We start from the raw sequence: 72,089 nt of genomic DNA on the forward strand, positions 1-72,089 counted from the left end.
TGCCACTTTATGGTTAATGAAGGTATTGTCTTGGGGCATAAAGTTTCTGAAAGAGGTATTGAAGTTGATAAAGCCAAGGTTGATGCTATTGAAAAGATGCCATGTCCCAAGGACATCAAAGGTATAAGAAGTTTCCTTGGTCACGCCGGATTTTACAGGAGGTTCATTGAGGACTTCTCAAAAATTTCTCGGCCTCTCACTAATTTATTGCAAAAAGATATACCATTTGTCTTTGATGATGATTGTGTAGAAGCATTTGAAATACTTAAGAAAGCATTAGTCACTGCACCTATTGTTCAGCCACCTGATTGAAATTTACCCTTTGAAATTATGTGTGATGCTAGTGATTATGCTGTAGGTGTTGTTCTAGGGCAAAGAGTTGACAAGAAATTAAATGTTATTCATTATGCTAGTAAGACTCTAGACAATGCTCAAAGAAATTATGCTACTACTGAAAAAGAGCTTTTAGCAGTTGTATTTGCTTGTGATAAGTTCAGATCTTATATTGTTGATTCTAAAGTAACTATTCAAACAGATCATGCTACTATTAAATATCTTATGGAAAAGAAAGATGCTAAACCTAGACTTATTAGATGGGTTCTCTTACTACAAGAATTTGATTTGCATATTGTTGATAGAAAGGGAGCTGAGAACCCTGTTGTAGACAACCTGTCTAGGTTAGAAAATATTCTTGATGACCCACTACCTATTAATGATAACTTTCCTGATGAATAATTAAATGTTATAAGTACTTCTCGTAGTACTCCATGGTATGCTGATTATGCTAATTATATTGTTGCTAAGTTTATACCACCTAGCTTCACATACCAACAAAAGAAAAAGTTTTTCAATGATTTAAGACATTACTTTTGGGATGACCCACATCTTTATAAAGAAGGAGTAGATGGTGTTATTAGACGTTGTGTTCCTGAGCATGAACAGGAACAGATCCTACGCAAGTGTCATTCCGAATCTTATGGAGGACACCACGCTGGAGATAGAACTGCACATAAGGTATTGCAATCTGGTTTTTATTGGCCTACTCTCTTCAAGGATGCCCGTAAGTTTGTCTTGTCTTGTGATGAATGTCAAAGAATTGGTAATATTAGTAGACGTCAAGAAATGCCTATGAATTATTCACTTGTTGATTATATGGACCCTTTTCCTGCCTCTAATGGATACACACATATCCTAGTTGTTGTTGATTATGTTACTAAGTGGGTAGAAGCTATTCCAACTAGTAGTGCTGATCATAACACTTCTATTAAAATGCTTAAAGAAGTTATTTTCCCAAGGTTTGGAGTCCCTAGATATTTAATGACTGATGGTGGTTCACACTTTATTCATGGTGCTTTCTGTAAAATGCTTGCTAAATATGATGTTAATCATAGAATTGCATCTCCTTATCACCCACAGTCTAGTGGTCAAGTAGAGTTGAGCAATAGAGAGCTCAAATTAATTTTGCAAAAGACTGTTAATAGGTCTAGAAAGAATTGGTCCAAGAAACTTGATGATGCATTATGGGCTTATAGAACTGCATACAAAAATCCTATGGGTATGTCTCCGTATAAAATGGTCTATGGAAAAGCATGTCACTTACCTCTCGAACTAGAACATATGGCATATTGGGCTATTAAAGAGCTCAACTATGATTTTAAACTTGCCTGTGAAAAGAGGTTATTTGATATTAGCTCACTTGATGAATGGAGAACCCAAGCTTATGAAAATGCCAAGTTGTTTAAAGAAAAAGTTAAAAGATGGCATGACAAAAGGATACAAAAGCGTGAGTTTAATGTAGGTGATTATGTATTGCTATACAACTCTCGTTTGAGATTTTTTGCATGAAAACTTCTCTCTAAATGAGAAGGCCCCTATGTTATCGAGGAGGTCTATCGTTCCAGTGCCATAAAAATCAACAACTTCGAAGGCACAAATCCAAAGGTGGTAAACGGTCAAAGAATCAAACATTATATCACAGGTAATCCCATAAATGTTGAAACCAATATTATTGAAACCGTAACCCCTGAGGAATACATAAGGGACACTTTTCGCAGCGTTTCAGACCCCGAAAAGGAATAGGTATGTGGTACGGTAAGTAAACCGACTCCAAAACAATTTTTAAGGCAATATTTCTCCGTTTTGGAATATTTAGAAAAATAGAAAAATAAGTAGCAGTCCGGGAAGGACACGAGGGCCCCACGAGGGTGGTAGGCGCGCCCTACCCCCTGGGCGCGCCCCCTACCTCGTGAGCACCCCGTGTGCCTTCCGGACTCCGTTTTCTTGCATGTTACGTATTTTGGTTAGTAAAAATTCATTATATATTCTCCCGAAGGTTTTGACTTCCGTATCATGCAAAAACCTCCTGTCTTTGTTTTGAGCTGTCCCGTTGCAGATTAAATCAACATGTCTTCCCAGGATTCGGAAGGAGAAAGCTACGTGGATGATTACTTAGCAAATCCAAAGGTCTATGGAGATGTGGAACATAATGGATGGACCACGGAGGAAGAAGAGGACTATGAACCCAAGGAGAAGGAGGAGACGAGCTCAGATGAAGATGAAGCACCATTACCTCAACCTGGGGACATGCACGTGGAGTTCAAAAAGTCAAGTCTCCCTGATAGGGTAAAGAAACCCAAGTTCGAGTTTATCCCTTTTCGTCTCTTGCAGGAAAATAAGCAGGACCTATGCAAAAAGATATTAACCCTGGAGTGGGAGATTGATGATCTGAGGGATCAAAATGCCGTCCTCAAGCGCAAATTAAGGGAGAAGTCCGCATCATCAACAACACCTCCACCTTCTTCACCAACCAAGGAGATATAATCACATGGGTATGGGCACTCCCCTTGGCAATTGCCAAGCTTGGGGGAGGTGCCCCGGTATCGTATCACAATCACAACTCTTATCTTTGCCGTTTTTCTTAGTTCGATCCTATTAGTAGTATCTTGATCTAGTAGAATAAAGTTTATGGCATGATCTAGTTGTGAGTTTTGCTTTATGATCTCTCTATGTAATCGAGTCCGTGAGTTATATATATAATAAAGATTAGTGTTGAGTCAAGGGCTTAATTATTTTGCCATGATCTTGGGTGAATAAAAGAAAAGAGAAAAGAACAAAAAGAAACAAAAATTTCATATTGATCTTGTTGAGAGTAATGACTTCACATAGAAAGAGTATGGTGATTAAAAGTTGTTGGGAGTTGGCAGACATAGCTTTGGTCATTGTTGCAATTAATAGGAAGTAATAAGGAAAGAGAGGTTTTCACATATAGATATATTATCATTGACATCTTTTATGATCGGGAGCACTCATTAAAATATGACATGCTAAAGAGTTGTTGTTGGACAAGGAAGACAACGTAATGAGTTATGTATTTCTTATATCTGAGATAAAGTATGTTGTCATGGATCCTCTAACTTGTTGAGCTTGCCTTTCCCCCTCATGCTAGCCAAATTCTCAGCACCAAGTAGAAATACTACTTGTGCTTCCAAATATCCTTAAACCAGTTTTTCCATGAGAGTCCACCATATCTACCTATGGATTGAGTAAGATCCTTCAAGTAAGTTGTCATCGGTGCAAAGCAATAAAAATTGCTCTAAATATGTATGATTTATTGGTGAGGGAGAAATAAGCTTTACACGATCTTGTGATGTGGAAGTAATAAAAGCGACGGACTATATAATGAAGGTTCATATCATAAGGGGCAATATAAAGTGACGTTCTTTCGCATTGAGATTTTATATATCCAACCATAAAAGCGGATGGCAACCTTTGCTTTCCTCTGCGAAGGGCCAATCCTTTATTATTATCTTCTACCTTATGCAAGAGTCATGGTGATCTTCACCTTTTCTTTTTCATTTTATCCTTTGGCAAGCTCAGCATGTTGGAAAGAATATGATATATATATATATATATATATATATATATATATATATATATAATTGGATGTAGGGGAGCATGAACCATTATTGTTGACATTACCCTTGAGGTCCAAGGTTGTGGGGCAAAACTATAAGCCCCTATCTTTCTCTGTGTCCGATTAAAACTCCGTAACCACAAGTATCTTGTGAGTGTTAGCAATTATGGAGGACTAAATGATAGTTGAGTATGTGTACTTGCTTTTTAGCTCTGACATAGACTCTTTCTGATGTTATGATAAATTGCAATTGCTTCAATGACTGAGATTATAGTTTGTCGGAGCCCAATAAGGTTTATGATTTATACTTTTGCATTGTGAATAGATCATCACTTGAACATAAGTAATCATATAACAAAATCTATATATGTTGCTGTTATCAGAATAATCATGGTGCCTTCATGTCCGTATTTTATTTTTATCGACGCCTCTACCTCTAAACATGAGGACATATTTATTGTTATTGGCTTTTCGCTTGAGGACAAGCGAGGTCTAAGCATGAGGGAGTTGATACGTCCATTTTGCATCATGCTTTTATATCGATATTTATCGCATTATGGACTATTATTTCACTTTATGTCACAATACTTATGGCTATTCTCTCTTATTTTACAAGGTTTACATAAGGAGGGAGAATGCCGACAGCTGGAATTCTGGTCTGGAAAAGGAGCAAATATTGGAGACCTATTCTGCGCAACTCCAAAAGTCCTGAAACTCCACGGAACGTCTTAAAAGAAATAAAGAAAAATCCATGCCAAAGATGAAGGCCAGGGGGCCCACACCCTGCTCACGAGGGTGGGGGGCGCCCCCCCCCCCCCCAGGGCGTGCCCCCTACCTCGTGGGCCCCCTGGTGGCTCTCCAACGCCCATCTTCTCCTATATGAGGTATTTTGATGAGAAAAAAAGAAGAAGGAACTTTTTGGGACGAGACTCCACAGCCACGAGGCGGAACCTTGGAGGATGCAATCTAGAGCTCCGGCAGAGCTGTTCTGCCGGGGAAACTTCCCTCCGGGAGGGGGAAATCATCACCATCGTCATCACCAACGCTCCTCTCATCGGGGGAGGGCAATCTCTGTCGGATTTCGGGTTCCAGCAGACCCTTGAGGTTCGAACACTAGGGTGCGCGTGGAGATCTCTCCCCTACCGATCTACGTCCGATCCTCTCGTGCGAACTAAGATGAAAATGATGAACAACACAAGAGACATGAGGTTTATACTGGTTCAGGACACCGTTGTGGTGTAATACCCTACTCCAGTGTGTGGTGTGGTGGATTGCCTCTGGGCTGATGATGGACAGTACAAGGGAAGAACAGCCTCGCGAGAGGTGTTCTTGAGCTGATGCAGTGTGTTCTACTTAGTATCTACTGGGTTTCTCTCTCTCTCTCTCTCTCTGCTAGGGTTCTACCAGATCTCTCGATGTCCCCTCCCTCTGTGGTGGCTAGCTCTATTTATAGAGGCCCTGGGCCTCTTCCCAAATAATGAGCGGGAAGGGCGCCAACACTTGGCCATTTTGAAGGGGAACATATAGTACAAGTTATCCTGACCAAAGGTGGTCTTCGGCTGCCAAAAGCACTTGTGATGATGCCGTCTTGGGCTCCACGGTGACCTCCATCCTGCCGCTCTGCTGGTCTTGGTCTTGTTGCACCGGAATGGCAACCTTTGCCTGATGCCTTGGCCTGTGCTTGCCCCCTTTATACCAAAGGGGAAACAAGGACACTGCGCAGGCCGACGCCCGCCTGGTCTCGATCGTCGTGGCTTGCGTCACGGGTTCCTCGCGAGGTACCCCTGCCTTGATCTCTCCGCCTCCTCGCGAGCCTGCCTGATGAGGCTGCCTCTGAGGAAGCTTCCTGTCGTCCGCCCCGCGAGGCTTGGCCCCTCGCGAGGGTCTTGAGCTTGCGTTGATGAAGATAGGCCGCGTTGGGCCCCCACTTGAGCCACGCCGCAGGCCGCAGGCAGGCAAGTCTGGGGACCCCCATTCCCAGAACACCGACAGTAGCCCCCGGGCCCAAGGCGCGCCCGGGCTTGGCCCGGCGGGGAAGCGAAGGGGTAAGCGCGAAGCGGCGCGGGCCCCAACAGCCTGCGGCCTTGGGTGCCGCGTGGCGGTTGACTAGACGTGGGCGTATGCACTTCCCACGACGCCTCGGCGACCGCACGACTTGACAAGTCCCTGCATGCAGAGAAACCGGTCATGATTACCTGCGATGGTGGTGCTCGGCGGTTGGCCTCCTCCGGCTATAAGTACGGGGCTGGGCGAGCCCCTTCAGTCCATCCCTTCTTGCTGCTCCTTTTCTTCTTCTTGGCTAATCACCGTCCCCATGGCCCCAAAGAGATTCTTGGCTGCGGTGAAAGGAAAGGCCCCCCGGGCAGGGCCTGACCCTCCCCCGACCAAGCGCGGCCGAGGCCGCCCTTGTAAGTACACCACGGTCCCCGTGGTAGCCTCCCACGGTCATGGAGGCGGTTCCCTACGTGCTGGTGAGCACCCGGTTGCCGACGGGGGCCACGCCGTGGGTGTGCGCCCCCCTAGACCACACTTCCGCTCTGCGGAGGTGCTTGCGGAGTTCGTCGTGTGGTCGGCGGACCCATCCAGCACCCGGCTCCAGCTCCCACATTTCTTTGTAGATGAACTGCCGGCCAGCGCTCGGTGCGGCTTCTGGCTCCAGGCAGACGGCTGCTGCAGCAGGGCCTCCTGGGCTTCGCTGGAGGTCTCCGTCTCTGGGAACGGGGCCCTGACGCATGGCTGGCAAACGTTTGCCTGTGCGCGCGGCCTGGGCCGATGGTGTACCCTATACTTCAAGTTCGATGGCGACGCTACCCTCTACGTGAGGGTGTTTGGGGAAGATGGTCGCCGTGCCGGGTGCTGCCCTAAAGACGACGACCGCGGCCGCCTGCCCAGCCCCGGCACCGACCAGGATGAAGATGGCGACTGGCGTACAGGCGGCGGTGCTCGGGGTTCGCCAAGTTTCGGTGACTCTCCCTCAGGCAGCAGCTCCTCCAGCGGTGGCCGCGACCAGCCCCCGCGTCATCGCGCCCGCCTGGGCGAAGGCAGCTGGTCCACCCGCCGCCGCGCCCTGGTGAAGCGTGAGGAGGCGTCCGCCTGACCCCCAAGAGCAGCTCGAGCTTTTGCTGTAGGTTGGTGTTGGACAGGTCGTGTCCATTTTGTTTCCTTCCTTTCCTGCGTAAGAAGAAGGTAGTACAGGGCCCCGTGAGGCGTGTTAGAACTGTTGTTGTCAAGTGTCGCATTGCTTTTGCCATCTCTGTGCTATGTTTCCGTGCTGCGTGTCCATGCGCAGGAGTCAGTTGAGCTTTGTGGAGCTTGACGCGGCACTCGCCTCCGGAGGCTGAGGCCTCGCTGTGCGCTTCATGCCATGCAAGGATTAGGTAGAGGGGTAACCTTTGGTCCCGGCGGCGGGGGCGATCAGCCTAGGTCATGCGTTTGTGTCGCGATGCCTGTGAGGCATGGACTGGGAGGGGTGCTCCCGCAGAGGACTCGGACAGGAAAGCTCCAGATGATCGGGGCGGAAGACGCTCGCGAGGGCGCCCGTGAACATCCCTCGCGAGACTTGTGCGAGAGAAAACGAGGCGAGCGAGCGAGAAAGACAAAGAGTCACAAGCCAGGAACGCCAACAACTCCAATAAGACTTCAAACGGGAATAAACATGCCAATTGCAGAAAGAAAATGAAAAAGTCGCGTCCGGCACCTATTCAAGTCTTCAACGTCTTCTCACCAGCGCGGAGCTAAGTGCTGCCACTAGGCGTGGGCGGGAGCCCCCGAGGCCTAAGGGCGGCACTCCGGAGACTCCGGGGCGTGTACAGCCCCACTCATTATTACGTGAGAGTGTCACGGGCGGCGAGCTTCACAGGCATTGTCCTTCTTCACAGGCACCGAGCCTTTTCCAAAACGCAGCTTCACAGGCATTCGCCTTCTTCACAGGCACCGGGCCTTTTCCAAAACGCAGCTTCACAGGCATTCGCCTTCTTCACAGGCACCGGGCCTTTTCCAAAACGCAGCTTCACAGGCATTCGCCTTCTTCACAGGCACCGGGCCTTTTCCAAAATGCAGCTTCACAGGCATTCGCCTTCTTCACAGGCACCGGGCCTTTTCTTGGCGCTAGGCCTCGCTCAGGGGTAGAACCTCCGGAGATGTTGAATGTTCCATGCGTTCTGGATGGGTACTCCCTCCGGAGTCTCCAAGCGCGCGGAGCCAGGCCTGGAAACATGAACAACCTTGAACGGGCCCTCCCACATGGGAGAGAGCTTGTGCAGCCCCTCCCTGGAGAGAACCCGTCTGAGCACGAGATCCCCTACCTCAAGGGTCCTGGGGCGGATGTTGCGGCAGTGGTGTCATCATAGCGCCTGTTGGTACCTTGCCGCTCGCAGTGCGGCTTCCCGACGACGTTCCTCCCCCAGCACGAGATCCGTCCCCCGCATGGCGTCCTGCTGAGCCTCGTCGAATGCCAGGACCCGCGCGGAGCGACACCTGACCTCGTGAGGGAGAACAGCCTCTGCTCCATAGACGAGGAAGAACGGGGTCTCGCCAGTCGGCTTGGTCGCTGTCGTGCGGATTGACCACAGCACGGACTGGAGCTCGTCGTACCAGCCCCTGCCACAGGCTTCCAGCTTCTTCTTGAAGGTCCTGGCTTTGAGGCCCCTCAGGACCTCCGCGTTGGCCCGCTCGGCCTGGCCGTTGCTCCGGGGTGTGCTACCGAAGCGTAGCATATCTGCGTTCCAAGGTTAGCACAGTACGTTTTGAAGAGATTACTGGTGAATTGCGAACCGTTGTCGGTGATGATGCGGTTGGGCACCCCAAATCGGCTCACGAGGCCCTTGATGAATTTGACCGCTGAGCCTGCCGGGATTGTGCGGACGGCTTCCACCTCAGCCCACTTGGTGAATTTGTCCACGGCGACGTAGAGGTAGCGATAGCCCCCTGGCGCCCGAGGAAACGGGCCCAGAATGTCGAGCCCCCAAACTGCGAACGGCCATGAGAGGGGTATAGTCTGTAGACCCCCCCGCAGGCTGATGGATCTGCTTAGCGTGAAACTGGCAGGCCTCGCAAGCCTTCACAAGCTCAACGGCGTCGTTGAGTGCTGTGGGCCAATAGAATCCACTACGGAACGCCTTGCCAACGAGGGTCCATGACGACGAGTGGTGCCCACAGTCTCCGCCGTGTATGTCCGCTAGTAGCTCCTTCCCTTGCTCTTGGGAGATGCAACGTAAGGACACGTCATTCGGTCGCTTCCTATAGAGCTCTCCATCCCTGATGCAATAAGTCGTGGCCTGCCGCGCCACACGCTCCGCCTCCTCCTCATTCTTCGGCAGAGTCCCTTGCGTCAGGTAGTTCTTGAGCTCTGGGATCCAACACCCTTCCTGAGGCTCTAACGCCACGAGCAGGTGTGCCCCCGAGGCTGGGTCGTAGACCGGGGCCCCTGAGGCAGGCGGCTGAGGGAGCTCCTCCCTTGGTTCTGCCATGCCCGACAGCGACGGCACCGCCAGGGTTTGAAGAGCCGCTCCTCAAAGACGCCAGGCTCCTGAGGCAGCCGCCTAGATGCCCTCTTGGCAATGTCATCAGCCTCCTGATTGGTGCCGCAAGGCACATGCTACAACTCCAGTCCCCAGAACTGTTTCTCCATCTTGCGGACCTCAGCAAGGTAGGCCTCCATGTGCTCGTCCTTTGGCTCATATATCTTGTTAGAGAAGTTGACGAGGAGCTGCGAATCGCCCTTGATGATGAGATGCTTCACCCCTAAGGTAGTTGCAGCCTTCAAGCCTGCTATTAGGCCTTCGTACTCCGCTATGTTGTTGGAGACCTTTTCTCCGTGCTGGAAGCAAAGTTGCACGACGTAGTAGAGTTTGTCCTGGGTAGGGGATACGAGCACTGCACCAGCTCCCGCACCATGTCGGGAGAACGCCCCATCAAAGTACATGACCCAGCCATCTGGTGCTTCACTTCCCGGGGAAAGTGATCGGTCTTCGCATGCCTCGAGACCCGGCGCTTCTGCCCATTCTACCATGAAATCCGCTAGCACGGCTCCCTTGATGACTCTGGTCATACTAAATTCTAGCTGAAATGCCTGTAGCTCGATGTTCCATTCAGCAACCCTTCCAGCTGAGTTGGGGCTCCTGAGTACCCTCTCCAAGGGGTATGCCGAGACGACCTTGATGGGGTGGCCTTGGAAGTAGTGCTGCAGCTTGCGTGAGGCCATCAATAGCGCGAGGAGGAGCTTTTGAGGCATGGGGTACCGCGCCCTCGCGTCCCGTAGCACTGTGCTGACGAAATACACGGGGTGCTCGACGAGGTTGAGGGTGCTGGCACTGCTTGTGTCCTCTAGAGGTCGAGGCGCCTCTTAGGACGACGGAGCTCCCAGTGCTTGGTAGCCTGAAGGGGCCTCTCCTGCTCCGGGTGCGTTCTCCTACCGCGGTTGTTCCTTTCCGGCTGCGGTTGAGGCCTTCGCGAGGCCCTCCTAGCTCTGCTTTGCTTCAGTTCGGACGGTTGATGCGGCCTTGGCACAGCGCTCCTCCCTGATCGCTACCAGGGCTGCGCTAGCGGAGTAGGGGGTGGCCGCAAGGTAGAGCACTAGGGGCTCCCGAGGACGCGGAGCTACCATCACTGGTGGACTGGTAAGGTACCTCTTGAGGTCTTGGAATGCCTTGTCGGCCTCTTCAGTCCATTCGAAGGGGCCCTTTTTCTTCATCAGCTTGAAGAAGGGCAGCGGTCGTTCCCCCAACATGGAGATGAAACGCCCCAGCGCAGTTACATGCCCAGTGAGCTTCTGCATTTCTCTGAGGGTCCTTGGCGGGCTCATGTCTTCGACTGCCTTGACCTTCTCCGGGTTGGCCTCGATGCGCCTATGGGATACGAGGAAACCCAGGAGCTTGCCTGAGGGGACTCCAAACACGCACTTCTCCGGGTTGAGCCATAGGTCCACTTTGTTGAGGCTCGCGAAGGTTTCTTCTAGGTCCTGTATCACGGTCCTTGCCTCACGAGACTTCACCACAATGTCATCGACGTAAGCTTCTACGTTCCTCCCAAGCTGCCGGCCTAAGGCGATGTGCATCAGCCGCTGAAAGGTCGCGCCTGTGTTGTGTAACCCAAACGGCATGCACGTATAGCAGTACACTCCACACGGGGTCAGGAAGGCCGTCTTGTCCATGTCTTCTACCGCCATCTTGATCTGGTGATAGCCCAAGAAGGCATCTAGGAAGCACAATAGGTCACACTCTGCGGTGGAGTCGACTATCTAGTCAATGCGGGGGAGCGGAAATGGATCCTGCGTGCAGGCCTTGTTGAGGTTGGTGAAGTCGACGCACATGCGCTCCTTTCCTCCCTTTTTCGGCACAACGACTGGATTAGCCAGCCAATCAGGGTAGCAGACCTCGCAGATAACTCCTGCCGCCTCTAGCTTCCGGGTCTCTTGAACGATGAAAGATTGTTTCTTAGTAGACTGCCGCCTTGCCTTCTGCTTCACGGGGCGCACATTGGGGAACATGTTGAGGTGATGCTCAATCACTTCCCTTGGGACCCCTGCTAACTGATCAGGTTCCCATGCAAACACCTTCTTGTTCACACGCAGGAAACCGATCAGGGCTTTCTCTTGCTCGGGCTCGAAGTTGGCCCCTATGGTGAAGGTGGCGCTAGCGGACTCGTCCTCGTCGACTGGTACCTGCTTGGTTTCTGCTTTGTCTTGGGTGAACAGCTGCTTCTTTTTAGCCGGCGCAGCCCCCTTGGGCTCAAGGGCGTCGGTGCCAGTTGTCTGCGCCACCGCGGCCGCCCTGAAAACAAGCTGGAGCACCTGCAGCGCATCCCTTGTGTCTCCTGACACGGTGAGGACGCCGCTGCTCCCAGGCATCTTCATGAGGTTGTATGCCGGGTGAGTTGCTGCCATGAACCGAGCCAGGGCCGGATAGCCGAGGATGGCATTGTAGGGGAGGCCGATGGGGGCGATGTCGAAGTCGATCAGCTCCGTGCGGAAGTTGTCGCAGGTGCCGAAGGTCACTGGGAGGCAGATCTGCCCCAAGGAGGCGGTGGAACCAGCTCCGACGCCCGAGAAAGGCCTGCTGGGTCGGAGCCGCTCCAGCGGCACGTGGAGGAGGCTGAAGGCCTCCACCGAGAGCACATTGAGGCCGGCACCACCATCGATGAGGGTCCTGGTGACGGCCACTTGGCAGATGGTGGGGGTGCACAGCATCGAGAGCACGCCCGAACCAATGGGGTTGACGGGGTGGTCCTCCGAGTCGAAGGTTAGATCGGCCTCAGGTGTCACCCGGCCCAGGGGGCTTCTCGGCGTTGGGAGGCGGTGCTGATCCGGCGGGTGAACGCTGATGTGATGGCTCGAGGGTGGTGCCTGGGAGCCACCCAGGAGAGCTGTGACAACGGGTGGCGTTGGTGCGGCGAAACGGGCGACGAAGAGGTCGCACAGCTCCTCCCAGGAGGTGACAGAGGCCTTCGGCAGGTGGAGGAGCCACGCGCGTGGGATGCCAGTGAGGGCCATGGGTAGCCAGTTGGCCATCACCCGGTCGTTGCCCCCGGCTCTGAGGACGGCCTCCTCGTACGCCAGGAGGAAAGCCATCGGGTCCGTTGCGCCGTCGTAGAGCGGCGGCGTCTCGGGCCTGAACTTGCGCGGCCACTGCACCTGTCGTAAGGCAGGGGCCAAGGCCCGGAGCCCCCTGGCCCTGGTGTTGACATTTGTTGCTGGAGCGGGCGGCGCGTTGTCCGCCATGAGGGCGGGATGCGATGTTGGGGGAGAGCGGGTCGTCAGGAGGGAGGACTCCGGCGCACCCCTGCCTGGCGCGCCAAATGTCGGATTTTGGGTTCCGGCGGACCCTTGAGGTACGAACACTGGGGTGCACGCGGAGATCTCTCCCCTACCGATCTACGTCCGATCCTCTCGTGCGAACTAAGATGAAAATGATGAACAATACAAGAGACACGAGGTTTATACTGGTTCGGGCCAGCGTTGTGGTGTAATACCCTACTCCAGTGTGTGGTGTGGTGGATTGCCTCTAGGGCTGATGATGCACAGTACAAGGGAAGAATAGCCTCGCGAGAGGTGTTCTTGAGCTGCTGCGGTGTGTTCTACTTAGTCTCTACTGGGTTTCTCTCTCTCTGCTAGAGTTCTACCAGATCTCTCGATGTCCCCTCCCTCTATGGTGGCTAGCTCTATTTATAGAGTCCCTAGGCCTCTTCCCAAATAATGAGCGGGAAGGGCGCCAACACTTGGCCATTTTGAAGGGGAACATATAGTACAAGTTATCCTAACCAAAGGTGGTCTTCGACTGCCAAAAGCACTTGCGATGACGCCGTCTTGGGCTCCACGGTGACCTCCGTCCTGCCGCTCTGCTTGTCTTAGTCTTGTTGCACCGGAATGGCAACCTTTGCCCGATGCCTTGGCATGTGCATGCCCCCTTCGCACCAAAAGGGGAAACAATGACACTACGCTGTCCGGCGCCCGCCTGGCGCCCGCCTGGTCTCGATCGTCGTGGCCTGCGTCATGGGTTCCTCGCGAGGTACCCCTGCCTTGATCTCTCCGCCTCCTCGCAAGCCTGACTGATGAGGCTGCCTCTGAGGAAGCTTCCTGTCGTCCGCCCCGCGAGGCTTGGCCCCTCGCGAGGGTCTTGAGCTTGCGTTGATGAAGATGGGCCGCGCTGGGCCCCCACTTGAGCCACGCCGTAGGCCGCAGGCAGGCAAGTCTGGGGACCCCCGTTCCCAGAACGCCGACAATCTCCATCAACATCTTCACCAGCACCATCTCATCTCCAAACCGTAGTTCATCTCTTGTATCCAATTCTTGTCTCATAGTCCGGGATTGGTGCTAGTAGGTTGCTAGTAGTGTTGATTACTCCTTGTAGTTGATGCTAGTTGGTTTATTTGGTGGAAGATCATATGTTCAGATCCTATATGCATATTATTACCCCTCTGATTATGAACATGAATATGCTTTGTGAGTAATTACATTCGTTCCTGAGGACAAGGGAGAAGTCTTGCTATGAGTAGTCATGTGAATTTGGTATTTGTTTGATATTTTGATAAGATGTATGTTGTCTATGTTGGGGAACGTAGTATAAATTCAAAATTTTCCTACGAATCACCAAGATCTATCTATGGAGAAACCAGCAACGAGGGGAAGGAGAGTGCATCTACATACCCTTGTAGATCGCTAAGTGGAAGCGTTCAAGTGAACGAGGTTGATGGAGTCGTACTCGTCGTGATCCAAATCACCGATGATCCTAGTGCCGAACGGACGGCACCTCCGTGTTCAACACACGTACAGCACGGTGACGTCTCCCATGCCTTGATCCAGCAAGGAGAGAGGGAGAGGTTGAGGAAGACTCCATCCAGCAGCAGCACAACGGCGTGGTGGTGATGGAGGAGCGTGGCAATCTTGCAGAGCTTCGCCAAGCACCGCGAGATGTGAGGAGAAATAGAGGGAGGGCTGCACCAACGAGAGAGATCAAATCGCGTGTATTGGGCAGCCCCTAGGCCTCATATATATAGGGGAAGGGGAGGAGGGTGCGCCCCCTCTAGGGTTCCCACCCCTAGAGGGGCAGCAGCCCTAGATGGGTCTTGGGGTGGCGGCCAAGAGGGGAAGAGGGGGGGCGCCCCCTAGGGTGGGCCTTAGGGCCCATCTAAGCCTAGGGTTTCCCCTTCTCCTCCTTTGCTGCGCCTTGGGCCTTGTGGGTGGCACACCAGCCCACTCAGGGGCTGGTCCCTCACCACTCTTGCCCCATGCAAGCCTCCGGGACTGGTGGCCCCACTTGGTGGACCCCCGGGACCCTCCCGGTGGTCCCGCTACGTTACCGATAAACCCCGAAACTTTTCCGGTGACCAAAACAGGACTTCCCATATATAAATCTTTACCTCTGGACCATTCCGGAACTCCTCGTGACGTCCGGGATCTTATCCGGGACTCCGAACAACATTCGGTAACCACATACAAACTTCCTTTATAACCCTAGCGTCATCGAATCTTAAGTGTGCAGACCCTACGGGTTCGGGAGACATGCAGACATGACCGAGACGTTCTTCGGTCAATAACCAACAGCGGGATCTGGATACCCATGTTGGTTCCCACAAGTTCCACGATGATCTCATCGGATGAACCACGATGTCAAGGACTTAATCAATCCCGTATACAATTCCCTTTGTCTATCGGTACGATACTTGCCCGAGATTCGATCGTCGGTATCCCGATACCTTGTTCAATCTCGTTACCGACAAGTCTCTTTACTCGTTCTGTAACACATCATCCCGTGATCAACTCCTTGATCACATTGTGCACATTATGATGATGTCCTACCAAGTGGGCCCAGAGATACCTCTCTGTCACATGGAGTGACAAATCCCAGTCTTGATTCGTGCCAACCCAATAGACACTTTCGGAGATACCCGTAGTGCACCTTTATAGTCACCCAGTTACGTTGTGACGTTTGGCACACCCAAAGTATTCCTATGGTATCCGGGAGTTGCACAATCTCATGGTCTAAGGAAATGATACTTGACATTAGAAAAGCTTTAGCATACGAACTACACGATCTTGTGCTATGCTTAGGATTGGGTCTTGTCCATCACATCATTCTCCTAATGATGTGATCCCGTTATCAACGACATCCAATGTCCATGGTCAGGAAACCGTAACCATCTATTGATCAACGAGCTAGTCAACTAGAGGCTTACTAGGGACATGGTGTTGTCTACGTATCCACACATGTATCTGAGTTTCCTATCAATACAATTATAGCATGGATAATAAACGATTATCATGAACAAGGAAATATAATAATAACCAATTTATTATTGCCTCTAGGGCATATTTCCAACAGTCTGCCACTTGCACTAGAGTCAATAATCTAGTTCACATCGCCATGTGATTAACACTCACAGGTCACATCGCCATGTGATCAACATCCAAAGAGTTTACTAGAGTCAATAATCTAGTTCTCATCACTATGTGATTAACACTCAAAGAGTTCTGGGTTTGATCATGTTGCTTGTGAGAGAGGTTTTAGTCAACGGGTCTGAACCTTTTAGATCCGTGTGTGCTTTACAAATCTCTATGTCATCTCCTAGATGCAGCTACTACGCTATATTTGGAGCCATTTCAAATAACTGTTCTACTTGGAGCTATTCTAAATTGTTGCTCCATTATACGTATCCGGTATCTCTAATCAGAGCTATCCGGATAGGTGTTAAGCTTGCATCGGCGTAACCCTTTACGACGAACTCTTTTACCACCTCCATAATCGAGAAAATTCCTTAGTCCACTAGTTACTAAGGATAACTTTGACCGCTGTCTGTGATCCATTCTTGGATCACTCTTGTACCCCTTGACTGACTCATGGCAAGGCACACTTCAGGTGCGGTACACAGCATAGCATACTGTAGAGCCTATGTCTAAAGCATAGGGGACGACCTTCGTCCTTTCTCTTCTTCTGCCGTGGTCGAGCTTTAAGTCTTAACTTCATACCTTACAACTCAGGCAAGAACTCCTTCTTTGACTGATCCATCTTGAACACCTTCAAGATCATGTCAAGGTATGTGCTCATTTGAAAGTACCATTAAGCGTTTTGATCTATCCTTATAGATCTTGATGCTCAATGTTCAAGTAGCTTAATCCAGGCTTTCCATTGAAAAACACTTTCCAAATAACCCTATATGCTTTCCAGAAATTCTACGTCATTTCTGATCAACAATATGTCAACAACATATATTTATCAGAAATTCTATAGTGCTCCCACTCACTTCTTTGGAAATACAAGTTTCTCATAAACTTTGTATAAACCCAAAATCTTTGATCATCTCATCAAAGCATACATTCCAACTCCGAGATGCTTACTCCAGTCCTTAGAAGGATTGCTGGAGCTTTGCATACTTATTAGCATCTTTCAGGATTGACAAAACCTTCCGGTTGTATCACATACAACCTTTCCTCAAGAAAATCATCGAGGAAACAATGTTTTGACATCCTATCTGCAAGATTTCATAAATAATGCAGTAATCGCTAATATAATTCCAACAGACTCTTAGCATCGCTACGAGTGAGAAAGTCTCACCGTAGTCAACTCCTTGAACTTGTCGGGAAACACCTTAACGACAAGTCGAGCTTTCTCAATGGTGACACTTACCATCATTGTCTGTCTTCCTTTTAAAATCCATCTGTACTCAACAGCCTTACGACCATCAAGTAGTTCTTCCAAAGTCTACACTTTGTTTTCATACATGGATCCTACCTCGGATTTTATGGCCTCGAGCCATTTATCGGAATCCGGGCCCACCATCGCTTCTCCATGGCTCGTAGGTTCATTGTTGTCTAGCAACATGACTTCTAAGACAGGATCACGTACCACTCTGAAGTAGTACGCATCCTTGTCATCCCACGAGGTTTGGTAGTGACTTGATCTGAAGTTTCATGATCACTATCATAAGCTTCCACTTCAATTGGTGTAGGTGCCACAGGAACAACTCCCTGTGCCCTGCCACACACTAGTTGAAGAGACGGTTCAATAACCTCATCAAGTCTCCACCATCCTCCCACTCAATTCTTCCCAGAGAAACTTTTCCTCGAGAAAGGACCCGAAAAACAATCCCTTATTGCTTTCGGATCTGAGACAGGAGGTATACCCAACTGTTTTGGGTGTCCTATGAAGATGCATTTATCCGCTTTGGGTTCGAGCTTATCAGCCTGAAACTTTTTCACATAAGTGTCGCAGCCCCAAACTTTTAAGAAATGACAGCTTAGGTTTCTCTAAACCATAGTTCATATGGTGTCATCTCATCGGAATTACGTGGTGCCCTATTTAAAGTGAATGTGGTTGTCTCTAATGCCTAACCCATAAACTATCGTGGTAATTCGATAAGAGACATCATGGTATGCATCATATCCAATAGGGTGCAGTTATGATGTTCGGACACACCATCACACTATGGTGTTCCAGGCTGTATTAGTTGTGAAACAATTTCCACAATGTCTAAATTCTGTGCCAAACTCGTAATTCAGATATTCATCTCTATGATCATATCATAGATATTTATCCTCTTGTCACGACGATCTTTCAACTTCACCCTGAAATTACTTGAACCTTTCAATAATTCAGACTCGTGATTCATCAAGTAAATATACTCAACATCTACTCAAATCATCTGTGAAGTAAGAACATAACGATATCCACTACATGCCTCAGCACTCATTGGACTGCACACATCAAAATGTATTACTTCCAACAAGTTGCTTTCCAGTTCCATTTTACTAAAACCGAGGCTTTCAGTCATCTTGCCCATGTGGTATGATTTGCATGTCTCAAGTGATTCAAAATCAAGTGAGTCCAAACGGTCCATTTGCATGGAGTTTCTTCATGCATATACACCAATAGACATGGTTCGCATGTCTCAAACTTTTCAAAAATGAGTGAGTCCAAAGATCCATCAACATGGAGCCTCTTCATGCGTTTCATACCGATATGACTTATGTGGCAGTGCCACAAGTAGGTGGTACTATCATTACTATCTTTTGGCATAAACATGTGTATCACTACGATCGAGATTCAATAAACCATTCATTTTAGGTGCAAGACCATTGAAGGTATTATTCAAACAGATTAACCGTTATTCTCCTAAAATGAATAACTGTATTGCGATAGACATAATCCAATCATGTCTATGCTCAACGCAAACACCAATCTCGATGGTAGAGGGAGCGTACGATATTTGATCAACCTTGGAAATACTTCCAACACATATCGTCATCTCACCTTTAGCTAGTCTCCGTTTATTCCGTAGCTTTTATTTCGAGTTACTAACACTTAGCAACTGAACCGGTATCTAATACCCTGGTGCTACTAGGAGTACTAGTAAAGTAAACATCAACATAATGTATATCCAATATACTTCTATCGACCTTGCCAGCCTTCTAATCTACCAAGTATCTAGGGTAATTCTGCTCCAGCGGCCGTTCCCCTTATTACAGAAGCACTTAGTCTCGGGTTTGGGTTCACCTTGGGTTTCTTCACTAGAGCAGCAGCTGAATTGCCGTTTCATGAAGTATCCCTTCTTGCCCTTGCCCTTCTTGAAACTAGTGGTTTCACCAACCATCAACAATTGATGCTCCTTCTTGATTTCTACTTTCGCGGTGTCAAACATCACGAATATCTCAAGCATCATCATATATGTCCCTGATATATTATAGTTCATCACGAAGCTCTAGCAGCTTGGTGGTAATGACTTCGGAGAAACATCACTATCTCATCTGGAAGATCAACTCCCACTTGATTCAAATGATTGTTGTACTCAGACAATCTGAGCACAAGCTCAACAATTGAGCTTTTCTCCTCAGTTTGCAGGCTGAGAAAATCGTCGAAGGTCTTATACCTCTTGACGTGGGCACGAGCTTGAAATCCCAATTTCAGCCCTCAAAACATCTCATATGTTTTGCGATGTTTCAAAAACGTCTTCGGTGCCTCAACTCTAAACCGTTCAACTGAACTATCGCGTGGTTATCAAAATGTGTATGTCAGATGTTCGCAACATCCACAGGCGACGTTCGAGGTTCAGCACACTGAGCGGTGCATTAAGGACATAAGCCTTCTAAGAAGCAATGAGGACAATCCTCAGTTTACGGACCCAGTCCACATAATTGCTACTATCAACTTTCAACTAAAATTTTCTCTAGGAACATATCTAAAACGTAGAACTGAAGCGCGAGCTACGACATAATTTGCGAAATCCTTTTGACTATGTTCAGGATAAACAAGTTCATCTTATGAACTCCCACTCAGATAGACATCCCTCTAGTCATCTAAGTGATTACATGATCCAAGTCAACTAGGCCGTGTCCGATCATCACGTGAGACGGACTAGTCAACATCGGTGAACATCTTCATGTTGATCGTATCTTCTATATGACTCATGTTCGACCTTTCGGTCTTCTGTGTTCCGAGGCCATGTCTGTACGTGCTAGGCTCGTCAAGTCAACCTAAGTGTTTCGCGTGTGTAAATCTGGCTTACACCCGTTGTATGTGAACATAAGAATCTAACACCCGATCATCATGTGGTGCTTCGAAACAACGAACTGTCGCAACGGTGCACAGTTAGGGGGAACACTTTCTTGAAATTTTAACGAGGGATCATCTTATTTACTACCGTCGTTCTAAGTAAACAAGATGCAAAAACATGATAAACATCACATGCAATCAAATAATAGTGACATGATATGGCCAATATCATATAGCTCCTTTGATCTCCATCTTGGGGCTCCATGATCATCTTGTCACCGGCATGACACCATGATCTCCATCATCATGATCTCTATCATCGTGTCTTCATGAAGTTGTCTCGTCAACTATTACTTCTACTACTATAGCTAACGGTTAGCAATAAAGTAAAGTAATTACATGATGTTTATGTTGACACGCAGGTCATAAATAAATTAAGACAACTCCTATGGCTCCTGCCCGTTGTCATACTCATCGACATAAAAGTCATGATTCCTATTACAAGAACATGATCAATCTCATACATCACATATATCATTCATCACATCCTTTTGGCCATATCACATCACATAGCATACCCTGCAAAAACAAGTTAGACGTCCTCTAATTGTTGTTTGCATGTTTTACGTGGCTGCTATGGGTTTCTAGCAAGAACGTTTCTTACCTACGCAAAGACCACAATGTGATATGCCAATTGCTATTTACCCTTCATAAGGACCCTTTTCATCGAATCCGATCCGACTAAAGTGGGAGAGACAGACACCCGCTAGCCACCTTATGCAACTAGTGCATGTTAGTCGGTGGAACCGGTCTCACGTAAGCATACGTGTAAGGTTGGTCCGGGCCGCTTCATCCCACAATGCCGCCGAATCAAGATTGGGCTAGTAACGGCAAGCATATTGAACAAAATCAACGCCAACAACTACTTTGTGTTCTACTCGTGCATAGAAACTACGCATAGACCTAGCTCATGATGCCACTGTTGGGGAACGTAGTATAAATTCAAAATTTTCCTACGAATCACCAAGATCTATCTATGGAGAAACCAGCAACGAGGGGAAGGAGAGTGCATCTACATATCCTTGTAGATCGCTAAGCGGAAGCGTTCAAGTGAACGAGGTTGATGGAGTCGTACTCGTCGTGATCCAAATCACCAATGATCCTAGTGCCGAACGGATGGCACCTCCGTGTTCAACACACGTAGATCACGGTGACGTCTCCCATGCCTTGATCCAGCAAGGAGAGAGGGAGAGGTTGAGGAAGACTCCATCCAGCAGCAGCACAACGGCGTGGTGGTGATGGAGGAGCGTGGCAATCTTGCAGAGCTTCGCCAAGCACCGCGAGATGTGAGGAGAAATAGAGGGAGGGCTGCACCAACGAGAGAGATCAAATCGCGTGTATTGGGCAGCCCCTAGGCCTCATATATATAGGGGAAGGGGAGGAGGGTGCGCCCCCTCTAGGGTTCCCACCCCTAGAGGGGCAGCAGCCCTAGATGGGTCTTGGGGTGGCGGCCAAGAGGGGAAGAGGGGGGGCGCCCCCTAGGGTGGGCCTTAGGGCCCATCTAAGCCTAGGGTTTCCCCTTCTCCTCCTTTGCTACGCCTTGGGCCTTGTGGGAGGCGCACCAGCCCACTCAGGGGCTGGTCCCTCACGACTCTTAGCCCACGCAAGCCTCCGGGACTGGTGGCCCCATTTGGTGGACCCCTGGGACCCTCCCGGTGGTCCCGGTACGTTACCGATAAACCCCGAAACTTTTCCGGTGACCAAAACAGGACTTCCCATATATAAATCTTTACCTCCGGACCATTCCGGAACTCCTCGTGACGTCCGGGATCTTATCCAGGACTCCGAAAAACATTCGGTAACCACATACAAACTTCCTTTATAACCCTAGCGTCATCGAACCTTAAGTGTGCAGACCCTACGGGTTCGGGAGACATGCAGACATGACCGAGACGTTCTCCGTCAATAACCAACAGCGGGATCTGGATACCCATGTTGGTTCCCACATGTTCCACGATGATCTCATCGGATGAACCACGATGTCAAGGACTTAATCAATCCCGTATACAATTCCCTTTGTCTATCGGTACGATACTTGCCCGAGATTCGATCGTCGGTATCCCGATACCTTGTTCAATCTCATTACCGGCAAGTCTCTTTACTCGTTCCATAACACATCATCCCGTGATCAACTCCTTGATCACATTGTGCACATTATGATGATGTCCTACCGAGTGGGCCCAGAGATACCTCTCCGTCACACGGAGTGACAAATCCCAGTCTTGATTTGTGCCAACCCAACAGACACTTTCGGAGATACCCGTAGTGCACCTTTATAGTCACCCAGTTATGTTGTGACGTTTGGCACACCCAAAGTATTCCTACGGTATACGGGAGTTGCACAATCTCATGGTCTAAGGAAATGATACTTGACATTAGAAAAGCTTTAGCATACGAACTACACGATCTTGTGCTATGCTTAGGATTGGGTCTTGTCCATCAAATCATTCTCCTAATGATGTGATCCCGTTATCAACGACATCCAATGTCCATGGTCAGGAAACCGTAACCATCTATTGATCAATGAGCTAGTCAACTAGAGGCTTACTAGGGACATGGTGTTGTCTACGTAACCACACATGTATCTGAGTTTCCTATCAATACAATTATAGCATGGATAATAAACGATTATCATGAACAAGGAAATATAATAATAACCAATTTATTATTGCCTCTAGGGCATATTTCCAATAGTCTGGCCTCTAGTGGTGTTATGTGAACGTCGACTACATAACACTTCACCATTATTTGGGCCTAGAGGAAGGCATTGGGAAGTAATAAGTAGATGATGGGTTGCTAGAGTGACAGAAGCTTAAACCCTAGTTTATGTGTTGCTTCGTAAGGGGCTGATTTGGATCCACATGTTTCATGCTATGGTTAGGTTTACCTTAATACTTTTGTTGTAGTTGCGGATGCTTGCAATAGAGGTTAATCATAAGTGGGATGCTTGTTCAAGTAAGAACAGCACCCAAGCACCGGTCCACCCACATATCAAATTATCAAAGTATCAAACACGAATCATATGAATGTGATGAAAACTAGCTTGACGATATTCCCATGTGTCCTCGGGAGCGCTTTTCCTATTATAAGAGTTTGTTCCGGCTTGTCCTTTGCTACAAAAGGATTGGGCCACCTTGCTGCACTTTATTTACTTTTGTTACTTGTTGCTCGTTACAATTTATCATATCACAAAACTATCTGTTACCACTTATTTTAGTACTTGTAGAGAATACCTTGCTGAAAACCGCTTATCATTTCCTTCTGCTCCTCGTTGGGTTCGACACTCTTACTTATCGAAAGGACTATGATAGATCCCCTATACTTGTGGGTCATCACTTGCGACCGAGGAGTATGAACTCGAGCGCCCGTCCAAGAGTTACCCAAAACGCAGGTTGCTACCTCACCTCGAGGAGGAAGCATTGAAACCTCATTCACCAATGTATGATGCGGCTGACTGACCACTACGTGGCCGAGCCAGAGAGGCATTTCAGCCTGAAGTTCAGCCCACACCCCGTCGCCACTCAATCAAAAATACTAAGACCCGGGGTTACACAGAGGACCTGCGAGACATATTGGACAGTAAGGCAAAAATCGCAAGGTCAATATACGGGACACGGGCACGCGCGCCAACACGGGACGATGATCGTCGCATCGGATATACCAAGAGTAAATTCGGCCGGGCCAAATACAACAGACAAGACTCATACGAAATGCGTCGGGATATAGCCCGGCACAGAGGCGCTGCACACCCCCTATGCTTCACTGATGAAGTTATGAATCATGAATTCCCAGAGGGTTTCAAACCTGTAAATATCGAATCATATGATGGCACAACAGATCCCGTTGTATGGATTGAGGACATCCTCCTTCACATCCACATGGCTCGCGGTGATGATCTACATGCCATCAAGTACCTCCCACTAAAACTCAAAGGACCAGCTCGGCATTGGCTGAACAGCTTGCCAGCAGATTTGGTCGGCAGTTGGGAGGATCTGGAAGATGCACTCCTTGACAACTTCCAAGGCACTTATGTGCGGCCACCGGATGCTGATGACTTGAGCCACATAACCCAGCAGCCAGGGGAATCGGCCAGACAATTCTGGACACGGTTCCTGACTAAGAAAAAACAAATTGTAGACTATCCGGATGCAGAGGCCCTAGCGGCATTCAAGCATAACATCCGCAACGTCGGGTTTCGGGTTCCGACAGACCCTTGAGGTTCGAACACTGGGGTGCGCGCGGAGATCTCTCCCCTACCTATCTACGTCCGATCCACTCATGTGAACTAAGATGAAAATGATGAACAACACAAGAGACACGATGTTTATACTGGTTCGAGACACCGTTGTGGTGTAATACCCTACTCCAGTGTGTGGTGTGGTGGATTGCCTCTGGGGCTGATGATGGACAGTACAAGGGAAGAACAGCCTCGCGAGAGGTGTTCTTGAGTTGGTGCTTCGAACTACTAGGGTGAGCTCAGTCGCCTCTCTCTCTCTCTGCTATGGTTCTACCAGATTTCCAGCCGTCCCCCTTCTATGGTGGCTAGCTCTATTTATAGAGGCCCTAGGCCTCTCCCCAAATAATGAGCGAGAAGGGCGCCAAAAATTGGCCATTTTGAAGGGGAACATCTAGTACAAGTTATCCTGACCAAAGGTGGTCTTCGGCTGCCAAAAGCACTGGCGATGACGCCGTCTTGGGCTCCATGGTGACCTCCGTCCTGCCGTCCGGCTGGTCTTGGTCTCGTTGCACCGGAATGGTAACCTTTGCTTGATGCCTTGGCCTGTGCTTGCCCCCTTTGCACCAAAGGGGAAACTAGGACACTGCGCAGGCCGGCGCCCGCCTGGCGCCCGCCTGGTCTGGATCGTCATGGCTTGCGTCACGGGTTCCTCGCGAGGTACCCCTGCCTTGATCTCTCCGCCTCCTCGCGAGCATGCCTGATGAGGCTGCCTCTGAGGAAGCTTCCTGTCGTCCGCCCCACGAGGCTTGGCCCCTCGCGAGGGTCTTGAGCTTGAGCTGATGAAGATGGACCGCGCTGGGCCCCCGCTTGAGCCACGCCGCAGGCCACAGGCAGGCAAGTCTGGGGACCCCCGTTCCCAGAACGCCGACAGTAGCCCCCGGGCCCAACGTGCTCGCGGGCTTGGCTTAGCAGAGAGGCGAACGGGCAAGCGTGAAGCGCCGCGGGCCCTAACAGCCTGCGGCCTTGGGTGCCGTGTGGCTGTTGATTGGGCGTGGGCGTCTGCACTTCCCACGACACCTTGCTACGCGCCCAGCTAAGCGGACCCGTAGTTGCACACAGTTGTTCCACCTTTGGCTGCCCGCTTGCCTCCTACCTTTCCTCTTCTCCGATCTCCAACCTCTGCCGCCAATCCGGCTTGAGCTCTTCCCCTTCCCCAACGCCATGGCGCCGACAAAGAAGGGAAGGGGGAAGAAGCCCGTGCCTTCGTCCTGTGCACTTCCAGCGGCGGCCCCCGCCGTCGATCGGTCAATCATACTCAACCCGGAAGCCTTGGAAAAGGTCCACTCCATCCTCGCTTCCATCTTCAACGAGTGCGGCCGGACCATAGTTTGGCCCGCATCCCGCGCCTTTCTTGCTAGGACCATCACGGAGGTCCTATTCTTCGCCGATGCCCTATGGGCGGGTCTGGTTCCCCCCTTTTCTGCTTTCTTCAATGTCGTGCTCTCCCATTATCAGATCCACATGATGCACCTCGGGCCGTAGTCCATTACCCTCTTGGCCGTCTTTGCTTTCGTGTGCGAGGCGATGATAGGCATCCCTCCTTTTGTTGCCCTGCTGCGCCACATCTTCTCTTTGCGCCTGAGCGATCCCACTCAGTGCTCGGGGTGTGTAAGCTTCTTCGCTGTGCCCGAGACGACTGCTTCAGGTATTGACTTCGGCCTTCCGCCTTCTTCCAGGTTCAGAGAGCGGTGGTTGTACGTGGACGTCGGGGTGCCCAGCCCCTTGCTCTCACACCCGACCTTGCCTGCTGTTCCCAACCCAGGCTGGGGTCATGAACCGCTCGCGAGCCCCCGGCTCGCTTTCGTCTGGCACCGCTTCGAAAGTTTGAGGGCGCACAATGTGACAGTGCCCAAGGTGGTGAGGGAGTTCCTTCTGTGTCACATTGCTCCTCTCCAGCGCCACTCTCGTCGGATGTGGGACTTTGCGGGGCGCAGAGACCGCATGCGGCTTCAGGAGGAGGATTTGGCGCCCGAAGTGCTGCGGACGGTGCTTCGGGTCTTGACTGGTGATCCTTCCCCAGGCAGCCTACGGAGCGGTGGCGTCCTTCTGTACCTTTGTTCCGGCAGGGCCGATTTCGTGAAGCAGATGCCCAGCTTCGACGAGTGGGGGCTGCGCCCGGCTGGTCTCACGGGGCCATGCGAGAACCCAGTTGTCGTGGTTGCTCCCCCCGCCGCCCACAGCGGTCCCTCCCCAGGCGACAGAGCGGGAAGAGAGCCGGCGGGAGCTGAGGTGGCTGATGTCGAGGTGGTGGCTCCGCGTGAAGCCTCGAAGGCGGCGTCTCCCAAGGCCTGCCCTGGGGCGGCGGTTGATGCAGGGTTTTGGCCTTCGGCTCCCGAGGCCGGGGCTCCCGAGCCCCCAGCGGTTCTTCGCGAGGCGACGCCTGACGGTGCCCCCAAAGCTGACTCCTCCGGCGCCGACAATCCTGAGGCTTCTTCTGCGCCCCAGTCCGACCCCGCCCCAGGCGCTTGGGCTGGTTTCATGTAGACTTCGAGGCCCTTCACAAGAGGAAGGAGGCCTCGGGCGGCAGCGACCGCCCTTGCCACTTGTTGAAGCGTAGGAAGTACTTTGCCATGGACGAGTAAGCCTTCTTCTTTCCCTGGTCACTTGATTTGTTATCCTTGTGGCTGATCATGGCCCTTCAGGTCCCGCCTTGCTGAGTCCATCGAGTCGACCCAGGAGCCAGCCCCCTTTGCTGGCTCTGGGTCCGCCGAGCTCAGGTGCCGCCCTCACCGCTGGACTGGTTAGTGGAGTGATCTGCTCCATAGGGCGGCTCGAGCTTGCTTGCCCGATGCCCTTTCTTCGCGAGTCTTCTTGGGGCGCGTCAGGCTTGCCCCGTGCCCCTTCTCTGGTCATAGAAGGCGAATGGCTGAGGTCTGTCCTTGGCTCCTCCTCCGTGGGTGGATCGACGTCGGGCCGGACTCTCAGGGCGGTCCATCCGGCGACGGCTGGGGCGGCAGCCCCCTGCCCCATGCCTGGAGGGGGCTTACCGCCCCGGGGCTCTCTGCATGCTCCAGCGGAAGAGGGTGATGTGGAAGAGGTGCTCAGGCATGCTCGGGAGCGTCGTGCCCTTCGTGAAGAGTTCCTCCAGGGGGCGGCAGATGCAGTGAGCCGGATCGGGGCAGAGCTTGCTGATGAGGATGCGCGCCTCGAGGCTGAATGTTTGTGCCTTGCTGAGGAGAAGTGCAGACTAAAGGTTGCCATAGCCCTCGCGCGTCATCAACATGATCTTGACAATGCGAAGGCTGAGGCGTCGCTGGCAGCTTCGCGGGAGGCCTGCTCCCTGGCCGTTGAGGAGGCTCGGGAGGCAGACCGGCGGTGCAAGGATGCGGAGGAGCACGCATGGGAGCTCCAAGCCTGGAGCAACTCCCTGGAGCAGTAAGTGGAGTTTAGCCAGGCGGCCCTTGAGTCGATGGGGGCGGACTCTGTCGACCGGGTGGAGCTTCTGAAGCGTGAGGAGGTGCTCACGCTAGAGGCCTTCGAGCGCAACCTTGACCTTGAGCGGTTGGAGACGAGGGAGCGCCTGGTGGCCCAGGCGGAGGATGGCGTAGCCGCGCGCGAAGCCCGAGCCCAGGAAGAAGTCGATCGCCGCGTGGCGGAAGCTCGCTCGGCCCTCAAGCGCGAACACGGGACGAGGTTGGGGTTGATCAAGGCTGAGGCCGAGGGCAGGACCGCAGCCCTCAGGGCCAAACTGATCGAAGCAACACGGCGTGCGGACTCCTCCACAGCCGCCCTCGCTGCAGCGCAGGCGGAGCTGTCCTCTTCCCGGGCCGAGCAGCTTCTTCTTCAACAGAGGGTCGATGACGCCGAGGCCGTCGCATAGCGAAGTGAGGACGAGCTCCATCGGCGGCGGGTTCTGGAGCATGTGCATGCCCCCATGCTTCAAACGCTCCAAGAGAGGGCCAACACAGCTTTGGGCTATGTCTGCGAGGCTACTGCTAGGGAGCCGCACGAGGTCAACTATGCCGGCAACCTCCAATTTTTCACTAATGTGGTGACGCTTCTGGAGAACCGGTCCGAGAGGTCCCGCTGGCTTGTCAAAGAGAGGAGCCAAGCCTTGCTCGGGCGTGCCTTCTCCCATGTCTTTAGCTATCTGCAGGACAGGGACCCCCACTTCGACTTCGACGCTGCCATCGCACCCGTGCCCATTGTCGTCCGAGGTGACCTGGCGCGATGGGTGGAGGACAACATGGACGCCCTCGTCAGGGCCTTCGCGTCTGATGACGACGGCATGGTCGTGGGCGCCAATAAAGGCGACATTGTGGACGATCCTGGCGATGATGGGGATGCTGGTGGCGGTGGTGACAATGTCGACGACGCCAGTGACGCTTCCGAGGGCGCCCCAGAAGACGTGGTGAGTGATATGTCCGACTGACCGCATGTCTCCGCAGTTCATCCAGCATGAAGAAGACTCGGGCTTGGCCCTGAAGAATATAAGAGCATTTTGGGAGGGGAGGCCCCTCATGTAAAGATTTGTAATCCGTACTCTGGTGAGCACAACGTTATGCGTGAGTTTAATCGCTAGCTCGATAATGGTTCAGTTGATTCGTTTACCTTCCGGCCCTGGCGTGCCCTGAGCAGGCCTGCGAGGGGATGATACGCCTCCGACGTCCCTCGATTAACCTGTTGATCTTGTGATGAGGACCTCCGGAGAGGGTGCGGAGACAATGGTCCTGGCTATAGGCGTGCCTGGCCCGACCCGGCTCACGAGGGGCTCGTGAGGGGGGGCAGCTGACGCTAGCTTGGGGCATAAATCCGAAACCAGAACGCAAGAGATTGCTCGAACGAGACTAAACACCCCCTCCCCGAATGCACGCAAGCTTCGAACTCAAATCCAACTTAAATACAAACCAAAGAAACTTGCCGACAAGGAAGAAGCAAAAAAGCAAAAAGGCAGAAGAAAAGCAAAAAAGCCGCGTCCGGCACCTAGTCTAATCTTCGACGTCTTCTCACCAGCGCCGAGCTAAGTGCTGCCACTGGGCGTGGGCGGGAGGCCCAGGGCCTGAGGCCGGCGCTCCTGAGACTCTGGGGCATGTACAGCCCCACTCATTATTACGTGAGAGTGTCACGGGGTGGCGAGCTTCACAGGCACTGGCCTTCTTCACAGGTATTGGCCTTGCTTCATATCGCCAAACGAGGGCCCCGCCTTGCGCCTCACTCTGCCGCCATTGACGGCGACCGGAAACCAAGGACGATGCCAATGGGGTAGAGCGGTCGCCAGTGGTTCCCCCGACGACCACGGGTCCTCTGCCGGGGGTAGGCCATGGGGCACCTCCCCGTCAGAGGGCCTACCTCCTGAGAACATCTTGACCCGACCGCCGCGAGGGTGAGCTCGGATCTCAGCCCCTTTCCTGCAGCCCCCTGCACCCTCCTCCCGAGGGATAAGAGGCTGCAGCATTGGGGCAGCCATCCGCTGCGGCAACCTGTACCTCCTGTGATCCATGGTTAGCGTAAGCTTGCTCCTGAGGGATGAGTGGTACCCGATAGTTGCTGCTGTCGGCACGATTGTCGATGCTCTCTTGGGGTTCCTGAAAGAGCTCGGCTTCTGGCGCCTCCTCGTCCCAGCCAGGCCCAAGGAACGAGCCGTGACCTTCTTCCAGCTCGCGCCCTTGATCCACCATGCGGGGTACATAGGCCTCCGGGGCGACCACCTCGTGGACCTCGCTGTAGCTCCCCGCATGCCATGCAGTCTGGCTTGGGGTGTCGCCTTGTATGTGATGACGCGGTGGTCCGCCGAGGCCAAAGGCCATGGCGCGCATCCCTTCATTGGCCTGGGGAAGGGCCAGCGCAATCTGCCGCCCGGTGCCGGCGGAGGTGTTGGCGCCGGACCGGCCCTGGGGCCCTCCTGAAATCGCGTGGGTGCGCACAATACCATCCTGCAACCTGTCCTAGATCTGGGGCGGCAGCTGGCTGCAGAAAGGGGGCGCTCCCGAGGCGGCGGCGTCCAGGAGCTCGGCCACTCGCTCCAACAACATGTCGCGGCCGCCTTCCAGCAAGCGGCACCGTAGTAGCTCTCGGGCCACCGTGAGCGCGGCCCTGGAGTTTGCCTGCTCCCGTCGGGTGTATGGCGCCATGGCAGCGGCGTGGTTCGAGGCCCTTGCTGCGGCCCGCACCTGCCGTGGCGTGAGGGCAGGCGGCGTCTGGCCGCATCGCCCGCACCCCGCAGCGCCGTACGAAGCGTGAGCTGCCTGAGGCGCAAGGTTGAGGTCGCCATGAGACGGCGACAAGGCGTGGGCGGGCCACGCCGCCCAGCGGTTGGCGTTGGCAGCCGGGTTGCTTGACATCTGGGTGGAGAAGCGGCGGAACGCAACACGGAGGAAGGAGGACTCCAGCGCACCCCTACCTGGCGCGCCAAATGTCGGGTTTCGGGTTCCGGCAGACCCTTGAGGTTCGAACACTGGGGTGCGTGTGGAGATCTCTCCCCTACCGATCTATGTCCGATCCACTCGTGCGAACTAAGATGAAAATGATGAACAACACAAGAGACATGATGTTTATACTGGTTCGGGCCACCGTTGTGGTGTAATACCCTACTCCAGTGTGTGGTGTGGTGGATTGCCTCTGGGCTGACGATGGACAGTACAAGGGAAGAACAGCCTCGCGAGAGGTGTTCTTGAGCTGGTGCAACGAACTGCCAGGGTGAGTTCAGTCGCCTCTCTCTCTGCTATGGTTCTACCAGATTTCCAGTCGTCCCCCTTTTGTGGTGGCTAGCTCTATTTAAAGAAGCACTGGGCCTCTCCCCAAATAATGAGCGGGAAGGGCGCCAACAATTGGCCATTTCAAAGGGGAACATCTAGTACAAGTTATCCTGACCAAAGGTGGTCTTCGGCTGCCAAAAGCACTGGCGATGACGCCGTCTTGGGATCCATGGTGACCTCCGTCCTGCCGTCCGGCTGGTCTTTGTCTCGTTGCACCGGAATGGTAACCTTTGCCTGATGCCTTGGCCCGTGCTTGCCCCCTTTGCACCAAAGGGGAAACAAGGACACTGCGCTGGCCGGCGCCCTCCTGGCGCCCGCCTGGTCTCGATCGTCATGGCTTGCGTCACGGGTTCCTCGCGAGGTACCCCTGCCTTGATCTCTCTGCCTCCTCGCGAGCCTGCCTGATGAGGCTGCCTCTGAGGAAGCTTCATGTCGTTCGCCCCGCGAGGCTTGGCCCTCGCGAGGGTCTTGAGCTTGAGCTGATGAAGATGGGCCATGCTGGGCCCCCGCTTGAGCCACGCCGCAGGCCACAGGCAGGCAAGTCTGGGGACCCCCGTTCCCAGAACGCCAATACGCGACGAGTAGCTCGCCCTCCACCTCGGCCAGGAGAAGCCGAAGTCCATGACAGCCCTCACAACACTCATGACCCGCTTTTGTGCAGGCGAGGATAGCTAGCTGGCTCGCAGCAATAACACCTCGAGGAATCCGTATACCTTGGATACCAAAGATGTTAACGGTAGGCAGCGTCGTAACAGACCAAAGCGCCGCAATAACGGTGATTGTCGGTGTCAAAACTGGCGGATCTCGGGTAGGGGGTCCCGAACTATGCGTCTAAGGCGGATGGTAACAGGAGGCAGGGAACACGATCTTTTACCCAGGTTCGGGCCCTCTTGATGGAGGTAAAACCCTACATCCTGCTTGATTGTTCTTGATAATATGAGTAGTACAAGAGTAGATCTACCACGAGATCAAAGAGGCTAAACCCTAGAAGCTAGCCTATGGTATGATTGTATGTTGTCCTACGGACTAAACCCTCCGGTTTATATAGACACTGGAGGGGGCTAGGGTTACACAGAGTCGGTTACAAGGAAGGAGATCTACATATCCGTATTGCCAAGCTTGCCTTCCACGCCAAGGAGAGTCCCATCCGGACACGGGACGAAGTCTCCAATCTTGTATCTTCATAGTCTAACAGTCCGGCCAAAGGATATAATCTGGCTGTCCGGATACCCCCTAATCCAGGACTCCCTCGGTAGCCCCTGAACCAGGCTTCAATGACGATGAGTCCGGCGCGCAGATTGTCTTCGGCATTGCAAGGCGGGTTCCTCCCCCGAATACTTCATAGAAGATTTTGAACACGAGGATCGTGTCCGGCTCTGCAAACCAAGTTCCACATACCACCGTAGAGAGAATAATATTTCCACAAATCTAATCTGCTGACGTACCCCGTAGCATGACATCACACCACAGCCAGGTTTTTATTCGAGTTGTTTTTCATAACCTATCTCAGCGTGTTTTGCGAGGCGGTTTCCTTGGCACATCTTGTCGAAGCAGAGATCGTGTCCCCTTATTACGGGATTCCCATCACTGTGGATGTGGGTAACCCAACCGCGCCATCAATTACGGCGCTTCGGGGATAAGCAAATTTTACCAGGCTGGTGGGGGCGCATAGTTTCGTCCGCCCTTATAAAGGGATAAGGTTTCACCTTTTTCTACCCACGCCTTCTTCCTCGTTGCTCATCCATTCTCGCGCACTCGAGCTCCAGCGCCCAAGTCCACATCCTTCTCCTCAACTCTCACCAAACATGTCCGGAGCGGGAGGCAAGTGGATGGTCTCCTCCGTCACGGAGGGACATATCAAAAAACTACGCGGGGCCGGATACTTAGCCGCGGATATCGCGCATCGGCTGCCAGCCGCGGGGCAGATCGTCCCTACCCCGGAACCTCACGAAAGGGTGGTTTTCCTCCCCCACTTCGTCCGCGGACTGGGGTTTCCCCTCCATCCATTCGTCTGCGGCCTTATGTTCTATTATGGGCTGGACTTTCATGATCTGGCCCCGAATTTCATCCTCAACATCTCGGCGCTTATCATCGTGTGCGAGGCCTTTCTCCGCATCCGGCCCCACTTTGGCCTATGGCTGAAGACCTTCAATATCAAGCCGAAGGTAGTAGGCGGCCAACAAGCGGAATGCGGCGAAGCCATGGTGGGAAAAATGCCCAACGTTACATGGCTCGAGGGCTCCCTCATGGAGACCATAAAGGGGTGGCAATCGGGGTGGTTCTACATCACCAAGCCGCGCGACACCAACTGGGTGGCGGCCCCCGAGTTTCGATCCGGAATCCCCACGCGACTCACTTCCTGGAAGGAGAAGGGCCTGTCCTGGGGTTCATTGGTGGAGCTGGACGGACTTGATACGTCCATTTTGCATCATGCTTTTATATCGATATTTATCGCATTATGGACTGTTATTTCACTTTATGTCACAATACTTATGGCTATTTTCTCTTATTTTACAAGGTTTACATAAAGAGGGAGAATGTCGGTAGCTGGAATTCTGGTCTAGAAAAGGAGCAAATATTAGAGACCTATTCTGCGCAACTCCAAAAGTCCTGAAACTCCACGGAATGTCTTAAAAGAAATAAAGAAAAATCCACGCCAAAGATGAAGGCCAAGGGGCCCACACCCTTCTCACGAGGGTGGGGGCGCCCCCCCCCCCTAGGGCGCGCCCCCTACCTCGTGGGCCCCCTGGTGGCTCTCCGATGCCCATCTTCTCCTATATGAGGTCTTTCGATGAGAAAAAATAAGAAGGAACTTTTTGGGACGGGACTCCACCGCCACGAGGCGGAACCTTGGTGGATCCAATCTAGAGCTCCGGCAGAGCTGTTCTGTCGGGGATACTTCCCTCCCGGAGGGGGAAATCATCACCATCGTCATCACCAACGCTCATCTCATCGGGAGAGGGCAATCTTCATCAACATCTTCACCAGCACCATCTCATCTCCAAACCCTAGTTCATCTCTTGTATCCAATTCTTGTCTCAAAGTCCGGGATTGGTGCGAGTAGGTTGCTAGTAGTGTTGATTACTCCTTGTAGTTGATGCTAGTTGGTTTAATTGGTGGAAGATCATATGTTCAGATCCTATATGCATATTATTACCCCTCTGATTTTGAACATGAATATGATTTGTGAGTAATTACATTCGTTCCTGAGGACAAGGGAGAAGTCTTTCTATGAGTAGTCATGTGAATTTGGTATTCGTTTGATATTTTGATAAGATATATGTTGTCTAGCCTCTAGTGGTGTTATGTGAACGTCGACTACATAACACTTCACCATTATTTGGGCCTAGAGGAAGGCATTGAGAAGTAATAAGTAGATGATGGGTTGCTAGAGTGACAGAAGCTTAAACCCTAGTTTATGCGTTGCTTCGTAAGGGGCTGATTTGGATCCACATGTTTCATGCTATGGTTAGGTTTACCTTAATACTTTTCTTGTAGTTGCGGATGCTTGCAATAGAGGTTAATCATAAGTGGGATGCTTGTTCAAGTAAGAACAGCACCCAAGCACCGGTCCACCCACATATCAAATTATCAAAGTATCGAACGCGAATCATATGAACGTGATGAAAACTAGCTTGACAATATTCCCATGTATCCTCGGGGGCACTTTTCCTGTTATAAGAGTTTTTTCCGGCTTGTCCTTTGCTACAAAAGGATTGGGCCACCTTTCTGCACTTTATTTACTTTTGTTAGTTGTTGCTCGTTACAATTTATCCTATCACAAAACTATCTGTTACCACTTATTTCAGTACTTGCAGAGAATACCTTGCTGAAAACCGCTTATCATTTCCTTCTGCTCCTCGTTGGGTTCGACACTCTTACTTATCGAAAGGACTACGATAGATCCCCTATACTTGTGGGTCATCAAGACTCTTTTCTGGCGCCGTTGCCGGGGAGTGTAGCGCCTTTGGTACGTGGAATTTGGTAAGGAAAAATTTATATAGTGTGCTGAAATTTACTGTCACTTGTTACTATGGAAAGTAATTCTCTGAGGGGCTTGTTCGGGGTATCTTCACCCTGTCCAATAGAGCAAAGAGTTGCTCCTCAACCTACTGAACCTATTGAAAATGAAACTCCTTTTGAATTTCCTACGGTTATGATGGAAAAACTGCTAGCTAATCCTTTTACAGGAGATGGAACAGAGCATCCTGATGAGCACTTAATATATGTGGATGAAGTTTGTGGATTATTTAAGCTTGCAGGTATACCCGATGATGTTGCTAAGAAAAAGGTCTTCCCTTTATCTTTGAAGGGAGACACATTGATATGGTATAGGCTATGTGATAATATGAGATCATGGGACTATAAAAGATTGAAGTTGGAATTTCATCAAAAGTATTACCCTATGCATCTTGTTCATCGTGATCGCAATTATATATATAATTTCTGGCCTCGCGAAGGAGAAAGCATCGCTCAAGCTGGGGGGAGGCTTAAATCAATGTTATATTCATGCCCCTCAAGAGAAATAATTATGCAAAGTTTTTATGCTCGGCTTTCTGAAAACAATCACACCATGCTCGATACTTCTTGTGCTGGCTCTTTTATGATGAAGACAATTGAATTCACATGGAATTTATTGGATAGTATTAAACGCAACTCTGAAGATTGGGACCTCGACGAAGGTAAGGAGTCAGGTATGACACCTAAGTTTAATTGTGTTAAATCTTTTATGGATACCGATATTTTCCGTAAGTTTAGCACTAAATATGGACTTGACTCTGAGATAGTAGCTTCTTTCTGTGAATCTTTTGCTACTTATGTTGATCTCCCTAAGGAGAAGTGGTTTAAATATCATCCTCCCATAGAAGTAAAAGTAGCTGCACCTATTAAAGTTGAAGAAAAGACTGTCACTTATAATGATCCTATTGTTCCTACTTCTTATATTGAGAAACCACCTTTCCCTATTAGAATAAAGGATCATGCTTAAGCTTCAACTATTGTTCATAAAAGCAATATTAGAACTTATACACCTCCTGAGCAAGTTAAAGTAGAACCTAATATTGCTATTGTTAAAGATCTCTTGTCTGATAATATTGATGGGCATGTTATTCAGTTCGAAGGTGAAACTGCTAGAATTGCTAAACCTTGTGATAAGGATAAACATAGACCTGTGGTAGGCGTGCATGTTATTTCTGTTAAAATAGGAGATCATTGTTATCATGGCTTATGTGATATGGGTGCTAGTGCTAGTGTTATACCTCATGACTTATACAAAGAAATTAAGAATGAAATTGCACCTGTTGAGTTAGAAGATATTGATGTTACTATTAAACTTGCTAATAGGGATGAAATTATTGGTCTTGCTTCTATTGTCGTACCTCCTAGTGATCCTTTAGAACAATATTTGCTAGACCATGAAAATGATATGTTTATGAATGAAAGAAGGGAAATAGATGAAGTATTCTTTAAACAGGAACCTATTCTGCATCACAACTTGCCTGTTGAAATCTTAGGGGATCCTCCTCCACCCAAGGGTGATCCCGTGTTTGAGCTTAAACCTTTGCCGGATAATCTTAAATATGCTTATCTTGATGAAAAGAAGATATATCCTGTTATTATTAGTGCTAACCTTTCAGAGCATGAAGAAGAAAGATTATTGAAAACTCTGAAGAAGCACCGTGCTGCTATTGGATATACTCTTGATGATCTTAAGGGCATTAGTCCCACTCTATGTCAACATAAAATAAATTTGGAAGCAGATGCCAAACCAGTTTGTGATCCTCAATGCCGTCTGAATCCTAAAATGAAAGAAGTGGTAAGAAAAGAAATACTAAAGCTTCTGGAGGCAGGTATAATCTATCCTGTTGCTGATAGTGAGTGGGTAACTCATGTCCATTGTGTCCCTAAGAACGGAGGTATTACTGTTGTTCCTAATGATAAAGATGAGTTGATTCCACAAAGAATTATCATAGGTTATAGGATGGTAATTGATTTCCGCAAATTAAATAAAGCTACTAAGAAAGATCATTACCCTTTACCTTTTATTTATCAAATGCTAGAAAGATTATGCAAACATACACACTATTGCTTTCTAGATGGTTATTCTGGTTTCTCTCAAATACCTGTGTTGGCTAGAGATCAATCAAAGACTACTTTTACATGCCCTTTTGGTACTTTTGCGTATAGATGTATGCCTCTTGGTTTATGTAATGCGCCTGCTACCATTCAAAGATGCATGATGGCTATATTCTCTGACTTTTGTGAAAAGATTTGTGAGGTTTTCATGGACGACTTTTCCGTCTATGGTTCCTCTTTTGGTGATTGCTTGAGCAATCTTGATCGATTTTTGCAGAGATGTGAAGAAACTAATCTTGTCTTGAATTGGGAGAAGTGCCACTTTATGGTTAATGAAGGTATTGTCTTGGGGCACAAAGTTTTTGAAAGAGGTATTGAAGTTGATAAAGCCAAGGTTGATGCTATTGAAAAGATGCCATGTCCCAAGGACATCAAAGGTATAAGAAGTTTCCTTGGTCACGCCGGATTTTACAGGAGGTTCATTAAGGACTTCTCAAAAATTTCTCGGCCTCTCACTAATTTATTGCAAAAAGATATACCGTTTGTCTTTGATGATGATTGTGTAGAAGCATTTGAGATACTTAAGAAAGCATTAGTCTCTACACCTGTTGTTCAGCCACCTGATTGGAACCTGCCATTTGAAATTATGTGTGATGCTAGTGATTATGCTGTAGGTGTTGTTCTAGGGTAAAGAGTTGATAAGAAATTAAATGTTATTCATTATGCTAGTAAGACTCTAGACAATGCTCAAAGAAATTATGCTACTACTGAAAAAGAGCTTTTAGCAGTTGTATTTGCTTGTGATAAGTTCAGATCTTATATTGTTGATTCTAAAGTAACTATTCAAACTGGTCATGCTGCTATTAAATATCTTATGGAAAAGAAAGATGCTAAACCTAGACTTATTAGATGGGTTCTCTTGCTACAAGAATTTGATTTGAATATTGTTGATAGAAAGAGAGCTGAGAACCCCGTTGCAGACAACTTGTCTAGGTTAGAAAATATTCTTGATGACCCACTACCTATTAATGATGACTTTCCTGATGAACAATTAAATGTTATAAGTACTTCTCGTAGTACTCCATGGTATGCTGATTATGCTAATTATATTGTTGCTAAGTTTATACCACCTAGCTTCACATACCAGCAAAACAAAAAGTTTTTCTATGATTTAAGACATTACTTTTGGGATGACCCACATCTTTATAAGGAAGGAGTAGATGGTGTTATTAGACGTTGTGTACTTGAGCATGAACAGGAACAGATCCTACGCAAGTGTCATTCCGAGTCTTATGGAGGACACCACGCTGGAGATAGAACTGCACATAAGGTATTGCAATCTGGTTTCTATTGGCCTACTCTCTTCGAGGATGCCCGTAAGTTTGTCTTGTCTTGTGATGAATGTCAAAGAAATGGTAATATTAGTAGACGTCAAGAAATGCCTATGAATTATTCACTTGTTATCGAACTATTTGATGTTTGGGGCTTTGATTATATGGGACCTTTTCCTGCCTCTAATGGGTACACACATATTCTAGTTGTTGTTGATTACGTTACTAAGTGGGTAGAAGCTATTCCAACTAGTAGTGCTGATCATAACACTTCTATTAAAATGCTTAAAGAAGTTATTTTTCTGAGGCTTGGAGTCCCTATATATTTAATGACTGATGGTGGTTCACACTTTATTCATGGTGCCTTTCGTAAAATGCTTGCTAAATATGATGTTAATCATAGAATTGCATCTCCTTATCACCCACAGTCTAGTGGGCAAGTAGAGTTGAGCAATAGAGAGCTCAAATTAATTTTGCAAAAGACGGTTAATAGGTCTAGAAAGAATTGGTCTAAGAAACTTGATGATGCATTATGGGCTTATAGAACTGCATATAAAAATCCTATGGGTATGTCTCCGTATAAAATGGTTTATGGAAAAGCATGTCACTTACCTCTTGAACTAGAACATAAGGAATATTGGGCTATTAAAGAGCTCAACTATGATTTTTAAACTTGCCGGTGAGAAGAGGTTATTTGATATTAGCTCACTTGATGAATGGAGACCCCAAGCTTATGGAAATGCCAAGTTGTTTAAAGAAAAAGTTAAAAGATGGCATGACAAAAGGATACAAAAGCGTGAGTTTAATGTAGGTGATTATGTATTGCTATACAACTCTCGTTTAAGATTTTTTGCAGGAAAACTTCTCTCTAAATGTGAAGGCCCCTATGTTATCGAAGAGGTCTATCGTTCCGGTGCCATAAAAATCAATAACTTCGAGGGCACAAATCCGAAAGTGGTAAACGGTCAAAGAATCAAACATTATATCTCAGGTAATCCCATAAATGTTGAAACCAATATTATTGAAACCGTAACCCTCGAGGAATACATAGGAGACACTTTCCGGAACATTTCAGACTCCGAAAAGGAATAGGTATGTGGTACGGTAAGTAAACCGACTCCAAAACAATTTTTAAGGCAATATTTCTCCGTTTTGGAATATTTAGAGAAATAGAAAAATAAGTAGCAGTCCGGGAAGGACACGAGGGCCCCACGAGGGTGGTGGGCGTGCCCTACCCCCCTGGGCGCGCCCCCTACCTCGTGAGCACCTTGTGTGCCTTCCGGACTCCGTTTTCTTGCACATTACGTATTTTGGTCGGTAATCCCATATTATGCAAACCTCCTCTGTTTTTGTTTTCGAGCTGTTGTTGTTGCAGATGAGAGCTAGATGTCTTCTCAAGAGTCAATCGGGGAGAGCCGGGTATCTAATCCGGCACCGAAACCAAGGGCAAACAGCGACGCTGACCACTTTGGGCCAGCAACGGAGGAAGAGTTGGAGGCTGACTTGATGAGAGTAGATGCCATGGAGGATCAAGAAGTCACCTCTCGCCTCCGAGCTGGGTTCACGATGGGGGAACTACAGAGCTCAGCTATTCCAAACTTGGTTATCCCTTCTAATGTTAGATTTCTTTCTTATGAAAATATGAAGAGGATTGTCACTTGTTCTCCCGCAGCTATGCAACACCCTTGGGTGCAAGGAGCTTTAGCTGTCACAGGAAAGCTTCGTAAGGAAATAATGGACCTCAAACAGCAAGTCAATAAGCTCGAGGAGGAGAACCGCATCCTGAGGGGAATCATCGCCAAGAATATTACACCGACAACAAAGAAGGAGACATAATCACATGGGTATGGGCACTCCCCTTGGCAACTGCCAAGCTTGGGGGAGGTGCCCCGGTATCGTATCACAATCACAACTCTTATCTTTATCGTTTTTCTTAGTTCGATCCTATTAGTAGTATCTTGATCTAGTAGAATAAAGTTTATGGCATGATCTAGTTTTGAGTTTTGCTTTATGATCTCTCTATGTAATCGAGTCCGTGAGCTATATATAATAAAGATTAGTGTTGAGTCAAGGGCTTGATTATTTTGCCATGATCTTGGGTGAATAAAAGAAAAGAGAAAAAGAATAAAAAGAAACAAAAAGTTCATATTGATCTTATTGAGAGTAATGACTTCACATAGAAAGAGTATGATGATTAAAAGTTGTTGGGAGTTGGCAGACATAGCTTTGGTCCTTGTTGCAATTAATAGGAAGTAATAAGGAAAGAGAGGTTTTCACATATAGATATATTATCATTGACATCTTTTATGATTGGGAGCACTCATTAAAATATGACATGCTAAAGAGTTGATGTTGGACAAGGAAGACAACGTAATGAGTTATGTATTTCTTATATCTGAGATAAAGTATGTTGTCATGGATCCTCTAACTTGTTGAGCTTGCCTTCCCCCCTCCCCCCCTCATGCTAGCCAAATTCTCAGTACCAAGTAGAAATACTACTTGTGCTTCCAAATATCCCTAAACCAGTTTTGCCATGAGAGTCCACCATATCTACCTATGGATTGAGTAAGATCCTTCAAGTAAGTTGTCATCGGTGCAAAGCAATAAAAATTGCTCTAAATATGTATGATTGATTGGTGTGGGAGAAATAAGCTTTATACGATCTTGTGATGTGGAAGTAATAAAAGCGACGGACTGCATAATAAAGGTTCATATCACAAGGGGCAATATAAAGTGACGTTCTTTCGCATTGAGATTTTATATATCCAACCATAAAAGCGCATGGCAACCTCTGCTTCCCTCTGCGAAGGGCCTATCCTTTATTATTATCTTCTACCTTATGCAAGAGTCATGGTGATCTTCACCTTTTCTTTTTCATTTTATCCTTTGGCAAGCTCAGCATGTTGGAAAGAACATGATATATATATATATAATTGGATGTAGGGGAGCATGAACCATTATTGTTGACATTACCCTTGAGGTAAAAGGTTGTGGGGCAAAACTATAAGCCCCTATCTTTCTCTGTGTCCGATTAAAACTCCGTAACCACAAGTATCGCGTGAGTGTTAGCAATTATGGAGGACTAAATGATAGTTGAGTATGTGGACTTGCTTTTTAGCTCTGACATAGACTCTTTCCGATGTTATGATAAATTGCAATTGCTTCAATGACTGAGATTATAGTTTGTTGGAGCCCAATAAGGTTTATGATTTATACTTTTGCATTGTGAATAGATCATCACTTGAACATAAGTAATCATATGACAAAATCTATATATGTTGCTATTATGAGAATAATCATGATGCCTTCATGTCCGTATTTCATTTTTATCGACGCCTCTACCTCTAAACATGAGGACATATTTATTGTTATCGGCTTTTCGCTTGAGGACAAGCGAGGTCTAAGCTTGGGGGAGTTGATACGTCCATTTTGCATCATGCTTTTATATCGATATTTATCGCATTATGGACTGTTATTTCACTTTATGTCACAATACTTATGGCTATTCTCTCTTATTTTACAAGGTTTACATAAAGAGGGAGAATGCCGGCAGCTGGAATTCTGGTCTGGAAAAGGAGCAAATATTAGAGACCTATTCTGCGCAACTCCAAAAGTCCTGAAACTCCACGGAACATCTTAAAAGAAATAAAGAAAAATCCACGCCAAAGATGAAGGCCAGGGGGCCCACACCCTGCTCACGAGGGTGGGGCGCCCCCCCTAGGGCGCGCCCCCTACCTCGTGGGCCCCCTGGTGGCTCTCCGATGCCCATCTTCTCCTATATGAGGTCTTTCGATGAGAAAAAAATAAGAAGGAACTTTTCGGGACGAGACTCTGCCGCCACGAGGCGGAACCTTGGCGGATCCAATCTAGAGCTCCGGCAGAGCTGTTCTGCCGGGGATACTTCCCTCCCGGAGGGGGAAATCATCACCATCGTCATCACCAATGCTCCTCTCATCGGGAGAGGGCAATCTCCATCAACATCTTCACCAGCACCATCTCATCTCCAAACCCTAGTTCATCTCTTGTATCCAATTCTTGTCTCAAAGTCCGGGATTGGTGCTAGTAGGTTGCTAGTAGTGTTGATTACTCCTTGTAGTTGATGCTAGTTGGTTTAATTGGTGGAAGATCATATGTTCAGATCCTATATGCATATTATTACCCCTCTGATTTTGAACATGAATATGCTTTGTGAGTAATTACGTTCGTTCCTGAGGACAAGGGAGAAGTCTTGCTATGAGTAGTCATGTGAATTTGGTATTCGTTTGATATTTTGATAAGATGTATGTTGTCTAGCCTCTAGTGGTGTTATGTGAACGTCGACTACATAACACTTCACCATTATTTGGGCCTAGAGGAAGGCATTGGGAAGTAATAAGTAGATGATGGGTTGCTAGAGTGACAGAAGCTTAAACCCTAGTTTATGCGTTGCTTCGTAAGGGGCTGATTTGGATCCATATGTTTCATGCTATGGTTAGGTTTACCTTAATACTTTTGTTGTAGTTGCGGATGCTTGCAATAGAGGTTAATCATAAGTGGGATGCTTGTTCAAGTAAGAACAGCACCCAAGCACCGGTCCACCCACATATCAAATTATCAAAGTATCGAACGCGAATCATATGAACATGATGAAAACTAGCTTGACAATATTCCCATGTGTCCTCGAGAGCGCTTTTCTATTATAAGAGTTTGTTCCGGCTTGTCCTTTGCTACAAAAGGATTGGGCCACCTTGCTGCACTTTATTTACTTTTGTTACTTGTTGCTCGTTACAATTTATCCTATCACAAAACTATCTGTTACCACTTATTTCAGTACTTGCAGAGAATACCTTGCTGAAAACCGCTTATCATTTCCTTCTACTCCTCGTTGGGTTCGACACTCTTACTTATCGAAAGGACTATGATAGATCCCCTATACTTGTGGGTCATCAGGACTACAGAAGTGTATCTGGAACATGATAATCAAGAAACTTAAGCTTGTCAACATAGTCCAGGTCATGCTCTTCCGCCGGATCCTCCCGTGTCAACAACGGGCTTTCAACTCATGGGAGATCGACCCGGCCCAGCACCAGACTCTATGCGAGATCTTCGACACGACGCATAAGGACGTCTGGAAGGTGTTGTTCAAGGGTGCTGAGGTCCCTCCTTCTCTTACCGAGGACCGCGGGCTAAGCGCGAAGCGCCCTGCGAATCCGGTAAGTTCTGTACATCTGGTAGGGTATTTATTTCCCATAGCTTAACCATGTGCGGGGTCTGAGCTCCCATGCCTTTGACAGGACTGGGTGGAGACATCGGAGCAGATTAATTGTTCAGCCCCTCTTCCCGAAGACCCTGCAGACGCTCTCCTGGCGGAGATGCGGACTCCGGCTCCTTATGAGGTTCCGGAGAAGACCAAGAAGAAGGCCAAGGGAACCCGAAAGAGTTCCCGGCGCCAGGTGGTATCGGACTCATCGTCCGATAACTCTGAGACGCAGTCATCCCGTGAAAACGAGGAGGAAGATGAAGACTCTCCCCCTCCAGCCGGGGGAGACAAGAAAAGGAAGGTCGCCCCAATCGGGGAGGCCAAAGGGTCCAAGAAGGGATGGACTCTCCTTCCGGACTGTTCCATCACCGCCACCGACGGCGAAGACGAGTGATTACTCAGGGTCAAGCCCCTGGCGAAGTTGAAAGTATTCGGATACCAGAGTAACTCATAGCATACTCTTGTTGCACTGCTTCTCCTAACGTCGAATATCATTATGCAGTCCGCCCCGAGCCCATATCGACGTATCCTCGTCGAACGGTTCCTTGGACTCGTCGGATATGGATAGCGATCCACTTCCATCCGCCTCCTCTCCTCGCCCTACGGACAATGTCGAGGTATTGTCTCAAGGGGCACCGAACCGGGGGGAGATAGTCCCGGAGGCGCCTCAAGGCGACCTTCCGAACTCTAGGAGCAAAGGGAGCAAGGCTCCCAAGGGCTCCAAGTTCGGCCCTCAGCCGAACACCGTGCTGGAACCTCCAATGGTTCCGGACTCGGGCAGGCGGTCCCCTTCCAAGAGGGGCAAGCCGTCCGTGCCGGTGACCTCTGTCCATCCAGAGGCACCGGACGACCTGCTGGGAGCGCTTTGCGGCGCTTCCATCGACGAAGAGCACCACACTATTATGAGTGTGGTGATCAAGAAGGTTTAGTCCGCCAAGAGAGGACTGACTGAAGCATGTGCCAGCCTTCTAACAGGCTTTGAGGTAAGTATTTAAAATATAGGAAAAATATTATCGCATAGACAGTAGCCCCTGATGCTTTGTTTGGTGTTCACAAAGAAAAGCCGAATAGAGGATCAAATAATATCTGCAGGAGTCTAATATAAGTATGTCTGTATGCGTATGCAGGCTTCGCTGTTGACCTCTCCCGCACTGACTGCGGAGGTCGCCGCACTGAAGCAGAACCTCGAGCGGTCCAAGAAAGAGCTCGGCCTTGCCAAGAGGCAGCTCGAGGAGAACAAAGGTAAGTAATGCCTTGTCCATATATATATATATATATATATATATATATAAGATGCAGTTGCGAAATGATAGGATCATCATGGATGTGCCAGGGGCCATGACCGAAGTGGCGACCCTGAAGCAAGCGCTGTCTGAGGCCGAAAACAAAACGGCCAGGGAGCGCACCAAGAGGGAAAAACAAGAGGCACGGGTGGGCGAGGTGCAGCAAGAGCTCCGGGCTCTCGTGAAGAAGCACGAGGCTTTGGAGCTTGACTCGAAGACGCGAGAGTCCGAGATTGCTGCGGCCCTCGAGAGCACAAAGCATGCCAAGGCTGAAGCCCAAAAGGCCCTCCAGGAAATTGAGGCGATGAGGAAGATAGCGGCTGGTAAGGCATTCAATATGCAAAGCAAGCATATGAAAGTAAATTACTTGTTACTTACCCGAGTCCGGAGCTCTCTAGGAGCATTCGCAGATTTGCCCCGCAGCGTGTCGGATGCCGCGAAATATTACCAGGCCAAGGAGGGAAGCTCGACAGAGAAGTTGTTCTTGTTGGAAATATGCCCTAGAGGCAATAATAATTAGTTATTATTATATTTCCTTGTTCATGATAATCGTTTATTATCCATGCTAGAATTGTATTGATAGGAAACTCAGATACATGTGTGGATACATAGACAACACCATGTCCCTAGTAAGCCTCTAGTTGACTAGCTCGTTGATCAATAGATGGTTACGGTTTCCTGACCATGGACATTGGATGTCATTAATAACGGGATCACATCATTAGGAGAATGATGTGATGGACAAAGATCCAATCCTAAGCCTAGCACAAGATCATGTAGTTCGTATGCTAGAGTTTTCTAATGTCAAGTATCGTTTCCTTAGACCATGAGATTGTGCAACTCCCGGATACCGTAGGAGTGCTTTGGGTGTGCCAAACGTCACAACGTAACTGGGTGGCTATAAAGGTGCACTACGGGTATCTCCGAAAGTGTCTGTTGGGTTGGCACGAATCGAGACTGGGATTTGTCACTCCGTGTGACGGAGAGGTATCTCTGGGCCCACTCGGTAGGACATCATCATAATGTGCACAATGTGATCAAGGAGTTGATCACGGGATGATGTGTTACGGAACGAGTAAAGAGACTTGCCGGTAACGAGATTGAACAAGGTATCGGGATACCGACGATCGAATCTCGGGCAAGTATCGTACCGATAGACAAAGGGAATTGTATACGGGATTGATTAAGTCCTTGACATCGTGGTTCATCCGATGAGATCATCGTGGAGCATGTGGGAGCCAACATGGGTATCCAGATCCCGCTATTGGTTATTGGCCAGAGAACGTCTCGGTCATGTCTGCATGGTTCCCGAACCCGTAAGGTCTACACACTTAAGGTTCGGTGACGCTAGGGTTATAGAGATATTAGTATGCGGTAACCCGAAAGTTGTTCGGAGTCCCGGATGAGATCTCAGACGTCACGAGGAGTTCCGGAATGGTCCGGAGGTAAAGAATTATATATAGGAAGTGCTATTTCGGCCATCGGGACAAGTTTCGGGGTCACCGGTATTGTACCGGGACCACCGGAAGGGTCCCGAGGGTCCACCGGGTGGGGCCACCTGCCCCGGGGGGCCACATGGGCTGTAGGGGGTGCGCCTTGGCCTATATGGGCCAAGGGCACCAGCCCCAAGAGGCCCATGCGCCAAGAGATGAGGGAAAGGAAGAGTCCTAAAGGGGGAAGGCACCTCCTAGGTGCCTTGGGGAGGATGGACTCCTCCCTTGGCCGCACCCTTCCTTGGAGGAAGGGCCAAGGCTGCGCCCCCCCCCTCTCCCTTGGCCCTATATATAGTGGGGGGAAGGGAGGGCAGCAACACCTAAGCCCTGGCGCCTCCCTCTCCCTCCCATGACACATCTCCCTCCTCCCGCAGCGCTTGGCGAAGCCCTGTTGGAATCCCGCTACTTCCACCACCACGCCGTCGTGCTGCTGGATCTCCATCAACCTCTCCTCCCCCCTTGCTGGATCAAGAAGGAGGAGACGTCGCTGCTCCGTACGTGTGTTGAACGCGGAGGTGCCGTCCGTTCGGCGCTAGGATCATCGGTGATTTGGATCACGACGAGTACGACTCCATCAACCCCGTTCTCTTGAACGCTTCCACGTGCGATCTACAAGGGTATGTAGATCCACTCCTCCCTCGTTGCTAGATGACTCCATAGATTGATCTTGGTGACACGTAGGAAAATTTTGAATTATTGCTACGTTCCCCAACAGTGGCATCATGAGCTAGGTCTATGCGTAGTTTCTATGCACGAGTAGAACACAAAGTAGTTGTGGGCGTTGATTTGTTCAATATGCTTACCGTTACTAGTCCAATCTTGATTCGGTGGCATTGTGGGATGAAGCGGCCCGGACCGACCTTACACATACTCTTACGTGAGACTGGTTCCACCGACTGACATGCACTAGTTGCATAAGGTGGCTAGCGGGTGTCTGTCTCTCCCACTTTAGTCGGATCGGATTCGATGAAAAGGGTCCTTATGAAGGGTAAATAGCAATTGGCATATCACGTTGTGGTTTTTGCGTAGGTAAGAAACGTTCTTGCTAGAAACCCATAGCAGCCACGTAAAACATGCAAACAACAATTAGAGGACGTCTAACTTGTTTTTGCAGGGTATGCTATGTGATGTGATATGGCCAAAAGGATGTGATGAATGATATATGTGATGTATGAGATTGATCATGTTCTTGTAATAGGAATCACGACTTGCATGTCGATGAGTATGACAACCGGCAGGAGCCATAGGAGTTGTCTTAATTTATTTATGACCTGCGTGTCAACATAAACGTCATGTAATTACTTTACTTTATTGCTAACCGTTAGCTGTAGTAGTAGAAGTAATAGTTGACGAGACAACTTCATGAAGACACGATGATGGAGATCATGATGATGGAGATCATGGTGTCATGCCGGTGACGATGATGATCATGGAGCCCCGAAGATGGAGATCAAAAGGAGCAATATGATATTGGCCATATCATGTCACTATTTGATTGCATGTGATGTTTATCATGTTTATGCATCTTGTTTACTTAGAACGACGGTAGTAAATAAGATGATCCCTCATAATAATTTCAAGAAAGTGTTCCCCCTAACTGTGCACCGTTGCGACAGTTCGTTGTTTCGAAGCACCACGTGATGATCGGGTGTGATAGATTCTAACGTTCACATACAACGGGTGTAAGACAGATTTACACACGCGAAACACTTAGGTTGACTTGACGAGCCTAGCATGTACAGACATGGCCTCGGAACACAAGAGACCGAAAGGTCGAGCATGAGTCGTATGGTAGATACGATCAACATGAAGATGTTCACCGATGATGACTAGTCCGTCTCACGTGATGATCGGACACGGCCTAGTTGACTCGGATCATGTAATCACTTAGATGACTAGAGGGATGTCTATCTGAGTGGGAGTTCATAAGATGAACTTAATTATCCTGAACATAGTCAAAAGGTCTTCGCAAATTATGTCGTAGCTCGCGCTTCAGTTCTACTGTTTAGATATGTTCCTAGAGAAAATTTAGTTGAAAGTTGATAGTAGTAATTATGCGGACTAGGTCCGTAAACTGAGGATTGTCCTCATTGCTTCATAGAAGGCTTATGTCCTTAATGCACCGCTCAGTGTGCTGAACCTCGAACGTTGTCTATGGATGTTGCGAACATCTGACATACACATTTTGATAACTACGTGATAGTTCAGTTAAACGGCTTAGAGTTGAGGCACCGAAGAAGTTTTGATACGTCGCGAAACATATGAGATGTTTCTAGGGCTGAAATTGGGATTTTAGGCTCGTGCCCACGTCAAGAGGTATAAGACCTCCGACAATTTTCTTAGCCTGCAAAAGGGAGGAAAGCTCAATTGTTGAACTTGTGCTCAGATTGTCTGAGTACAACAATCGCTTGAATCGAGTGGGAGTTGATCTTCCAGATGAAATAGTGATGGTTTCTCCGAAGTCATTACCACCAAGCTGCTAGAGCTTCGTGATGAACTATAATATATCAGGGACATATATGATGATCCTTGAGATATTCGCGATGTTTGACACCACAAAAGTAGAAATCAAGAAGGAGCATCAATTGTTGATGGTTAGTGAAACCACTAGTTTCAAGAAGGGCAAGGGCAAGAAGGGATACTTCATGAAACGGCAATTCAGCTGCTGCTCTAGTGAAGAAACCCAAGGTTGAACCCAAACCCGAGACTAAGTGCTTCTGTAATAAGGGGAACAGCCACTGGAGCAGAATTACCCTAGATACTTGGTAGATGAGAAGGCTGGCAAGGTCGATAGAAGTATATTGGATATACATTGTGTTGATGTGTACTTTACTAGTACTCCTAGTAGCACCAGGGTATTAGATACCGGTTCGGTTGCTAAGTGTTAGTAACTCGAAATAAAAGCTACGGAATAAACGGAGACTAGCTAAAGGTGAGCTGACGATATGTGTTGGAAGTGTTTCCAAGGTTGATATGATCAAGCATCGCACGCTCCCTCTACCATCGAGATTGGTATTAAACCTAAATAATTGTTATTTGGTGTTTGCGTTGAGCATAGACATGATTGGATTATGTCTATCGCAATACGGTTATTCATTTAAGGAGAATAACGGTTACTCTGTTTATTTGAATAATACCTTCAATGGTCTTGCACCTGAAATGAATGGTTTATTGAATCTCGATCGTAGTGATACACATGTTCATGCCAAAAGATAGTAATGATAGTACCACCTACTTGTGGCACTGCCACGTAAGTCATATCGGTATAAAACGCATGAAGAAGCTCCATGTTGATGGATCTTTGGACTCACTCATTTTTGAAAGGTTTGAGACATGCGAACCATGTCTATTGGTGTATATGCATGAAGAAACTCCATGAAAATGGACCGTTTGGACTCACTTGATTTTGAATCACTTGAGACATGCAAATCATACCACATGGGCAAGATGACTGAAAGCCTCGTTTTCAGTAAAATGGAACTAGAAAGCAACTTGTTGGAAGTAATACATTTTGATGTGTGCAGTCCAATGAGTGCTGAGGCGTGTAGTGGATATCGTTATGTTCTTACTTCACAGATGATTTGAGTAGATGTTGAGTATATTTACTTGATGAATCACGAGTCTGAATTATTGAAAGGTTCAAGTAATTTCAGGGTGAAGTTGAAAGATCGTCGTGACAAGAGGATAAAATATCTATGATATGATCATAGAGATGAATATCTGAATTACGAGTTTGGCACAGAATTAAGACATTGTGGAAATTGTTTCACAACTAATACAGCCTGGAACACCATAGTGTGATGGTGTGTCCGAACATCATAACTGCACCCTATTGGATATGATGCATACCATGATGTCTCTTATCGAATTACCACGATAGTTTATGGGTTAGGCATTAGAGACAACCACATTCACTTTAAATAGGGCACCACGTAATTCCGATGAGATGACACCGTATGAACTATGGTTTAGAGAAACCTAAGCTGTCATTTCTTAAAAGTTTGGGGCTGCGACGCTTATGTGAAAAGTTTCAGGCTGATAAGCTCGAACCCAAAGCGGATAAATGCATCTTCATAGGACACCCAAAACAGTTGGGTATACCTCCTGTCTCAGATCCGAAAGCAATAAGGGATTGTTTCTAGAATCGGGTCCTTTCTCGAGGAAAAGTTTCTCTCGAAAGAATTGAGTGGGAGGATGGTGGAGACTTGATGAGGTTATTGAACCGTCTCTTCAACTAGTGTGTGGCAGGGCACAGGAAGTTGTTCCTGTGGCACCTACACCAATTGAAGTGGAAGCTTATGATAGTGATCATGAAACTTCAGATCAAGTCACTACCAAACCTCGTAGGATGACAAGGATGCGTACTACTTCAGAGTGGTACGTAATCCTGTCTTGGAAGTCATGTTGCTAGACAACAATGAACCTACGAGCTATGGAGAAGCGATGGTGGGCCCGGATTCCGATAAATGGCTCGAGGCCATAAAATCTGAGAGAGGATCCATGTATGGAAACAAAGTGTAGACTTTGACAGAACAGCTCGATGGTCGTGAGGCTGTTGAGTACAGATGGATTTTAAAAGGAAGACGGACAATGATGGTAAATGTCACCATTAAGAAAGCTCGACTTGTCGTTAAGATGTTTTCCGACAAGTTCAAGGAGTTGACTACGATGAGACTTTCTCACTCGTAGCGATGCTAAGAGTCTATTGGAATTATATTAGCGATTACTGCATTATTTATGAAATCTTGCAGATAGGATGTCAAAACATTGTTTCCTTGACGTTTTCTTGAGGAAAGGTTGTATGTGATACAAACCGGAAGGTTTTGTCAATCCTGAAAGATGCTAATAAGTATGCAAAGCTCCAGCAATCCTTCTAGGGACTGGAGTAAGCATCTCGGAGTTGGAATGTATGCTTTGATGATGATCAAAGATTTTGGGTTTATACAAAGTTTATGAGAAACTTGTATTTCCAAAGAAGTGAGTGGGAGCACTATAGAATTTCTGATGAATATATGTTGTTGACATATTGTTGATCAGAAATGACGTAGAATTTCTGGAAAGCATATAGGGTTATTTGGAAAGTATTTTCAATGGAAAGCCCGGATTGAGCTACTTGAACATTGAGCATCAAGATCTATAAGGATAGATCAAAACGCTTAATGGTACTTTCAAATGAGCACATACCTTGACATGATCTTGAAGGTGTTCAAGATGGATCAGTCAAAGAAGGAGTTCTTGCCTGAGTTGTAAGGTATGAAGTTAAGACTTAAAGCTCGACCACGGCAGAATAGAGAGAAAGGACGAAGGTCGTCCCCTATGCTTAAGACATAGGCTCTACAGTATGCTATGCTGTGTACCGCACCTGAAATGTGCCTTGCCATGAGTCAGTCAAGGGGTACAAGAGTGATCTAAGAATGGATCACAGGACAGCGGTCAAAGTTATCCTTAGTAACTAGTGGACTAAGGAATTTTCTCGATTATGGAGGTGGTAAAAGAGTTCGTCGTAAAGGGTTACGCCGATGCAAACTTTGACACTAATCCAGATTATTCTGAGTAGTAAACTGGATTCGTATAGTAGAACAGTTATTTGGAATAGCTCCAAATGTAGCGTAGTAGTTGCATCTACAAGATGACATAAGAAATTTGCGAAGTACATACGGATCTGAAAGATTCAGACCCGTTGACTATAACATCTCTCACAAGCATAACATGTTCAAACCCAGAACTCATCGAGTGTTAATCACATGGTAATGTGAACTAGATTATTGACTCTAGTAAACTCTTTGGGTGTTAGTCACATGGGGATGTGACCTTGAGTGTTAATCACATATCGATGTGAACTGGATTATTGACTCTAGTGCAAGTGGGAGACTGTTGGAAATATGCCCTAGAGGCAATAATAAATTAGTTATTATTATATTTCCTTGTTCATGATAATCGTTTATTATCCATGCTAGAATTGTATTGATAGGAAACTCAGATACATGTGTGGATACATAGACAACACCATGTCCCTAGTAAGCCTCTAGTTGACTAGCTCGTTGATCAATAGATGGTTACGGTTTCCTGACCATGGACATTGGATGTCATTGATAACGGGATCACATCATTAGGAGAATGATGTGATGGACAAAGACCCAATCCTAAGCCTAGCACAAGATCATGTAGTTCGTATGCTAAAGCTTTTCTAATGTCAAGTATCATTTCCTTAGACCATGAGATTGTGCAACTCCCGGATACCGTAGGAGTGCTTTGAGTGTGCCAAACGTCACAACGTAACTGGGTGGCTATAAAGGTGCACTACGGGTATCTCCGAAAGTGTCTGTTGGGTTGGCACGAATCGAGACTGTGATTTGTCACTCCGTGTGACGGAGAGGTATCTCTGGGCCCACTCGGTAGGACATCATCATAATGTGCACAATGTGATCAAGGAGTTGATCACGGGATGATGTGTTACGGAACGAGTAAAGAGACTTGCCGGTAACGAGATTGAACAAGGTATGGGGATAGCGACGATCGAATCTCGGGCAAGTATCGTACCGATAAACAAAGGGAATTGTATACGGGATTGATTAAGTCCTTGACATCGTGGTTCATCCGATGAGATCATCGTGGAACATGTGGGAGCCAACATGGGTATCCAGATCCCGCTATTGGTTATTGACCAGAGAACGTCTCGGTCATGTCTGCATGGTCTCCCGAACCCGTAGGGTCTACACACTTAAGGTTCGGTGACGCTAGGGTTATAGAGATATTAGTATGCGGTAACCCGAAAGTTGTTCGGAGTCCCAGATGAGATCACGGACGTCACGAGGAGTTCCGGAATGGTCCGGAGGTAAAGAATTATATATAGGAAGTGCTATTTCGGCCATCGGGACAAGTTTCGGGGTCACCGGTATTGTACCGGGACCACCGGAAGGGTCCCGGGGGTCCACCGGGTGGGGCCACCTGCCCCGGGGGGCCACATGGGCTGTAGGGGGTGCGCCTTGGCCTATATGGGCCAAGGGCACCAGCCCCAAGAGGCCCATGCGCCAAGAGAAGAGGGAAAGGAAGAGTCCTAAAGGGGGAAGGCACCTCCTAGGTGCCTTGGGGAGGATGGACTCCTCCCTTGGCCGCACCCTTCCTTGGAGGAAGGGCCAAGGCTGCGCCCCCCCCTCTCCCTTGGCCCTATATATAGTGGGGGGAAGGGAGGGCAGCCACACCTAAGCCCTGGCGCCTCCCTCTCCCTCCCATGACACATCTCCCTCCTCCCGCAGCGCTTGGCGAAGCCCTGTTGGAATCCCGCTACTTCCACCACCACGCCGTCGTGCTGCTGGATCTCCATCAACCTCTCCTCCCCCTTGCTGGATCAAGAAGGAGGAGACGTCGCTGCTCCGTACGTGTGTTGAACGCGGAGGTGCCGTCCGTTCGGCGCTAGGATCATCGGTGATTTGGATCACGACGAGTACGACTCCATCAACCCCGTTCTCTTGAACGCTTCCGCGCGCGATCTACAAGGGTATGTAGATCCACTCCTCCCTCGTTGCTAGATGACTCCATAGATTGATCTTGGTGACACGTAGGAAAATTTTGAATTATTGCTACGTTCCCCAACAGTGGCATCATGAGCTAGGTCTATGCGTAGTTTCTATGCACGAGTAGAACACAAAGTAGTTGTGGGCGTTGATTTTGTTCAATATGCTTACCGTTACTAGTCCAATCTTGATTCGGTGGCATTGTGGGATGAAGCGGCCCGGACCGACCTTACACGTACTCTTACGTGAGACTGGTTCCACCGACTGACATGCACTAGTTGCATAAGGTGGCTAGCGGGTGTCTGTCTCTCCCACTTTAGTCGGATCGGATTCGATGAAAAGGGTCCTTATGAAGGGTAAATAGCAATTGGCATATCACGTTGTGGTTTTTGCGTAGGTAAGAAACGTTCTTGCTAGAAACCCATAGCAGCCACGTAAAACATGCAAACAACAATTAGAGGACGTCTAACTTGTTTTTGCAGGGTATGCTATGTGATGTGATATGGCCAAAAGGATGTGATGAATGATATATGTGATGTATGAGATTAATCATGTTCTTGTAATAGGAATCACGACTTGCATGTCGATGAGTATGACAACCGACAGGAGCCATAGGAGTTGTCTTAATTTATTGATGACCTGCGTGTCAACATAAACGTCATGTAATTACTTTACTTTATTGCTAACCGTTAGCTGTAGTAGTAGAAGTAATAGTTGACGAGACAACTTCATGAAGACACGATGATAGAGATCATGATGATGGAGATCATGGTGTCATGCCGGTGATGATGATGATCATGGAGCCCCGAAGATGAAGATCAAAAGGAGCAATATAATATTGGCCATATCATGTCACTATTTGATTGCATGTGATGTTTATCATGTTTATGCATCTTGTTTACTTAGAACGACGGTAGTAAATAAGATGATCCCTCATAATAATTTCAATAAAGTGTTCCCCCTAACTGTGCACCATTGCGACAGTTCGTTGTTTCGAAGCACCACGTGATGATCGGGTGTTAGATTCTAACGTTCACATACAACGGGTGTAAGACAGATTTACACACGCGAAACACTTAGGTTGACTTGACGAGCCTAGCATGTACAGACATGGCCTCGGAACACAAGAGACCGAAAGGTCGAGCATGAGTCGTATGGTAGATACGATCAACATGAAGATGTTCACCAATGATGACTAGTCCGTCTCACGTGATGATCGGACACGGCCTAGTTGACTTGGATCATGTAATCACTTAGATGACTGGAGGGATGTCTATCTGAGTGGGAGTTCATAATATGAACTTAATTATCCTGAACATAGTCAAAAGGTCTTCGCAAATTATGTCGTAGCTCACGCTTCAGTTCTACTGTTTAGATATGTTCCTAGGGAAAATTTAGTTGAAAGTTGATAGTAGTAATTATGCGGACTAGGTCCGTAAACTGAGGTTTGTCCTCATTGCTTCATAGAAGGCTTATGTCCTTAATGCACCGCTCAGTGTGCTGAACCTCGAACGTTGTCTATGGATGTTGCGAACATCTGACATACACATTTTGATAACTACGTGATACTTCAGTTAAACGGCTTAGAGTTGAGGCACCGAAGAAGTTTTGAAACGTCGCAAAACATATGAGATGTTTCGAGGGCTGAAATTGGGATTTTAGGCTCGTGCCCACGTCAAGAGGTATAAGACCTCCGACAATTTTCTTAGCCTGCAAACTAAGGGAGAAAAGCTCAATTGTTGAACTTGTGCTCAGATTGTCTGAATACAACAATCGCTTGAATCGAGTGGGAGTTGATCTTCCAGATGAAATAGTGATGGTTCTCCGAAGTCATTACCACCAAGCTGCTTGGAGGAAGGGCCAAGGCTGCGCCCCCCCTCTCCCTTGGCCCTATATATAGTGGGGGGAAGGGAGGGCAGCAACACCTAAGCCCTGGCGCCTCCCTCTCCCTCCCATGACACATCTCCCTCCTCCCGCAGTGCTTGGCGAAGCCCTGTTGGAATCCCGCTACTTCCACCACCACGCCGTCGTGCTGCTGGATCTCCATCAACCTCGCCTCCCCCCTTGCTGGATCAAGAAGGAGGAGACGTCGCTGCTCCATACGTGTGTTGAACGCGGAGGTGTCGTCCGTTCGGCGCTAGGATCATCGATGATTTGGATCACGACGAGTACGACTCCATCAACCCCGTTCTCTTGAATGCTTCTGCGCGCGATCTACAAGGGTATGTAGATCCACTCCTCCCTCATTGCTAGATGACTCCATAGATTGATCTTGGTGACACATAGGAAAATTTTGAATTATTGCTACGTTCCCCAACAGTTCTGGTCTCAGTATACTGGGACCGAACATCCGATGCCTACGAGCGACCAGCTGAAGCAACTGGTTGAGCTGCACAAGGCGGTCGAATAGGCCATGAGGGGCCTTATAGTCCGGATGTGGCCTGGCGACTCCCTTCCCAACAGCTATTTCGGCCTGGTGAGGCGGCTTGTGGATGACTGCCCACTGCTGGAGGTCATAAAGCGGTCCGTCTGCATCGAAGGTGCACACCATGCCTTTGCCCGTGCGACGGTGCACTGGGCCAAGATGGACGCCGAGAAGCTGGTGAAGGAGGGGCCGCCGTAGGGCAAGGAGCATCGCCACCCTGAGATGTATTATGAGTGTGTCCTGAAGGGTGCCCATCTTGTGGCGGACGAGTGTGCGAAGGATGTAATTTTTGAATGAACTTGCTCGTGTGACCCTGTATTATGAAAACTTGTTCATATGCGCTATGCAACGCTTGTTTGAATTTAAAATATTACCTTCTGTGCGGCTGTTTGTTAAATCTAAGAGATGGCCAATCGTCGGCTTCTAACCCCATGCCACGAGTGCTGGGGTGTTCGAGATAAATCTGAGCACTCTTTTTCCCATTGTTGGGTCCTTCGGGGGAGGTGCTCAGCACAACGAACAAGGCAATCAGACTATAATGCTTTATCACTCTCACTTAGCCATAGAAGTCTACAATTTTAAATTTTGGTGAAGCTCCTAGTATTCGGAAGGCCGAATTCGGGGCGCTATACACTCCTTAAGCCGGACAAAGCCGACTCCTCGCTCTAAGCGGCATAAGTCTTTAGGGACTCGAGACCTCTCGAACAGCGACCAGCTCTCGCCTTATCATAACAGTCAGTTTTAGCTTTCTCTACTGAGGTGCTTAGCCCAGATGAACCGGGGCACAATCGCAGTAGTTCTCCCAGTGCTACCTTAGCCGATATAGCGGAATGTAAGGTACCAAAACATGGGAGCCGGGAAAACCCAACTACTGACCCAAGACATGATTCGGAGCTGATGCATATAATGCTATAAGTTCGGGGTGCCGCACTGTCGAAAGTGTTCGGACTTCTCACACCGTATTATGGGATACGCTTAAGCCCCTGGCGTATGGGCCGTACCAGAGTGTACGGGTGCTGATTGTCATGAATGAACATATATATATAAAAAGAATAGAGAATGCGGTAATAGTCTAGTGCTATGCACTGCTTATTCAAAAAGGTGCGTCGAAGCAGAATGATACAAGTAGTGCGATAAGAAAAAAGTAGGACTATTTGACATGTCCCCTCCAAGGGCAAGCTGGGGAATGGTATTTAAAGCAAGTATTTCACTCGTTATCGGAGACCACCTGGGAGTTCCGTGGTGCGACGTGGCTTTCTACCTCCTTGGTTGTTGCATCGTGTGTCCGGCAATCGTACTGCCGGACGGGGTTTCCAGAGATTAAAGTCCTGAAAGAGAGAAAAATAACAAAGCGGGAAGCCCCTAGTGCGGTTGAGCCGCATCTTGGGGCGTGCCGTAGTCGTGCCCCCCTCCCCACATGTGCCCATGGTATTTTCAATGTGTAATTATGTACGCATGGCATGGATTTTGCCGTTTGGCTGGGACTGGGGTGGGGGCGCATTGCTATGCAAGCTCGGAACGTGCCAGGCGGTCTTGTTGCCGATTACTCCAGGCGCGCTTGAAGGTGCCCGGGTCTTTAATCACCGAACTAGCGGATTTCCTTAAGAGGCTGCTTTGTGCTTCTGCTGCGAGGGCCGCAGTGTGCTCCTCCATGCGGAGAGAGCGCTCTGTGTTTCCATTGACTGTGATGACCCCCGAGGTCCTGGCATCTTGAGCTTGAGATATGCATAGTGCGGTACCGCGTTGAATCTCGCAAATGCGGTTCGCCCGAGCAGTGCATGATAGCCGCTGCGGAATGGGACTATATCAAAGATTAACTCCTTGCTTCGGAAGTTATCCAGGGATCCGAAGACCACTTCCAGTGTGACTGAGCCTATGCAATGGGCCTCTACACCTGATATGACGCCTTTGAAGGTCATTTTTGTGGGTTTGGTCCTTGAGGGGTCTATACCCATTTTGCGCACTGTGTCCTGATAAAGCAGGTTCAGGCTGTTGCCGCCGTCCATAAGGACTCGAGTGAGGTGAAATCCGTCGATGATTGGGTCTAGGACCAGTGCGGCGAATCCGCCATGATGGATACTAGTGGGATGGTCCCTGCGATCGAAGGTGAACGGACAGGAGGACCATGGGTTGAACTTTGGGGCGACTGGCTCCAACGCATATACATCCCTTAACGCACGCTTCCGCTCCCTCTTGGGGATGTGGGTTGCGTATATCATGTTCACCGTCCGCACTTGTGGGGGGGGGGACCTCTTCTGCCCTCTGGTGTTCGGCTGCCGGGGCTCCTCCTCCTCATTGCTATGTAGCCCATTATCTTTGTTTTCGGTGTTTAACTTGCCGGCCTGCTTGAACACCCAACATTCCCTGTTGGTGTGGTTGGCTGGCTTGTCGGGGGTGCCATGTATTTGGCACGAGCGATCGAGTATATGGTCCAAACTGGACGGGCCCGGAGTGCTTCTTTTGAATGGCTTTTTCCGCTGACCGGGTTTAGAGCCTCTAAATCCGGCATTGACTGCCGTATCCTCGGTATTGTCGCTATTGACGCATCGCTTATGTTTGTTGCGACGTGACCTGCCATTGCTATCCTTGGTATCTGAAGTACCGTGGTTCTTTGATATGTTATTGCTGCGAGCCAGCCAGCTATCTTCTCCCGCACAAAAGCGGGTCATGAGTGTCGTGAGGGCTACCATAGATTTCGGCTTTTCCTGGCCAAGGTGCCGGGCGAGCCACTCGTCGCGGATGTTGTGCTTAAAAGCTGCTAGGGCCTCTTCATCCGGACAATCGACAATTTGATTTTTCTTTGTTAGTAACCGTGTCCAGAATTGCCTGGCCGATTCCTCTGGCTGCTAAATTATGTGGCTCAAGTCATCGGCATCTGGTGGTCGCACGTAAGTGCCCTGGAAGTTGTCGCGGAATGCGGCTTCCAGATCTTCCCAACAGCTAATGGATTCTGCTGGCAGGCTGTTGAGCCAATGCCAAGCTGGTCCTTTGAGCTTGAGTGGGAGGTATTTGATGGCGTGTAGATCATCACTGCGGGCCATGTGGATGTGCAGGAGGAAGTCCTCGATCCATACCGCATGATCTGTTGTGCCATCGTATGATTCGATATTTACAGGTTTGAAACCCTCTGGGATTTGGTGATCCATTACTTTGTCTGTGAAGCATATGGGGTGTGCGGTTATGTCGCGACGTAGCTCGAATGAGTCTTGTCCGCTGTGTTCGGCCCGGCCGGATTTACTTTTACTGTATCCGGCATGACGGTTATCGTCTCGCGTAGTGGCGCACCCTCGTGATCCGTAGATTGATCTTGTGTGTTTTGCTTTCTCCTCCAATACGTCTCACAGGTCTAGCGTGTTTCCCCGTGCCTTGTCATTTTTATTTGAGTGGCGTCGGGGTGCGGGCTGAGCTTTTGGCTGAAATGCCTCTCTGTCGTGGCCACGAAGTGGCCGATCAGCCATGTCATATGCTGGAGATGTAGGTTTTAATGCTTCCTCCTCCAGTCGGGGTAGCAACCTGCGCTTTGGGTAACTCTTGGAGGGGCGTTCGCGTTCATATTCCTCGACCGCAAGGACTTCAGTCCATCTGTCAGCTAGCAAATCTTCATCAGCTTGAAGCTGCTGCTGCTTTTTCTTAAGTCTATTTGCCATGGCTATAAGCCGGCGCTTAAAGCGCTCTTGCTCGGTGGGATACTCCGGCATGACAAATTCGTCGTCGTCGAGGCTTGCCTCGTCTTCGGAGGGAGGCATGTAATTATCATCCTCCACCTCTCCATCTGCCACTCTCTCGGGAGGGCTGGCTTCTCTATCCTCCTGCTCTAAATCTTGCTGGAGGGGATTATTGTCGTCTTCGGCACTGTCTGGAGTGCTAATATGTAGCGACCCGACCCGAATGGATCAAGTCTCTGTGCTTATGTGTCATCCCTGGATCAGTATGCTGACACACACAGTACTCGAAGGATTTATAACAGAGGTAAATCACATGTATAAAGTAACGTAAATACTATTACCTCAATCCAAAATAGCGGAAGCAACAAGGTTGTGGATTCCCATCAACACCAACGGCAAAGTTGAGTGTAGAAATCGTAACCCTAACGTATCACTTACTCGTCGTAAGATACTCCTGCAACATGAGACGTTGCAGCCACAGAGGGTCAGTACATTGAATGTACTGGCAAATTCACACCATAGAGAAAATGATGAACAAAGGCTATCACTATATGCATATATGGCTGGTGGAAAAGCTCTATGGTTATAAGGTTTTTGCGTAAAGCCAATTTTTCCCTACTGCAAAGGAATAAATTTATTTAACTATCATGGTGGTTGTGAAACATTGAGAATGGTTGACAGCATTCTCAATCCCAATTAAAAATAATTAAAACCCAACAACATTAATTAGAAGTAACATGTTGAGATTCACAATGATATTCAAGTACTAGATACTCAAGTTGTCCATAACCGGGGACACGGCTAATCATGATTAGTTTGTACACTCTGCAGAGGTTTGCGCACTTTTCCCCACATGACTCGATCGCCTCCGTTTGTTTTCTCGCACTACATGGTGTTTGAGAAACGGATGACCGAGACATAGTCTTTCAGAAGCGCTAGCACCTTACATGTGGGGTAGACCGTACCACCTACAACCCCTACATCTGCTAGTCCACCCCGTAAGAGTTCGCACAACTTAGTCAACTATGCCAGAGCCCATAGTAGCATGTGGCTGCACACGGAAGTTTCTAGCATGAATATCTTATGATCCCTTTGAGCCTGGGTGGCGGTCCAAAAAAAACAGGCAAGTCCTGATAGACATCAGGTGCCTCAATCCACCCAGATGTGTGTTTAAGTTGCCACCTTAGATAAACCATTAAAATTATCAACTCACATCTGTCATGGATATCACTCACCCAATCCACGTCTACTAGCATAGCATGGCATAATAAGCAAACGTAGAAGTAACTCCCAAAGGTTTCATAATAATACAGGTAATAGGTACTACCTCATCTACTTCCCATCCCACAATTTAATTAGATCCTAATCATGCAATGTGTGAGGATTGATCTAATGCAATAAAACTGGGTTGTAGAAAAGGTATGATCAAAGTGTGAACTTGCCTGCAATGTAGATGAAGATGATTCGCACTTAAAACTCTTGATAGATCTACTCGTCACACTCCGGTCAATCTATCGTAAGCAAACAATAGTAACCACACAATAAGTACTCATCTAATGCACAAGTAAAACTCGAACGAGAGAACGAACCAGAAGTTCAACTTAAGAACTCCGGTTGCAAAGAAAGAACGAACCGAACAAACGACGGAAAACAAACGGCGGAAGAAAACAACTCGGTTCTAGCAAGTTGAAACTAGGTCAAAATTTTACCGTAGCAAAAACTTGTTTAAGTTGATTAGACGGAACGGCGGTTTCGAGACGAAACTCCAGGCGCTTGAATCACCTGATTCCGATAAACGGGCGAGAAGATAAACTAGAACGAAGATCGGATCTGAGATCGCGATCGCGGAATAAATCCGACGAAAAGAAATAGACGAACGGTTAAACGAACGGGCGTCGTTAACCGGGAATAATCGGTGATCACGTTCGTTGAGACGAACGGTCCGAAAGAAGAACGAAAACCGATCTAGGGTTTTCGGAAAAGAAACCAACAAAGAAAATGGAAAACCGATCTAGGGTTTCGGAAAAGAAACCGAAACGAAGAATCGGAGAGAAAAACCGGAAAAGAAAACCGGAACGGTTTCTTGTAAAAGAACCGAACCGCAGGGAAGAAAAAGAGAGGCGTGGGGCTACCTCCGGCGAGGCGGGGCAAATGGCTCCGGCAGCGGCGGCTAGGGCGGCGGCGGCGTGGGCAAGGTGCGGCGGCGGCGGCGGCTGAGGCGGCGACGGCGGCTAAGGCGGCGGCGGCGGCTAGGGCGGTGCGGGTGAGGGGCGCGGCGTGGGTGGTGAGGGGCGCGGGGTGGGGCGCGGCTTGGGAGGAGAGGGGCTTGGGTTTTGATTTGATGTTTTGGAGGGGGGTGTGGGGGTATTTATATAGGTGAGGGGAGAGGGTTTACTTGGGGTAGGGGACAATAAAAAGAGAGGAAAAGGAATACGAAACAAAGGAAGAGATAGCCTAGAATCCTAAAAGGATTCGGCTAAGAGCAAGAGGCGAGGCGGCGGCCTGGCTGCGCTCCTGCGCCTGGCGCGCGCAGGGAGCTGGGGGCGGCGGCTGGCCTGGGCCTTGGCCCGGCTGGCCTGCTGGAGTTTTTTTAAAACGGTTACGCGCGCAGAAAAACAAAGAAAACAAAATCTAAACGAGCTCCAAAAATTCTAAAGTAAATTTTCCCCGACTCCTAAAAATGAGCCGAACAAAATGAACTTTTCTCCGGACCTAAAATGCAATTTTCGAAAACGCGCATTTTTCCCTATCCAAAGAAAAACAAACAAACACCGGAAAACGAAATTTGATCTATTTATTAAATCTTCATTTTTCCTATATTTTGGGAAAGTCATATTATTCCCTCTCTCATATTTTGATATCGGAAAAATAATTGAAGATGAAATAAATAAATCAAATGATCCTCTTTTCAAATTCGAGAAAACTCTCAAATATGAAAATAACGAAATCTCCAACTCTCTCCGAAGGTCCTTGAGTTGCGTGAAATTTCTAGGATCGACCAAAATGCAAGAAAATAAGATATGCATGATGATCTAATGTATAACATTCCAAATTGAAAATTTGGGATGTTACAAACCTACCACCCTTAAAAGGAATCTCGTCCTCGAGATTCGGAGAGGCTAGCAAGAAAAGGTTAGGGTTTGGGGGTCTCCTCAAAATCCATCGATCATCACATGGTGTTTGGGGTGCTACCACCCTTAGAATCATTGTTACTGTTCCATCAAAACTCATATACTCCATCCTTATTTTTGACAGTGTCGGTCTTCTCAGATCCTCGAGAAAATTCCTTCTCTGAACTCTTCTAGTTGTGGCATAACCTTTACCACAATTCTCCTGTCCTTTCATTTGGTAAGGTTATTCCGAGATTGGGTCTTCTTAGCTGACGGTCTGGCGCCAAGACTAAACAACTATCGATATCTCATGGTGGTCAACAATTTATGGTTTCTCCTGCAGGAAATGGGTCTTGGTTGATCCTCACCGTATAACCTACGGTTGGCACAACTGCCGTGTACAAGGGAAAAATACTTATACCATTCTAAGGTTTAAACAAGGTTTAATATCGCCGTCTCTCTACTATAGGTAAGTCACTCAGATTTACCATCCCATATAGCAAGGCGAATAATAAGAGTAAGTCGGTATGGTGATCAATCCATCCCGCACCCAAATCATTACCTTGCATACGGTTTAGCGAATCTCGCATTCTAACACTCGGTCATCCTCACAAGCATTGCAGAATTTCTCTTGTCGACGAACCAAGTTCGGATATATCCATAGATTCTACAAGCCAAACAAACATCTATCGTTCCTTCACAACTCTCAGGTTTTGTGTTACTCCTATAAGATCGTCTATCGATAAGGGCATATCCTCTTCCAGGGTTCTTCCTTCAGCAAGAATGTGCCTGCTTCTTGGCAGGTCCTGGGCATGTGGGTTATGGCACATCTCATCACTTGTAAACCTTGCACTTATCATCGGGCAACTGATCATTATTTCAACTTCCAACTTCCTAATATTATTAAATCCATCCAATTGTACTGTCTTCCTTCTATTGGCACCAAACTAGGACATGTTTACTCAGGCTCATCATGGAGCTTCCATTGATCCATATTTCCAACATCATACCTCCTTTATATCCAATAGTAATTTATCTCTTCATCCTCATGGAATATCCCTCATATCGAGATAAAATGAATTCCATATTCACTTCGTGGAACATCATTATCCTTTCCAGGGTCAAGCGTCCTTACATGGGAATATTGGTCATCTCTACATGGCACTTCTTCAACTGGGAAACATGAAACACATCTTGAACTCCTGACAGTCCTTCGGATAACTACAAATTGTAGGCCACTTCTCTCATACGCTCCAAAACTCGGTATGGTCCTACAAATCTCGAGGCTAACTTTCCCTTAACTCCAATCCATTTAACTCCTCGCACAGGGGACACGCGAAGACATGCTCTGTCTCCAATTTCATAAACTTCCTCCTTGAGTTTTTGAGTCTACATAACTCTTCTGCCTGGACTGAGCTACCTTCAGTCTATCTCAAATCAACTTAACATTCTCTTCTGACTCCTTGATCACATTTGGTCCAAACAACTGATAGTCTCCAACTTCATCCCACATACTCTTGGGGTATCACACATATCGAGACAAAACTCGTATTCATTTTTGTCCGAAATCCATTACAGTGGAGTATGCTTATCTTTTCCAGGGGTCAACGGTTCTTACAGGGTACTACCACCCTTAAATGCACAAATCTTCCATAGACCATATTTCTCATATCCTCAAAATGGTCAAAATCCTTCTTCATAGAGTAACAACTCATAAAATCCAAATCAGTACCAACACTGCTAACTTTATTGATTCTCAAATTATTACAATCTCCTGTTTTTCCATTACATGCCTCAACTCAACACCTCAATATAAAGGAAAATGTTCTCACTACTACGACTATATTTCTTCTGTTACAAACTCAACTACTTATCACAAGTTTCCTTCTCCTTCGGACAATCTCTGGCAAAGTGCCCTGCTTTATTACAACTAAAGCATATTACTTCTGACAAGTATCGAGGTTTCCTTTTTGGGCATTTGTTGAGGTAGTGCCCTGACTCCTTGCACCCATAACAGGTGACATGACTCAGATCCTTCCTGGAATCCAATCTATTTCTCTTTCTGGACCTTTCCATACCAATCATGGCGTCTATTTCCTGTGGGTCATATTCTACTTCCTCTATCGGGAATTCTACTAGATCCCCATTCATACAATTCTGGGAGAGGTGTCCTTCTTCTCCACATGAATAGCAAGACTTGGTGTAGGGTTTAATTGGTTCTTCTTTGGGCGTGTCCTCCACCTCTTTCTTCATCACAGGTTCTTCTAAACTTTCCATGAGGGCTCCTTTCATTGCTTCTTTCTTCTGCTGGATGGTTCTTTGTACCATGGGGTAAATGTGACACTGAGCAGGATAGTGGGTAGTCCCTTCACACAAGAAACAAGTGATCTGCCTAGTTGGGCACTCTTCAGCTGGGTGACTTCCTTCACAATTAGGGCATTCATCCTTGTGTTCTTTATGGGTTGTGTCCGATTTCTCCACAAAGCTTGCATGCACAAGTTTCTTATATCCTTTCCATAAGGACTTCAACTTCTGGGACACAAGCTGAGACTTTGCAAAGTCAACTTAAATTCTTTCCAAGTGGTTACTCCTTGCCATCCATTGATGGTTTGGTACATCCTCCACCAAGTAGCAGCACCTCTTTCAAAGCATTGAAGAGCATGCTGGGCCATATCCTTTCCGACTATAGGGTTGTTCTCCATATGATCCTCCATGTTCTGAATCCATCGGTCTGTCTCCAATTGACTCATCGGTCCAGAAAATACAAGCTCATCTCCATTCATCATCTATTGGGTCCATGGGTTTGGGGTGAGATAAGCGAGATCAAGAGAGAGGAATGCACACAATACAAACAAAAGTTTTGAAAAGACAGATTTTTGTTGTGGCTGTCGAAAAAAACAAACAAATGACAGCTTACAATCGTCGCATCTAATGTAGGTATATAATAGGGGTTTGGTCTTCTAAAGGTCAATAAATCTTCGATGTCTAGAAACTCTTCAAGCCTTGTTCATGCCTCCAATGGCTTCTTCCGATCATGCTTGTCTTCTCAAGTTCTTTTGCCCGATCAACTCTGTTGACGCGAAGTCTCTTGTGACATCCTTGAATATTCTGGAATTGCATTCCAAACTTCTAGGTTTCAACATCCTTGGCATGAGCCATGGTCATACTGTCCTTCAGTTCTTGACAATTTTCCGGTATCTCGAGGTTTTACTTCTCTAGCTTGGCTACTCTCATCTTCAGGGTCCCGAGTTCCTCATGAAATACTTCCTTGTCTAATACGACTTCCTGGAGCTCCATTTTAAACTTCTTGATGTACTACTCCAGATACTGGTGATACATCGGCTAAGGCTAAAACTTCATCTTATGCTAGGTGATCCATCAGCCTTCTTCCATCAAATCCATTCTGAAGACTTGCATCCTTAACTCAGCACGGTGACAATAGCATTAGCGGGTGTTGACATCACGGATAACCGTGTTTCTGCCCTTGTCATTGCCATGAACTATCTTCCATAATTGATATCCCCTACCTTAGGGTTTTCTTTGACAAAACTTCGAGTTCTCATGCTCCTTGTTTCAGTCTTTCTCCAATACACCTTGATCTCGGGTATTGACAACTCCCATAATCTGTCAAGTTCCATAAGGGTAGCCTTCCTAGGTCATACAAATCTGGGAATTCTTCAGAGCCTTCCAATTCTACTTGTCTTCAGCCTTCAACCGTTGTAGTTTCCATTATTCAGATGCACGGAAAATACTCTTCATTCTGAAGTGGCCTTAGTTGTCCGATATCTCATACTTCTTGGAGTGGTCTCATCAGTCGAATCTTCGTGGTCAAAAGGGAAAAGGGGTATGGTCTCACTAAAAAGAATTTTTGAATAAGCTCAGAAGAGAAGAGAGGTAAAAGATCTTTTTGAAAGGGAAAGTTGTTGAGAAAAATCTTTCCTATGGGCTTGCCAGTTTCTAGGGTCACGTCCTACAGTCAACATGTGCTCTGATACCATCTTGTAGCGACCCGACCCGAATGGATCAAGTCTCTGTGCTTATGTGTCATCCCTGGATCAGTATGCTAACACACACAGTACTTGAAGGATTTATAACAGAGGTAAATCACATGTATAAAGTAACGTAAATACTATTACCTCAATCCAAATAGCGGAAGCAACAAGGTTGTGGATTCACATCAACACCAATGGCAAAGTTGAGTGTAGAAATCGTAACCCTAACGTATCACTTACTCGTCGTAAGATAATCCTGCAACATGAGACGTTGCAGCCCGAAACGGGTCAGTACATTGAATGTACTGGCAAATTCACACCATAGAGAAATGATGAACAATGGCTATCACTACATGCATATTTGGCTGGTGGAAAAGCTCTATGGTTATAAGGTTTTTGCGTAAAGCCAATTTTTCCCTACTGCAAAGGAATAAATTTATTTAACTATCATGGTGGTTGTGAAACATTGAGAATGGTTGACAGCATTCTCAATCCCAATTAAAAATAATTAAAACCCAACAACATTAATTAGAAGTAACATGTTGAGATTCACATGATATTCAAGTACTAGATACTCAAGTTGTCCATAACCGGGGACACGGCTAATCATGATTAGTTTGTACACTCTGCAGAGGTTTGCGCACTTTTCCCCACATGACTCGATCGCCTCCGTTTGTTTTCTCGCACTACATGGTGTTTGAGAAACGGATGACCGAGACATAGTCTTTCAGAAGCGCTAGCACCTTACATGTGGGGTAGACCGTACCACCTACAACCCCTACATCTGCTAGTCCACCCCGTAAGAGTTCGCACAACTTAGTCAACTATGCCAGAGCCCATAGTAGCATGTGGCTGCACACGGAAGTTTCTAGCATGAATTATCTTATGATCCCTTTGAGCCTGGGTGGCGGTCCAAAAAAAACAGGCAAGTCCTGATAGACATCAGGTGCCTCAATCCACCCAGATGTGTGTTTAAGTTGCCACCTTAGATAAACCATTAAAATTATCAACTCACATCTGTCATGGATATCACTCACCCAATCCACGTCTACTAGCATAGCATGGCATAATAAGCAAACGTAGAAGTAACTCCCAAAGGTTTCATAATAATACAGGTAATAGGTACTACCTCATCTACTTCCCATCCCACAATTTAATTAGATCCTAATCATGCAATGTGTGAGGATTGATCTAATGCAATAAAACATGGGTTGTAGAAAAGGTATGATCAAAGTGTGAACTTGCCTGCAATGTAGATGAAGATGATTCGCACTTAAAACTCTTGATAGATCTACTCGTCACACTCCGGTCAATCTATCGTAAGCAAACAATAGTAACCACACAATAAGTACTCATCTAATGCACAAGTAAAACTCGAACGAGAGGACGAACCAGAGAGTTCAACTTAAGAACTCCGGTTGCAAAGAAAGAACGAACCGAACAAACAAACGGAAAACAAACGGCGGAAGAAAACAACTCGGTTCTAGCAAATTGAAACTAGGTCAAAATTTTACTGTAGCAAAAACTTGTTTAAGTTGATTAGACGGAACGGCGGTTTCGAGACGAAACTCCAGGCGCTTGAATCACCTGATTCCGATAAACGGGCGAGAAGGAAGACTAGAACGAAGATCGGATCTGAGATCGCGATCGCGGAATAAATCCGACAAAAAGAAAGAGACAAACGGTTAAACGAACGGGCGTCGTTAACCGGGAATAATCGATGATCATGTTCGTTGAGACGAACGGTCCGAAAGAAGAACGAAAACCGATCTAGGGTTTTCGGAAAAGAAACCGAAAAAGAAAACGGAAAACCGATCTAGGGTTTCGGAAAAGGAACCGAAACGAAGAATCGGAGAGAAAAACCGGAAAAGAAAACCGGAACAGTATCTTGTAAAAGAACCGAACCGCGGGGAAGAAAAAGAGAGGCGCGGGGCTACCTCCGGCGAGGCGGGGTGAACGGCTCCGGCGGCGGCGTGGGCAAGGTGCGGCGGCGGCGGCGGCTGAGGCGGCGACGGCGGCTAAGGCGGCGGCGACGGCTAGGGCGGCGCGGGTGAGGGGTGCGGCGTGGGTGGTGAGGGGCGCGGGGTGGGGCGCGGCTTGGGAGGAGAGGGGCTTGGGTTTTGATTTGATGTTTTGGAGGGGGGGTGTGGGGGTATTTATATAGGTGAGGGGAGAGGGTTTACTTGGGGTAGGGGACAAGAAAAAGAGAGGAAAAAGGAATACGAAACAAAGGAAGAGATAGCCTAGAATCCTAAAAGGATTCGGCTAAGAGCAAGAGGTGAGGCGGCAGCCTGGCTGCGCTCCTGCGCCTGGCGCGCGTAGGGAGCTGGGGGCGGCGGCTGGCCTGGGCCTTGGCCCGGCTGGCCTGCTGGAGCTTATTTTTAAACGGTTACGCGCGCAGAAAAACAAAGAAAACAAAATCTAAACGAGCTCCAAAAATTCTAAAGTAAATTTTCCCCGACTCCTAAAAATGAGCCGAACAAAATGAACTTTTCTCTGGGCCTAAAAAGCAATTTTCAAAAACGCGCATTTTTCCCTATCCAAAGAAAAACAAACAAACACCGGAAAACGAAATTTGATCTATTTATTAAATCTTCATTTTTCCTATATTTTGGGAAAGTCATATTATTCCCTCTCTCATATTTTGATATCGGAAAAATAATTGAAGATGAAATAAATAAATCAAATGATCCTCTTTTCAAATTCGAGAAAACTCTCAAATATGAAAATAATGAAATCTCCAACTCTCTCCGAAGGTCCTTGAGTTGCGTGAAATTTCTAGGATCGACCAAAATGCAAGAAAATAAGATATGCATGATGATCTAATGTATAACATTCCAAATTGAAAATTTGGGATGTTACATAATATCTCTTGTGCCGGTGTCACCGCTTTTGCTTTGGCAAGACATAGAGCGGCGCCGCTGACGTCGGCGCTTGGGTTGCTTCTTGGAGGGGTCATCCTCCGCTGTCTCGTTGCCATTGCCTTCTTTGGGTGTGTCCACCATGTATATATCATATGATGAGGTGGCTGTCCAGTGCCCTGTGGGCCGTGGTTCCTCTTCGTCTCCCGCATCGTCATCCATACCGTCGATGTCTTCGGAGTCAAAGTCGAGCATGTCGGTCTAATTGTCGATAGTGGCTACTAAGTGGGTGGTGGGTGGGCGGTGAATTTCTTCGTCATCCGCATCCCAATCCTGCCGAACATAGTTCGGCCAGGACTCTCCTGACAGGGAGAGAGACCTTAATGAGTTCAGCATGTCGCTGAAGGGCGAGTGCTAAAAGATATCCGCGGAGGTGAACTCCATGATCGGCACCCAGTCGGATTCGATAGGCACGGGCGCAGGCGGTTCGGAGTCAGTGGCCGGGGAAGAATCCAGTAGTTCGGCGTCATAGCTCCCGTGAAGGGTAAGGTCAATACTCGGCTCGATCGCCGCTGAGAATACGGCCTCCGTGGCGGGGTCTATCCACCCGTCCATGGATGGCGCAATTGGCTCCGAATTGAGGGTCGGAGCGGTTGCCGGTGTGGTCTCCTGAACACTGTCCGATGGTAGAGCTAAATCATGCTCATCGTGACCGTGCGGCGCACTCGGCAAGGGCTCAAATCCGTCGAAGATCAAGTCTCCGCGGATGTCCGCCGTGTAGTTTAAGCTTCCAAACCTGACCTGGTGGCCAGGGGCATAACTCTCAATCGGCTCTAGATGGCCAAGCGAGTTGGCCCATAGTGCGAAGCCGCCGAATACAAAGATCTGTCCAGGGAGAAAGGTCTCACCCTGGACTGCGTCACTATCGATGATCGAAGGAGCCATCAAGCCTAACGGTGACGACACAGAGGAACTCTCAATGAAAGCACCAATGTCGGTGTCAAAACCGGCGGATCTCGGGTAGGGGGTCCCGAACTGTGCGTCTAAGGTGGATGGTAACAGGAGGCAGGGAACACGATGTTTTACCCAGGTTCGGGCCCTCTTGATGGAGGTAAAACCCTACGTCCTGCTTGATTGTTCTTGATAATATGAGTAGTACAAGAGTAGATCTACCACGAGATTAGAGAGGCTAAACCCTAGAAGCTAGCCTATGGTATGATTGCCTATTGTCCTACGGACTAAACCCTCCGGTTTATATAGACACCGGAGGGGGCTAGGGTTACACAGAGTCGGTTACAAGGAAGGAGATCTACATATCCGTATTGCCAAGCTTGCCTTCCACGCTAAGGAGAGTCCCATCTGGACATGGGACAAAGTCTCCAATCTTGTATCTTCATAGTCCAACGGTCCGGCCAAAGGATATAATCTGGCTGTCCGGATACCCCCTAATCCAGGACTCCCTCAGCGATAACACCGAAGATACGGCAGTCAATGCCGGATTCAGAGGCTCTAGATCCGGTCAGCGGAAAAAGCTATTCAAGAGAAATACTCCGGCTCCGTCCAGTCTGGATCGCATACTGGATTGCTCATGTCAAATCCACGGCACCCCTGACAAGCCAGCCAATCACACCAACAGAGAATGTTGGGTGTTCAAGCAGGCCGGCAAGTTAAATGCCGAGAAGAAAGACAAGGGGCTGCATAGCGATGACGAGGAGGAGCCCCGGCCGCCGAACACAGGAGGACAGAAGGGGTTTCCCCCACAAGTGAAGACGGTGAACATGATATACGCAACCCACATTCCCAAGAGGGAGCGGAAGCGTGCACTAAGGGACGTCTATGCGATGGAGCCTTTCGCCCCAAAGTTCAATCCATGGTCTGTTTGCCCGATCACCTTAGATTGCAGGGACCACCCCACTAGCATCCGTCATGGCGAATCCGTCGCACTGGTCCTAGACCCCATCGTTGACGGATTTCACCTCACTCGAGTCCTTATGGACGGCGGAAGTAGCCTGAACCTGCTTTATCAGGATACAGTGCGAAAAATGGGTATCGATCCCTCGAGGATCAAACCCAGCAAAACCACCTTTAAAGGCGGCATCCCAGGTGTAGAGGCCCATTACACAGGCTCAATCACACTGGAAGTGGTCTTCGGATCACCGGATAACTTCCGAAGCGAAGAGTTAATCTTCGACATCGTCCCGTTCTGTAGTGGCTAT

This window comes from Triticum aestivum, chromosome 6A, assembly GCF_018294505.1.
Source record: "Triticum aestivum cultivar Chinese Spring chromosome 6A, IWGSC CS RefSeq v2.1, whole genome shotgun sequence".
NCBI classification, from domain to species: Eukaryota; Viridiplantae; Streptophyta; class Magnoliopsida; order Poales; family Poaceae; genus Triticum; species Triticum aestivum.